This window comes from Peromyscus eremicus, chromosome 15, assembly GCF_949786415.1.
Source record: "Peromyscus eremicus chromosome 15, PerEre_H2_v1, whole genome shotgun sequence".
In the NCBI taxonomy this organism is placed as follows: domain Eukaryota; kingdom Metazoa; phylum Chordata; class Mammalia; order Rodentia; family Cricetidae; genus Peromyscus; species Peromyscus eremicus.
In genome coordinates this window covers 4,265,392-4,336,110 of record NC_081431.1, presented here as the reverse complement: position 1 = coordinate 4,336,110, position 70,719 = coordinate 4,265,392, and the positions used below count along the sequence as shown (strand labels likewise).

Genomic DNA, 70,719 nt, shown 5'->3' with positions numbered 1-70,719 from the left:
TCTCAAAAAATCTCTCTCTCCCCCTCTCCCCTTCTCTCTCTCACACACACACACACAAATAAAAACAGAAGACCCAGTCTCAAATATACATGTATGTGAGTGCATGCTCACATACACAGACACACATCTGCACACACACCACACATGTACGTGTGCACATACACATGCATGCACATATGTATTACACACATACACATGCAACATGCATGCATGCATGCACAACACACGTGTTTGTGAGGGTCAGCATATTTAGACAACATGGGACTGATATAGATATCCAGAATAAATCATCTAAAACATAGCTGACACTGGACATATGGGGGGCTACGAGTCAGCACCAAATGACTGACACCAGTTGTCTGAGGACCCCAAAAGTAAACAGTGATGTAATCTGTAATATAACTACTTTTTGGCAAAATGCTACTTTTATGTGATTCTATACAAATATGGCTTTGAGGTCAGGAGCCTCTGCCTGAGGCGGCCTGCAGGGCTGTGTGCCTACCTCCACGGGGCCTGTGTGTATGTGTGCTTGTGCCTGCCTGGGTGGCCTGTATGTGCTGGCTTGCATCTGGGTCCCTGCCATCTGCTGTCTGTCTGATGGCCTCCCTGCTGGCAAATAAAGTATTTATCTTCGAAATCCGCTGTGGGATGTCTTTCTGTACGCTGTGAATATGTCTTATTACCATTGGTTAATAAAGAAGCTGCTTTGGCCTATAGCAAGGCAGGATATAGCCAGGCGGGAAATCCAAGCAGAGATATAGGGAGAAGAGGGCGGAGTCAAGGAGAAGCCAGCGAGTCGCCCAAGAAGCAAGATGTGAAGGTGCCGGTAAGCCACTGGCCATGTAAGATGTAAGAGCTATTAATGAGCCCGAGCCATAGACTAACCAGCTTGTAATTAATATAAAGCCTCAGTGATTATTTTATAAGCTGCCTCGGGATCAGGCAGGACAGAGAAAAGCGTCTGTCTACAGAAACCCCCTCAATCCCCAGCCTTCCCTGACCCTCCTCCTTCCAGGCATCAGAGCATGGACCTTACCAGTGCCTAGCACAGAGTTCACATGATATGCATTAGTCTTTCTAGAGAGCAGAGATCCTTGAATGTGAAATTTTGTTATTTGTCATTCATCTATCTATCTATCTATCTATCTATCTATCTATCATCTATCTATCCACACCACCCCCCCCCCCACACACACACGTAATCTTTTGCAGTGTTCAGGGCCCTAACGATATCAAGTATTCCACCGCTAGGTTACACTGATCTTTTTTGATAGGGGTGGACACATTACTCTTGCAATTGCTTTGAGCAAAATACCTGAGAGGAAAATTAAAAGGAAGAAAGATGTATTTGACTCGGTTTGAAAGGTTTGGTTCACGGTGGCTTGACCCAAGGCGCATAGGCAGGACTTCACAGCAGTGAGGGCTTAGGCAAAGAAAAGATCACACCGTGTGTGAAAAGTTCACACCGCTCATATGCTTCGAGGGAGCATTTCGATTCTTTAGCCCTAGTTGGTGATGCCACTTGGGGAAGCTTAGGAAGTATGACCTTGCTGTGGGAAGTGTGTCTCCGAAGGTGGGCTGTGACAGCTCAAAGCTGCCACCATCACCGCTCACTCTCTTCGGTTTGCAGTTTGAGATGGGAGCGCTCAGGCTGTGCTGCCACCACCTCTGCCTGGTGCTGCCCTGCCCTGCCCTGCCGTGACGGTACAGTAAGGACTCATCCCTGCCTGGTGCTGCCCTGCCTTGACGTGACAGTAGACTCTCATCCCTGCCTGGTGCTGTCCAGCCCTGCCGTGACGGTACAGTAAGGACTCATCCCTGCCTGGTGCTGCCCTGCCTTGCCGTGACAGTAGACTCTCATCCCTGCCTGGTGCTGCCCAGCCCTGCCGTGACGGTACAGTAAGGACTCATCCCTGCCTGGTGCTGCCCAGCCCTGCCGTGACAGTACAGACTCTCATCCCTCTGGAACCGTGAGCCCAAATAAGTTGCTTTGGTCATGGTGTTTTATCACACAATAGAAAAACAACTAGACATCCTGGAAGACAAGAAGCAAAGGAAAATGTTACCAGTAGGAGCCAGGGCGAGATACAGCCCTTAAGACAAACCCCGTCCCCCCAGTGACCTTCTTATTTCAGTAAGGCCCCACCTCCTACTCTATATCACCTCCAATAAAGTCCCTGTATATTGAACCCATCTGCGATGAATCCCTTATTAGCTCAGAGTCTTCATGATCTCTGAAAACTCACCACCGGTACCCAGTTGTGCTCTCCTGATCTCCTAGGCAATCCTCAATCTAGTCAAGCTGACAAAACTTCTGTGAAAGGCTGAAAGGGGGGTGTCTGGAGTGTCTCACGTGGGAGGGATGTGTGGCCAAAGACTGAAGGTGGCCACATGGGGCACAGACTCCTCCTGCTGAGTCTGGAGGACAGCGGTGGTGGCAAGATGGTTGCTCACCTGCTCGCTGCAAGCCAAGTAACTCTCCCAGAAGACTCGTGGTGCATCTGCAAAGACCTCAGGGCCCTGCCCAGGACGCCATTGCATTCTAAGAGAAACAACATGTCCTCTTGACCCTTCTGTGAACTTTTCTGCCAGTTGCAACCTCTGCTCTCAGTCCAGCTTTTCTTGTGAATCTTACCCGAGCACATCTGGATTTCCCAGCCACTGTTTTACATTCTGTTATCAGTTGCTTTTCTCATCACAACGGAATGCCTGGCCAGGGAGGCTCTTTCCTCCCCAGGTCAAGCTCGCTGGAAACGCTCCCTTAGACGCGGCCAGAGGGGAGGCTACTAGATTTCAAATCCAGCGACGCTGACAAAGGAGGTTAATCATAACACATTCTTTCCATTTTCCACTGGACTTTCTTTGTGTGTGACAACATCTCATATAGCTCAGGCTGGCTCCAAACTGGGGACCCTCCTGACACCAGCTACTTTCTTGTCTTAAAAAAAGAATTTTGCTGCATTGTGCATGTTGTATGAAACCTTTAGAGGTTTCTGGAATAGGCAGAGAGTAAATAAATAAATAAACTTGTCCTTCAAGTTCATGTTTACTTTTCTGGGTACTTTCAGAACCAAAAATATAAATATGTATGCTTTTTTACCCCCCAGAGGAAGCCCTGTCCTGCTTGTCTCTTTGTCCATCTTTCCCAAGCCTTGGCTCTGAGCTCTGTTTGTAAACCACTGTTCTGCTCCATGGAAACCATACTGCAATGCCTGATGTTGTTTAAATGCAAATTAAGGAAGTGAGATGGTTTTCTTGTGGCTTTTTGGATAGATAGCTTATTGTTGGCAGACATGAACTCCCCAGTTAGTCACTGATGGGACGGACAATAAACAAAACAAACTCCTGTTTACCCTGTGATGCAAGGTACTCACTTAAGAGTTTACATGACCAGGGCGGTGACACATGCCTTTAATCCCAGCACTTGGGAGACAGAGGCAGGCAGATCTCTGTGAGTTTGAGGCCAGCCTGGTCTATAAAGTGAGTTCCAGGACAGTCAGGACTACATAGAGAAACCCTGTCTTAAAAAAGAAACAAAGAATTTACATGACTTCAGCTGATAGTGGTGGAATGCAAACAGGGACCAGATAAAATGTGAGTCTTTCAGTATGAAATATATAAAGGAATTAAACTTAATGGTAGGGTTTTTGTTGTTGCTGTTGTTTGTTTTTTTGCCCAGGGTCTTGCTATTTTATTTTGGCTGATCTGGAACATCTGTGTAGACCAAGCTGGCCTCAAACTCACAGAGGTCCACCTGCCTCTGCCTAAGTGCCATGATTAGGCATATACCACTACACCCTGCCTAAAGGTAGTTTTAAAATTGGTTTTCAACCTCTCCCCACCAAGCTGTGAATTCCCCATTCTTCTTTCTCACCTCTCACCCTTTGTGTTTAATCCCCTCTCCTCAAATCCTGGCGGAGAATAGGGCTGAGGAGATGGCTCTGTTGGAAAGGTGCTTCCTGAGCAAGCAGGAACACTTGAGTTTGATCCCACAGAATACAGGCTTTAAAAAAAGGAAGAAAAAAAAAGCCAGATGTGCCATAAAGCTAGCACTCAGTAGACAGAGGCAGGATCCCTGGGCTTGCTGGCCTGCTAGTCTAGGAGAATAGCTGAGCTCAGAGTTCAGCGAGAGATTTTGTCTCAAAAGAATAATGACCATAAGGTAGCAAGTGGCTGAGGAAGACACCTTACATCCCCCTCTGGCCTCCATACACACATGCACACACTCAGGAACACAAACATGCACACAGATGATTACACATATACACAAAGGTAGGAAACAAAAGGCAAATTCTTGATTTCTTCTTATGCTCTGATGCAATAGTACTCTGGTCTTTCCATCTCTTTTCGGTAAAACCAGACTTTCTATTTCAAGAGAAAAACACTACAAGAAGAAATGAAGGCAGCCAAGAGTTCTCCCAAGACGCCCACGGACTCTTGCCAAACCTCATCTTGATGAGTTCACAGTAAATGAGTCAGAGTACTCACTGGCTTCAGTGCCCCTCTCCAGGTCCCTGGAGGGAAGCAGAAAGGCTAGATAGAGACCTGGAGATCAGTGGGCTCAGCCAGCGAGAGGCCAGGAGTCCTATGACCTCTCTGCCAGTCTCTGGGCTCAACTCCTTACTCATTTGACTATGAGTCCCCAGGGAGCAGAGACATCTAGGGACCTTTGTGAAAGGCAGACAGGAGGCAGGCTTCTCCAGACCCTGGTGGGTTACCCCTTGACTTCTGCCATTCATCCCAGCTGCTGGCAGGTAGGGTTCTAAGAAAGACACATGGGGGTGAGCCTGGCTCTCTGTGGACGCTTCCAGGAACTGAGCTTGTTTCCTGAAAGATGTCACACTCTGGAATGTTCCCAGTGACGGTCAGGGGAACTCTGGGATGACTCAAGTGAAGACCTGAACCAGTAAAGGATGAGCTATGGCCTGAGACCACACTCTCCCCCACTTTGTCAAAAGCACTGGCTTCAGTGAAGGCTTCAACCCCTCACCCTATCCCCAGCATTACTAGACAAACCAGAGGTACTTTCTACCCTAAGGTGGCCTCACACCTCCAACACTCATTTGCATATGTGGTTAGCTTTTTAAGAGAGTAGCTGCAGCACGGCCCTCTGACAGAGTCCAGTGGACAGATGGCAGCTTCCTTTAAAAACCGATCCTAGTTCAGTGGAAGTGGAGGTAGGTGGGTCCCAGAGCTAGCCGGCCAGCCAGTCAGCACAGACTACTGGGACCCAGTAAACCAGCTAGACCCTGTCTTAAAAAAAAAAAAAAAAAAATTTGGACGGTATCTGAGGGATAACAGCAGAGTTTGGTCTCTGGCCTCCACACACATCCACACCCCCACATGCATCTGCAGTCATGTAGCCCCCCCCCTCCACACACACACACATGCACACCCCCACATGCACACACACGTGCACACCTTCACACCCACACACCCACGTGCATCTGCACTCACATAACACCCACGAACACACATGTACAACCATACACACACATACACATCCCCACATGCACACCCACAATGCACACCCACACACCCACGTGCATCTGCGCTCACATAGCACACGCAGGCACCCCACCCCACCCCACCCCCGCCATACACACACACCAAACACACACAAGAGAAAAAGCAGAAGGCAAAAAAAAATCCTCAGAACATCCCAGATGCCGACAACTACATGTGGGCTTGTTTCCCTGTGGGACCCTGCACAGCAGCCGTGAGCGGTCCACACTACGGTAAGCTGGGCTCTACTCCGTGCCGGCTGCCTTTGCAGGGGCGCACTCTCTCTGGTGCTGAATAGAAACCGAATCCGATGCTTGTCTCCTCCCCGTTCAGTCCATGTCCTCCTCCCCCTCCACAGGGGCGCGAGAGGAACAAAATGTTGCAGCAGTTCAGAACTGCGGTCAGCCCGGAAGCAGGGCGAGCGGCACCAAGCGCTTGTGCTCACTGGTCTGTGCAAGATGAAAACAGAATTGCTGGAGAGGTTTGTGGGTAGCCACTCTGGCCCATCTAAGGACCAAGCGCCAGGAGGGGAAAGAAAGGACTTACAAGACAGCAGGCTCACAGCTTTAGTCCTATTTGCTTGCTTGTTTGGGGGTACAGGGGCGGGAACCCAGGGCTCCATGCATGCTCGGCAAGTGCACTAGGGCTAATCCTCAGCCTGCTGGTTACTAACATCCTATTTGAACGCGGACGGCTGAGTTTCCAATAGGAACGGTCCTTGTGGCAGAGTTTCTTCTTTCGTGGAGTTGTGCAACTCCACGCAGAGTTACGAGCGAACTCACACGCCGAGGCTGCGGCTGGGAAAGAGGAAGGAGGTCCAGCAGGGGCGCAGCCCACCAGGCGTCCGCGAGGCCTGCCGGAGCCATGGCTGGAGCTGCGGCTGAGGTCTGCGCCGGTCTGGGTCAAGGGAGGAGGTCGGCAGGGAATGGGACAGAGGCCTCCCACTGCTTGCCAAGCCTCTGCCCGGTCCACCTCAAGCTACCCGGGCCTCCAGGTCGGAGACTTGGGTCCGCGCAAGAGGCGTGGACTGCACCAGGGAGTCACTGGCCTCGCAGCGCCACCTGGTGGCCACCGGCGGGCACACTGGGCCCACCCAGGGGCGCAGAGGCTGTGTGGCTTGGGTGCTGGGCTCCAGCCCCAGGCTACGTGGCTTGTCTTTGAGAACTCTGCTCCCAACGCACAGGATAGAGCTGCTAGCCAGAACCCAGACCCGTCTGTGAGTCGCGGCCTCTGACCTGCCTAGGCCTCAGGGCGCTCATCCCTGAAGGGTGTTACTGTAAGGCCCTGTGGCAGGTTTACTGCAAAGCCCAGTCTAGAAAAAAAGGCCTCAGGTCTTAGGAATGCAACATCCTTGGTGATATCATCAGTCAGTAGTTACCTCGGGTCCAAGCTGCTGGAACTCGTGCTCCACGGGTGAGGGAGACCCTGAGGCCTTTGCAAAGAGGCCAAGATGCCTTCTCAGTTTCCACTTTAACAGCGAGACAGTGGCAGAGCTAGAGATTTTCCATGTCTAAAGAGCTGGCTGTTGCTGGGTGTTGTGTAATCTCAACACTCCAGAGGCTGAGGCAGGAGGATCCTACTGAGTTCCAAGCCTGTACAAGCTACATAGTTTTAAAAAAACACAAAACCAGGGTCTAGTGAAGCTGAGAACCCAGGTTCAATTCTCAGCATCCACATTGTGGCTCACAACCATCTGTAACTCTAGTCTCTGGGGATCTAACGCCTTCTTCTGGACTCTGCATGCACGTGTACACAGATACACATCCAGGCAAACACTCAGACACATTAAAAAAAATTTTAAAGAAATCTTTAAAAAACACAAAACCAAGTACAGCAGGAGGGAGGAGAGAGGACAAAGAGGCTGGCCTGGCGCACACCTTTAACCCCAGCACAGGGAGGCACAGACAGGTGGAGCTCTGTGAGTTCCAGATCAGTCTACACAGTGAGTTTCAGGCAAGCTGGAACTACATAGTGATCCCATCTCGATGGGGGAGGTAATGAAGGGGTAAATATCATCAAATTATATTACACACAGATGAAATCGTCAAAGAAGGATGGATTTCCAATTCAGATTTATTTTATTTTATGTGCACGAGTGTTCTGCCTACATAAATGTCTGTGTACCATGTGCACACCTGGTACCTGAGAAGGTCGGAAGGAGGCTTCAATCCCCTGAAACTGAAGTTATGGTGGTTGTAAGCCGCCATGTGGGTCCTGGGGATCAAACCTGGGTTTTCCACAAGAACAACGAGTGCTTTTAACCACTGAGCCATCTGTCCAGCCCCCAAATAAAATATTTAAAATGATAACAAAACAACAAAACCCATCCAAACAAAAGCTGGCTTTCACATCCATTGACCCAGGAGAAAGCCTGGTCCTCACAGTGACCCTTGCTGACCCTTTTCTGCCTACCCGTCAGTTCCCCATGTGGTAGGCACTGCAGCAGGGAGGGGTGAGGGCAGCAGGGAGGGGTGAGGGCAGCAGGGAGGGGTGAGGGCAGCAGGGAGAGGTTGCACAGACCCTGGACTTCCTTCCCAGGCCAGCCACTGACTTCTCCCCACCTTACACTTTCATCTGTAATTTGGGGACACTAATTCCCACCTCCTTAGGCCTTCGTGGAGTATGTGTGATTTCTTTCTCTCTGTTTTTGCTTTAACATATCTATAACACACATGTGCTCATCCATGCCGTATTGAACCAGAGGACAACTTGGAAGGGTCGGTCCCCTCCTTTCACCACACAAGTCCTGGGTGTCGAACGTACATCGTCTGGCTTGGTAGCAGGCACTTTTACCAGCCGGCCATCTCACCAGTTCAAGTTCATGAGATTTCTCAGGTGAATTCCTCAGCACAGAGGTTTGACTGTGTGTCGCTGATTAAATCCCTCCGGGCCCCTCCCTGACATCCTGAATCAGGATGTCTGTAATGGACCTGAGGTCTGCATGACTAATTTGCACCTCAGGAGATTAGGAGGCAGTCTGCTCAGGGATCAAACTTTGAAAAGAAATAACCAGCACATACTCCATCTTCAACCAGTGTTCATCGTCATTCCCCAGCATCAAGTACACATTAAAGGGCTAAGGAGGACAGAGTGGGCTGCTCACCCACTGCAGTCACGTGAAGGCCGCAGCTCAACAGAGGTCCACTGCCCGGCCTCTCTCCATCTTGCCCACATGCGACACTGAGCTGCCTTGACCGTGTGAGTCAATGCCAGAAACCGTCTTGTGATATGCACACAGATCCCTGGGCTTTCAGAGAGGTGAGTGGTTTACTCAGGGTACGTCTCAGTTGAAGTTATTTTGAAGCAGCATAGAAAGACAGAGTTATGGGGCTGTGGGAAGGAGTCGTCCCTGACCCCAGAGCCTGGCTGAAGCCTCTGGCTGGCTGAGAGACCAGAATGCAGGCATGATTAGCTTGAAGGTGGCCTCGGACACACAGATAATATCCTTTCATTGTAGATATTTTATGTTAGAATATCACTGAACCAGTCTTAAGGCCTGAATGCATATGAATGTAGGTAAGGCTTCATCTTTCTCCCATTTTTTAAAAAATAATTTACTTATTTGTATTTTATGTACATTGGTGTTTTGCCTGCATGTATGTCTGTGTGAGGGTGTTGGATCTCCTGCAACAGGAGTTATAGACAGTTGTGAGCTGCCATGTGGGTGCTGGGACTTGAACCCAGAACCTCTGGAAAAGCAGCCAGTGCTCTTAACCGCTGAGCCATCTCTCCAGCCCCAGACGTTTTCTTTGAGTCTCAGATGGATCATTGACTTTGTTTTCTGTCTGGCTTCCCTCTGATTTAGCCCTTAGTCTGCTGTAAACCTGTCTGGTGCCCTTAGGATCCACCCTGTGGTCTCCCTTAGGCTTTTTAGTAACCCTCTGTCAAGAACAGTTTCAAACCCCACCAGAAGGGTGTAGATGGCTATGGTGAAGACAGTCGGGACCCTTGAGCTGCCCACATTCACACCCTTGGTTGTGTCAGACCCTCTTCCCAGGCACCTTCTCGCGCTTAACTGTCCTGCTTGAAATCTGTTTTAAAATCTCTTTTAATACCAGCTGTGCTCCACACTGGCTGGTCCTGAAATTCTTCCCTGTGTCAAAACCAAGAATCCTGAGTTTCCCTTGTGTAACTGTAGGTGATGTGTGGTGTGCTAGGCTTTAGGAATCCCAGTCAGGAGTGAGGGGACTTGGAGCGGAGGGCTAAAGGCATGTGTCCCACTCCCACGCTACCCTGCCCTTGTATCCTCCCCTCCCTCCTTGTCCCTCCAGCCGCAGGGACAGGGAATGGTAACACTCTCCGTGAGCCTTTCAGTCTTCTACCTCCTCGGGTGGTGGGAGAGGCCGGCTGGGCCTGAGTAGCTCCTACAGGGGTATAGATGGAGTAGCAGGAGGAGGCGCCAGTCTGGGATATCAGAGGGGGCCAGTCAGAGTTCACCTGCAGAGGCAAGGTACCACACCCAGTTGGAGTCTCCTCTTATATCTGTGTGTGCACTGGAACGTGCCAGCACGCCATGGCCCCTGTGGAGGTCAGAGGACAGTACGTGGGAACTGGTTCTCTCCTTAGCCGTGTGATGTGGCACATGGGGATTGAACTCAGGTTGTCAGGCTTGGTGGCAAGTGCCTTTATTCTGAGCCATGTCACGGGTGCTGGGTTTATTTTTTGTTAGATGTGAAGAGTAGAGAAGTCCAGGGTCAGTCAGGGGTTGGTGGATACAGGTAAGGACGGGAAGATGACAAAGGCTTCTGGGGCTGTGTCCTTGGCTGGCTCTCTTCCTCTGCCCTCTGTACCCCCTTCCCACTCCACCCCTGTAGCCCCTTCCCACTCCACCCCTGTAGCCCCTTCCCACTCCACCCCTGTAGCCCCTTCCTGCTCCACCTCTGTAACCCCTTCCCGCTCCACCCCTGTAGCCCCTTCCCGCTCCACCCCTGTAGCCCCTTCCCACTCCACCTCTGTACCCCCTTCCCGCTCCACCCCTGTAGCCCCTTCCCACTCCACCTCTGTAGCACTTTCCTGCTTCACCCCTGTAACCCCTTCCCGCTCCACCTCTGTAACCCCTTCCCGCTCCACCCCTGTAGCCCCTTCCCGCTCCACCCCTGTAACCCCTTCCCACTCCACCTCTGTACCCCCTTCCCGCTCCACCCCTGTAGCCCCTTCCCACTCCACCTCTGTACCCCCTTCCCGCTCCACCCCTGTAGCCCCTTCCCACTCCACCTCTGTAGCCCTTTCCTGCTTCACCCCTGTAACCCCTTCCTGCTCCACCTCTGTAACCCCTTCCCGCTCCACCTCTGTAACCCCTTCCCGCTCCACCTCTGTGGCCCCTTCCCACTCCACCCCTGTAGCCCCTTCCCACTCCACCCCTGCAGCCTCTCACCGCTGCACCTCTGTAACCCCTTCCCACTCCACCCCTGTAGCCCCTTCCCGCTCCACCCCTGTAGCCCCTTCCCATTCCACCCCTGTAGCCCCTTCCTGCTCCACCCCTGTAGCCCCTTCCCACTCCACCCCTGTAGCCCCTTCCTGCTCCACCCCTGTAGCCCCTTCCCACTCCACCCCTGTAACCCCTTCCCGCTCCACCTCTATAACCCCTTCCCGCTCCACCTCTGTGGCCCTTCCCGCTCCACCTCTGTGGCCCTTCCCGCTCCACCTCTGGAGCTCTCCATGCCCCTCTTCTCACCAGATAACAACAGAAAACTTCTATGACCCAAACCTTTGTCTTCTACCAAGACCCTGCCATCCCATGTTATATCATATTTTTCTCTGATACAAGTCCCTCGATCTTCAGTCTCTCCACAGGGACCACCAGATTTGGCTTTTGGATCATGTGACTAGTTGTTGGCTACTACCAAAATAACCTACCTCTCACCTGGTGTTAGATCCTACACAGGACAGACCACGCCTGGTGCCCTCTTCCCAGCCCTGTCCCTCAGCCGGCTTCTCTTCCTGGAAGGGACTTAACTGTCCTCACAGCCCTCTGGCTCTCCAGTGCATGCTTAATCAGCAGGGTGGACTTATGAGAGAGAGAGAGAGAGAGAGAGAGAGAGAGAGAGAGAGAGAGAGAGAGAGAACACATGTCTCTTTCCACCAGTGACTTCTGATTCCTCTCAATTTTAGCCCTCTTGAAAGGATCACAAAAAAAAAAAGAAAAAACATTTTAAAAAGTATAAAGAGGGGCCACATGTGGTACATGAGCATTCAAAGCCATCCCCATCTACATAGAAATTCACTGCCAACTAGAGCTACATTGTCTCTTTCTTTTTTAAGTCTAAGGAGGCGGCTGAGCACTCAGAGTGCTTACCTAGCCTGCAGGAAGCCCTGGGTTTATGATTTACATGGGTAAAGTGATCGCAGTGGCTCATATCTGTAATCTCAGCACTTAGGAGGTGGAGGCAGAAGGATCAGAAGTTCAAGATTATTGCCGGGCTGGGAATGGAGCCAGGCGACAGAGCATGTGTGTCCAAGCACGTATACACGGTTAGAACACCAGCAGTGCTGACAGAAGGTCCTGGGGACACACCTTGCCTGTCTTCTGGTCTTGGTATCTCGGTCATCCCTGGCCACAGCCCTGGCCAAGCCTAAATGAAGCTTCTCTGCCCCATTTTGGCCTTTTGTCTTCAATGTGAGAGGCCAGGATCCAGGCTCTACCCACGGCTTCTCTTCTCTGCTGCCCCCACTATGAAGTGAGCCTGGTTGGGGAACGCTCAGGAGGCCCAGGGTCTCCCTTATTCTACATCTCCATCTGCTCCAGCCTTCAGGATCCCCCAGGACTCTTGCAGAACCTACAGGGTGGGTTAATTATTTGTGAAAACTCTGCAGTTTGGGGAATCACTTTATCAGGGAATTTTAGCTGCAAATGGCAAAATAGTGTAAAAGAGCAAGATTACAAGGGTGATTCGCACCTCGATGCAGGTCAGGGGGAGGGAGTCTGGAACGTGTGTGGTGTTCTGAGGACCCAGGCATGTCCACTGGTTTTCAGGACTTTCTTCAAAGCTGCACTGTTTTCCTTTTGGTAACAAGATGCCTGATGTGGCTCCAAGCTCCCCCTGAAGCAAGAAGAGGGCAGGGCACAGTCTGTGAAGAAAACCTTACCAGAAGCTTCCAGCAGTCTCCTCACCAATCTCTTTGGCCACAGCTAGGTCACAACACCAATCTTGGAACAATTATGAGACTGAGGGATGGGACTCACCAGTCAGTATGCACAGGGAAAATGTGTGAACAAGTGAAAAATTGGGGTTCTGTTAGCAAGAGAAGAAAAGGGAACTACTGGGAGGTGGGTCGCCAACAGTCCCAGTTGGCCACAGAGAATGCTTTCAGAACAAGAAAACCAGTACGTGTGGCGATCACCAGGGGCGGGTGTACTGAAAGGAAGGAACAGGGTGAGACTGGAGGAAATGGCAGGAGAGAGACAGGAAGTTCAATAAACACCTTGTAGCCAGGCTTAGCTTTCGCATCCGGAGGAATGCTTGTGCCTCTGGGCATTGCTCAGTACTTCCAGAATCGAAGTCTGGCACATGCATTCCTTGCCCTGACTAAGGCTCAGAGCTGGGTCAGAATGAAGCAGGACTTGGCCTTGTTAATCTGCAACGGGCCATCCACTAATGCCTCACATAATGGGAGATTCCCCTTCGACAGGAAGCAGTGGTCGGTTGCTGTAGACAGATAAGCCAAGCTGCTGGACTCCTCTGCAGGACCTGGAAAGCCTGTGTTGAGTCAGGACCTGCTGGTATGAGCCTGTCACCCCAGCTACCCAGAGGCTAAGGCAGGAGAATCCAAAAGTGTAACTCAGTGAAGCCATGTCTCAAAAGTAAAGGGCTGAGGCCACAGGTCCGTAGCTCGGTGCCTATCCAGCATTGGTAAAGTGTTGCATTCAATCCCCAGTACTGCCAACAATAAAAAAGGGGCCTGAGAAATGGCCCAGTGGGTCAAGGTGCTTATAATCCTGACGATCCATGTTTAGTCCCTGGGACCTACGTGGTGTGAGATGAGAAACAGCTCCTGAAGTGTCCTTTGACCTCCACATGCACCCCACCCCATCCAAATCTAATAAAATAATTAAAGAAAGAAAGAACAAATCTAATAAATTTTTTTTAGGGCTGGAGAGATGGCTCAGAGGTTAAGAGCACTGACTGCTCTTCCAGAGGATCAGTGTTCAATTCCCAGCACCCACATGACAGTTCACAGCTGTCTGTAACTCCAGTTCCAGGGGATCCGACAACCATGGCAAAACACCAATGCACATACAATAAAATGAAATAAAAATCTTTAAAAAAAATTTTTTTTTTTTTTCAAGACAGGGTTTCTCTGTGTAGCTTTGCGCCTTTCCTAGAACTCACTTGGTAGCCCAGGCTGGCCTCGAACTCACAGAGATCCTCCTGGCTCTGCCTCCCAAGTGCTGGGATTAAAGGCATGCGCCACCACCGCCCGGCCCAACCTTTTTTTTTTAAAGGAAAGAGCCTGTGGATTGAGTGGGCAGCATTGATGGGAGGCAGTCGTCGAATTTCTCTGTAACCACCGTGATTAATTACCGTGTGACAAAAGCAGAGGCTGAGACTCCGTGCTCCCTGTCGCTTTACCATGGCGTCTTGTGAGCATTACGGAGAACGTGGGCATGCGCGCATCTCATTTGCCACTGCGGTTTGCTGCCTACAGCTTCCAGAAAACCTGGGTATCGTTTAAAAACAAAAGTAAGTCAAATGAAAGGACATGGGCAGAAGCCTTGCCTGAGGAGGCTGTGCTGAGGTGAGAGGCTTCAAAACCTCACAGTGGTGGGTGTGGATCCTGGGAGGTGGACCTGAAGTCTGAGGAGGACTGAAGGAAACGTCTTCCGGTCTCGTCAAAGAGCACTTGGAGAACTGCTATTGCTCTCCTGGGTATGTGGGTGGCACTGCCGACAATGGACGTGCCCTCAAGGGAGCTTGGAAGAGCAAGGCGGACAGTTCTCAGTTGGCCTTTCCCCTCATGCCTTTGGGGAAGGCTGTCAGGACCTTTAACACCTGTGTATGGTGCTGGGGTGACCACAGACATGGGAGTTAAGGCAAAGGAGAATTGTCTTCTCGGCACCTGCTTGACAGCACCCACAGGGCAGGATTGGGATTTCAAGCCATAGCCTGGGCGCAGTGGTCCAGAACGATGCCGAGGAAGTGGATGGGCATCATGATTAATCTTGATGGCCAATTTGATTGGACGGAGACATCTAGATTAGTAAAGCACCCTTCCACATGTGTCTGTGACAGCATCTCCAGTGACCAGATCATAAGGATGGGGACTATGGGAAGGTGGTGAGCTATGGAAGGAAGTGCCCGGTTAGAGAAAATCGGTGGCGAAGCATCCCTGGGGAGTGTGCCTTGCCCTGGTTCTTCTGACACCACTGCTTTTGTGGCCTCTGTGAGGTGAGCACTCTGCTCTGTTATGCATGCTCCACTGTGATGGCTTGAGACCTGTGAAAGTGTGAGAAACCAAATCTCACCCTACGTAGTTGGTTATGGCATTGGAAGTTAGTCAGCGTGCCTATGGTACTCAGACATTGAGTGCGTCGATTCTGTGTTCATCATCACTGGGTGTGTCTTAGTCTCTCTTCCTATTGCTATGACAAAGAGAACTTAGGGGTTTATTCTGACTCACAGATCCAAGTTTCAGCCCATCCTGGTGGGGGAGTCACAGCAGGAGGAGCTTGAGGCAGCTGGCTGCATCTACAAGAGGAGCTTCAGCACCAGGCGTGATAGGTGCTGTGCCAGCTAAGACATCAGTGGCATCCCTCAGCCAACCCTGCACCACACAATACTGCCTTGCCTAGCAAGATGTGACTGACCCCTGATACTACAGTAGCAGGAAGGTTACAGAGGCATGTTGGGAGCACAGCTGTCCTTGTTACCCACGGCTCTCCTGAGGAACCAGGAATGTTAAGCACACAGGATTGTATTTTCAACGGAAAAGACACAAATTCTGTTCTTTCATCCAGAAAGCTGGGAGTTGAAGGTGATTAATAGCCTGGTGATCTGTAATATCTGTGGAGCCAGGCCATACCAAACTTCCACAACCAGGACTGGAGGTGGCTAGTATTCTAAATGACCCTTACATTATCTGTATAGCCAGGGGCTCCCCCAAACTCCCACAACCAAGACCAGAGAGACCTAAAAGCCCAAGTAACCTCTATGCTATCTGTATGGTCCCTGGAAGAAATGGCACGTACTTTGAGTTGAATTTTGATGTGATTATTTTGCCTCCTTGTGCAGTGAGGTTTATATTACACCAGGAAGTTTTCCCCAAACTATACTGTGTCTAAATATGCTGGCAATAAACTGCCCGGCACTAGATTCTGCAGACAGAAGTTTCTGTCCCAAGTAAACACACAGAGGCTTATATTAATTACAAACTATTCGGTCTATGTCTCAGGCTTCTAACTAGCTAGCTCTTACATCTTAAATTAACCCATTTCTATTCATCTATGTATCGCCACGTGTCTCATGGCTTTACCTGTGTTGCATTACATCTTGCTTCCTCAAGCGGCTCTCAGTGTTCCCCTGACTCTGCCTTCTTCTCCTGTCTCTCTGCTTGGATTCTCCCCACTTCTAAGCTGCCTCACCATAGACCAAAACAGATTCTTTATTAACCACTAGTTACATATATTCAGAGAATACAGAAAGACCATCCCACAGCACTTCCCCTTTTTTGTCTAATTAAAAAGAAATATTTTAACTTTAATATAGTAAAACAAAAACAGTTATTAAGAATTACAGTAACAATATCCAATCTATTTGCATCTGACAAAATTAGAGAAAATATTTAATTATCTATCTTGGTGAATATAAAGTTTTGTATCTAATTTACTATCTATTATAACTAAGGGAAACTATAATTATAACTATTTAGTCTTCAACTCCATCAAAGAGCCCAGAAGAGTGAAATGTTACCTAATGACAGGGATATCAGGCTGGATGCCTCATCTGGAATTCCAAAGAAGTAGGGTCTGGTGCCAGTGAAGGAATGGATGTGCTGACAAGGCCAGGGCAAGCAGGCAAAGAATGAACCCTTCCTTCTTCCATTCTCCTTACACAGGCTTGCAGCAGAAGGCCTGGTCCAGATTAAAGGCGTGCCTTCCAACTCAAGATCCAGATCAACGGCATGTTGTCTTCTTGCCTCAAGATCCTGATCCTAAGTGTGCCCTCCATTTCTGGATTATAGTTCATTCCAGATATAGTCAAGTTGACAACCAAGAACAGCCATCACAAGTGCTAAGAATAAGTTTTTGTTTAATGTTCAGCTCTTAAATGGGGCATCTGTATCAACCCTTTCCCCTAAGGCTGGGAGAACACGATGGAAGAGAGGTGGGAAGAATGTAAGAGCTGAGGAGGGGAGGAAATGATGTCTTCAGGACATGACACTGCACCAGGCCTTTTCTTTTGGGCCACCAACCAGTCCTAAATCATGACACAGAGACTTATTAGTTTTGAATGCTCAGCCTAGCTTAGGCACATTTCTGGTTAGCTCTTTTAACTTAAATTAAGCTGTTTATCTTTATCTACCTTTTTTTTTTTTTTTTCTTTTTTTTTTTGGTTTTTCGAGACAGGGTTTCTCTGTGTAGCTTTGCGCCTTTCCTGGAACTCACTTGGTAGCCCAGGCTGGCCTCGAACTCACAGAGATCCGCCTGGCTCTGCCTCCCGAGTGCTGGGATTAAAGGCGTGCGCCACCACCGCCCGGCCTTTATCTACCTTTTGTCTCGGGGCTTCTTACCTTTCTTACTTCTGTATCTTACTTTCACTGCTTCTCTCTGTCTGTCTGGCTTCTGGCCCCGGGTGACTCCCTTGTTCTCTCCTCCTCCTCCTCCTCCTCCTCCTCCTCCTCCTCCTCCTTCTCCTCTTTCTCTCATTCCTCTTTTCTCTCAAGCCTAGATAAGATATCTCCTCCTATTTATTCTCTGCCTGCCAGCCCTGCCTGTCCCTTCTCTGCTTAGCTATTGACCATTCAGCTCTTTATTAGACCAATCAGGTGCCTTAGGCAGGCAAGATGAAACAAATGCAACACATCCTTACATCATTAAACAAATGCAGCATAAACAAATGTAACACTTCTTTGCCCAGTTAAAATAATATTCCACAACATGACATGGCCATGGCACCCTCACAGCAGCTGTAGCTACCTGCACTTAATGGAGTCAACAAGATCTGTCAACATTGTAACAGGCAGCACTAATTGGACAACAAAAGGAAGGAGTGGATATAAAGGGGCAAAGCAGAGATGTTGGGCATCCCGGGAGGCAGTGAGGGGGGAGTTGCGTATGATCAGGATGTATTGTTTACATGTATGAACTTGTCAAAGAATACATTAAAGATACTCTACTGTTTAAAAAGGCCATAGGGCTGGGGAGATGGCTCAGCAGTTAAGAGGGATCATTCGTTGCTCTTCCAGAGGACCTGAATGTGGTTCCCAGCACCCATGTCAGGCAGCACACAACCACCGTAACTCCAGGTCTAGGGGATCTGTGCTGACTAATTTTTTGTTAGCTTGACTCCAGCTACAGTCATGTAGAAAAAAGGAACTATTTTGGCTAGCTTTTATGTCACCTTGATATAAGATAGAGTTATTTAGAAAGAGGGACTCTCAATTGAGAAAATTACTCCATAAGATTTGCCTATAGGCAAATCTGAAATGCATTTTCTTAATTAGTGATTGACATGGAAGGGGCTAGCCCATTGTGGATGGGGCCATCCCTAGTCTGGTGGTTTTGAAGTCTATAAGAAAGCAGGCTGAGCAAGCCAGTAAAGAGCACTTCTCATGACTTCTGCTTCAGTTTCTGCCTCCAGGTTCCTGCCCTGTTTGAGTTCCTGCCCTGACTTCCTTCAGTGCTGGACTAGCTATATTGGTGAGCTCTGGGTTTGATTGAGAGACCTTGCCTTATTGGATAAAGTAAAAAAAAAGCAATCAGTGATGATTCATGACATTAATCTTAGGCCTGCATATGTACTTGTACCCATACAAACATGCACCTGTACACATGCAGACATGCAACACACACACACACACACACACACACACACACACACACACACACTTTGAGACAGGTCATGTTATGTGGGCCTTGAACTCATTACCTCAGCCTGCCAAGTGTGACTGGAGATGATGTAGTGAGTTCCATATGCACACTGTCCCCTTTCCCAGGACAGGCACAGGACAGTGGTCAATGAAAAGCAAGTCCTTCTTTCTCTCCCCCCCCTCCTTTCTCTCTCACTCACTGTGCTGCCAGGCTGGCCTCAGTGTCCCTATAGTAGACTCCAGGTGTGCCTTTTTTATTTTTTTAATGAGGTTCCTTCATGTTTCACAGAGTCTCAGCATCTCAGAGCATCTCAGGGTAGCTGTGGACAACATGGTGGGCGGTCCCTCTCTGTTCTCTTCCCCTTCGTTTCCTCATCCTCTCCACTCCACTTTTCCTCTCTAAAGCATATCTTTGCTTGCACTTGGGGTGCGTGTTCAAACACATCAGCATGTGTGTGTGTGGTGGTGTGGGCTTTAAGATCCAAACCACAGCATGAGTTATTCCATACATCTCCATTTAGGGTGGAAAGGACAGGCTGTGGCTTCTGGAGTCATTTCATCATCTCTTGAAAGCTACTTTCTCTCTGCTTCAGGAAATGAGGTCCCTGACCCTTTCATAACTGAGTAGATCCACTCTGGAGCTATCCTCTAAGATCTTCCTTCTAGAAACATCCAGACCCCCTAGTCCCTCTGGCCTGGTTCTGGAACATTCTGATCATTTGACCAGCCACCAAAAGGATCCTACATATCTGTAGGAGATGTTAGGGAAGCAGAGTACCTGAATGTTGTCATGGGAAATAGGATCTCAATGAAAAGCTCCTGTTTCCACAGAGGCAGTAACTCTGTGGGGAGGGTGGTGGTGGTGGAGGTACTCTGCTATCTGGAGTGAATAGTTCTTGACAGGACTTGGAGTTGACTCATAATTCAGAGCTAAGAGAGAAAGCAGGAAGGGAGGCTTGGTGGCTTGGTACTTCTACTTCCTCTGCTGTTGAGTGGCTTGGAGCCCAACACGGAAACTACGCTCTGCACCTTCCTCCAATAACTTCCAGCCACACCCCTCACCCCTAGCTGAAAGCTACTCTATTTTTATATTTCTCTTGGGAAGTAGATTCCAAAATTTCCCTCAGTCTTCCTGGCAGAGGAGCCACTGATTTCCAGTAAATCCAGAGTCACATTGATTTGCATCCAGTTTGCATAAATTAGCATGCCCCCAGTTTCGGCCTCTGTGTCTAAGTAAGCCAGGGAATCAATGTAAATGGGCTCCAGCTTTTGTGGCTCGGAGAAGTGGCAGATAAAGGTGGCCATGGCCTTCACTTGCCAATGAGAGATTTCTTTATCAGTGGCCTACAGATCCTCTTCCTGGACCCACTGGGAAGGCAGCCAGGGAGGATCTTCCATTGTTTGGATCTGAAGCATCAATCCTGACATGCTGGAGCCTAGGAGGAGGATCAGAGTCACGTGATGAACTAGCTGTTGAATGTAGTGAGATAGGAGTTGGGGTGAATGGCGATCTTCAGATCTGAGTAGAGGATGGGAGAGAGCAAGGAAAGGGAAAAGAACTGGAATACAGTCTGTGCAAGAAAGGGAAAGCTGGGGTGGGGTGGAGGCCGATGTGGAAGGAGGGAGATAAGACAGCTCTCAGGGAGGGGAACGGAAGATGAGCAACACCGGAGACCTACAAAGGAATGAGTTGGGTACATAGAGGCAAGCTGTGGGCAAGCACTGCATGGCTGCTTGAGAATGAGGAGTTGACATTATTTAGGGAGTCCAAGATTAAAATGAGAGGGTCTGGTTTGCTGGTTTACCAACAGCCATTTCTGTTTGGCCGGAACCTCCAGATTGGCCCCACTCCTCTCTCTCCAAAACCTGCCCTCTCAGAAAAACTGACAAAAGTCCAGTTCTGCAGTGGCTCCTCTCCAGTGCCCTGAAGCTAGCTGCTCAAGACTGAGCGTACAGGTATTTAAGCCCCTCCTCTAGACCTGCGATGTGATTTCTCTCCTGCTCCCTTCCCCCACCTCATCTCTGGGAGCTGGAGGATTCATGGAGTGAATCCTGGTCTTTTACTTTTATTTCGGCTTGATCTGGCTTACTGCATCAATGGAGAAACCTAATATTGGGGTATGAATATCTTTCAATTCCTATTTTCTTTTGCTGAACAGGCATTAGATTGTTTTTGACCATTTGGCTTGGTTGTTGCTGGGGCCTAGACTCTGTCCTAGTAATGAACAAGGTGTCTTTCAAAGTGATACTCAGGAGGGTGGAAATGGTTCTTGCTAGAGTGCTTGCCTAGTATGCATAAAGCTCTGGGTTCAACTCACAGGACCTCCTAAAGTGGGGAGGTAGAGGCAGAAGGATCAGAAGTTCAAGGGTATTGTTGGACACAGAGCAAGTTCAAGGCCATGGTAGATTACATGTTGTGTGTTGTTGGTTGTTTTTGCTCTTTTGGGGAGCCTGCCACCCAGCTCCCAAATAAATCATACATGAAAGATTATTCTTAATTATAAATGCCTGGCCTTAGCTTGGCTTGTTTCTTGCTAGCTTTTCTTAACTTTAAATTATCCCATCTATCTTTTGCCTCTGGGCTTTTTCCTTTTCTTACTTTTGTATATCTTACTTCCACTCTTACCCTGTGACTGGCTGTGTGGCTCAGTGGCTTGCCCCTAGCATCCTCCTCTCCTAAAACTTTTGCTCTTCTCTCTTCCTCCCAGAGTTCTCCTTCTATTTATTCTCTCTGCCTGCCAGCCACACCTATCCTTTCTCCTGCCTTACTATTGGTGGTTCAGCTCTTTATTAGACCAATCAGGTATTTAAGACAGGCACAGTAACACAGCTTCACAGAGTTAAACAAATGTAATATAAGAGAATGTAACATCTTTACATCATTAAACAAATGTTCCACAGCATAAACAAATGTAACACAACAGTTGTGTAGCAGTTTTCTCCGAGGTTAAAACCTTCCATCTTGGAGAGAAACTTCTTAAGACACAGAATGTAAAGGAAAAGTAAGAAAGCAGGATATTTTAGTACAAGGTGAAATAACAGATTGTTCTAGGTGAGGGGAAACAAGTTTTCAACTGTCTGAGATAATGGGGGACAGTTCTCATTCAAGCCACACTTCACTTCCTGGTCTCCATATGCTCATGGCCACATCATAATACAAAATGCATTTAGTCCACCTCCAAAAATCCCCATAGTTGTGAACATTTTCAAGACCGTGTAAAAGTCCAAAGTCTCTTTTGAGAGTCAATGCAATCTCTAATTGTGACCCCCTCCTTCCAAAATCAAAAAACAAATTACATACTTCCAACATACAGTGGGGCAGAATATACACTGACATTCCAAAGGGAGGAACTGGGGGATAATGAGGAAACACTGGATCAAAGCTGAAACCCAGTGAGGAAAATACCAAATCCCTTAGCTCCACGTCCATGTCAGAGTTTAGCTGGCTCTGCCATCCCGGTACTGCACTGCTGCCTATGATCTATCTCTCTCTCTCTCTCTCTCTCTCTCTCTCTCTCTCTCTCTCTCCCTCTCTCTCCTTTTGTGCAGCTCTTCTAGGCAGATTTCTCATGACTCTGGGATCCCCAACATCTTGAGGTCTCCAATACAATCTAACATGCACCAACACCATTTCATTCATGCAAAGGCTTCTCGGGGCCTCCTGCCCTCTTGGGGCCTCATACAGAGACGTCCCCGCCACATTTGCTGGCCTCGGTGGCTCTCTGAAACCACAGTCCATGACCCTCTCAACTCTTGTGTTTTTGTGCCTCCAAAGTCAGTACCAAGTGAAGAGCATTGACTCTGGTACCAACTTCTGTGTTAGTTGTCTTTCTGTCGCCGGGAGAAAGCAGCGTGGCTAATAGTGAGCTTTGTGTTCACTGGAACTGTAAGCCAAAGCAGACTACAAAAGTCAGATTTGCTCATGCTTTTTTTTTTTTTTTTTTCATCACAGCAACAGAAAAGTAATGAATACACCAGTTAACCAACGGCTGCTGCCCGTCTGTGCAGCTTACTCCTGTCTGACTGTTTAGTTCTGAGTTGCAGAGCGGCATCCAGGGAGGTGAGAAAAATGCTGAGAAGTTTCTTAGCAGGTCCTTCTCCACTACTTAACTTCTCAGACATCCACCCAGTGCTCTAGCCCTGTGTCCATCACACCCTGGCTCTTTCCCTTAAGATGCAACTGCTTGAGCTGGGTGTGGTGGCCTGCACCTTTAACCCAGATTCCACAGGCACTGGCAAGTGGCTCTCCGTGAGTTCCAGGACTGCCAGGTCTACATAACAACACTCATCTCAGAAGTAAGCAAGTAGCCAGATGTGGCGGCACACTCCTTTAGTCCCAACACTTGGGAGGCAGAGCCAGGTGGATCTGAGTTCAAGTCCAGCCTAGTCTACAGAGCAAGTTCCAGGATAGCCTGGGCTACACAGAGAAACCCTGTCTAAAAAGATCCAGCTGCTGAATCCTCTGAGACATCAGGTGACCCAGCTTGGGATTCCCATTGAAGTCTCTAGCTGCCTCCTGTTTCAAAGTGTTATCACATGCCAGGCTGTGGTGGTGCACGCCTTTAATCCCAGCGCTCAGGAGGCAGAGCCTGGCAGATCTCTGTGAGTTCGAGGCCAACCTGGTCTACAGAATGAGATCCAGGACAGGCACAAAACTACACCGAGAAACCCTGTCTCGAAAAACCAAAAAAAGAAAAAAAGAAAAAAGAAAAGAAAAAGAAAGAAAAAGAAAAAAACAAAGTGTTATCACAGGAAACGGGACTTTATCCTGGCAGGTGCTGTCTCGGGCCCAACCGTACAATCAGGCCTTGTCAACTACATCGTCCTAGATTTACCCTCGACCAGACTTCGTCAACCAAGTGCAGCATCCCGAGATACCTGAAGGTTCCAAGACTGTTTTATGGGCTGTTGTTGATGTAAAAGCTCTAAGTCCTTGGAGCGAGGTAGCTGAACCAGGTGTTTGAACTGTTCCTCGCTTGCTCCACACACAATCCTCCACTGTCTCTGGAGCCTGGGGCTGGGACAGGTTCCAAGAATCTAAGGATCCTATCGTGGTGAGGTAGCGGATGAAAAGCGGAAGCCAGTGGCTTTGGTTCCAGGCAGTCAAGGTGGAAAGGAAGTTGTGGACTTCCTTGGAGATCCACTATCACTGTGCTTTTCTGTGCTTGCCAGAACTCCAGTGCTGACTAAAGAAGGGCCTCGGGAAAGCCCCTCTGTACAGCTTCCACCTGTGGGAAGCACATCTGGGCTTAGTCAAGACCCTCCCAGGACCCATGCACTGTGGTCTTGGCATCCTATTAATCTCTCAACTTCCTAAGAACCAAAGTTTGAAGATATGGAAGGGGGTGGATGGAGATGGGGTGGGGGGAGAGTGGAGAGGCAGGGAGAAAAGTAAGAAAAATAAAAGGATGAATGAGTAAAAGGGAGAGGAAGTTCAAGAAGACCCTTATCATTACCTCAGGGTCGATCAGGTTCATCCAGGCCAGAGTTACCGCGTCAGCGAGAGGATTGGTACCCGGAATGAAGCAAATGGTATTTTCCGGAGTGGCAATCATATAACCATCCAGGGTGCTCTCTCTTCCCGTCTGACCTGTCCATTTCTCTACAAAGAGGAGCAGAGTCCATCTCTCCCCGCAAGTCAGAGTGCCGGTCACACCTGTGGAGAAGCCAGGTCTCCATGTGGGGGTTTCACGTACTTATGAACAGCACAGCCAATAAAATGTAGTGGGCACTGTTCCAGGTGACTGAGCTGGGCCAGTGTTGGGAACTCCTTCTGAGGAGATGTGCACAGACATTGACTCACTCCAGATAGGGCACTGACAACAGACCAAAGAAATTAGTTCACCCAAGCCCAGCTTAGTGAACAAGTGACTTACAGGTAAACCAACAGCCCCGAGGATGTGTCACAGCGGCTGGAGCTCCCTGCCCGCATAACCTGCAGGCAGCTGGTGTGGTCTGAGAGTCTCCACTTCCCAACTCTTGTTCCTGCATCGATAACCCTGGCTAGGGCCTTATGGACAGTGAGATTCTTCAGGTACTCGAGAGGTTTACTTCCAGAGCCTATGAGTTTTATTTACTTCCTGAGATTTTTCTTCCTTCCTTCCTTCCTTCCTTCCTTCCTTCCTTCCTTCCTTCCTTCCTTCCTTTCTCCCTCCCTCCCTCCCTCCCTCCCTTCCTTCCTTCCTTCCTTCCTCTCTCCCTTCCTTCCTTCCTTCCTTCTTTCCTTCCTTCCTTCCTCCCTCCCTCCCTCCCTCCCTCCCTTCCTTCCTTCCTTCCTTCCTTCCTTCCTTCCTTCCTCTCTCCCTTCCTTCCTCTCTTCTTTCTTTCCTTTTCCCAGCACATGTGGAGGTCAGAGGGATAGCCTATGAAAGTCAGTTCTCTCCTTCCACCACGTGGGTTCCGAGGATTAAACTCAGGTCCTCAGGCTTGGCAGAAAGTGAGGCCAACTTCCTCTACTGAGCCATCTCACTGGCCCAACTTCCTAAGCCTCAATGAGCCTTTCTCCAGGACAGAGTGTTTCAGAAGAAATAGTCACACACAAAAACAGCTTCTCAGTGGTCTTGAAACATGTTCTCAAGGAAGCCAAATTAACCATTAGAGACCAACTTGTCAGGAGAGGCCACACACAAGCCTTCCTGTTAATAATCAATCCTAGCCGAGTCCCCTTCTAGCTATTCCCCTCAGGGCCCTGGATGTGAGCAAGGCTATCCTGAACTCTTCAGATACAGTATTTCTTGCCTGTTGACTGTAGGCAAGCATTGTGGTGGTGTCGGATCTCTGGAGAGGAAGTCTCTCCACATACTCAGCTCACAGTGGGAGCCTGAGTGTGGGCTCCTGTGACATTTAATCTTGGCTCCATCACAGGTGTCTCTGGGTAAGCTCTAACTTTGCAGAACCTCCATCTCCTCATCTGTAAAATGGGAATGCTACTGCCTACTTGACAGGGCTGTGGAGTAGGACATAAACAGTGTTCTCTACAGAGTCCTTAGAGCAGGAGGAGGCAGAGGGAGGCTGCCTTTAGTAGCTGTTACTCCTGCTGCTTGCCTGAAGGTGCGGTTGTGCCCCGCCCCAATTCCTGATGTAGAAGAAACCAGCACACACAGGTAATAATTGTTGTTTTAAGTCACAAAATTTGGGAGTAGGTTTTTTGTTTGTTCAAATTTTTGTTTCATAAAACGAAAGATACTGGATGTGTGATAGGGGAAGTTTTATTCTTTTTAAAAGCCCCCTTGTCTCAATTAGTAACAAAAGCAATCTTAAGCTGTACGTGACATTGCTACACATGTCAGTGCATGTCTTTAATCACAGCAGCTCAAGGGTAGTCTGGTCTACAGAGCAAGTTCCAGGTCAGCCAAGGCTACATGGAGAAACCCTGCCTCAAAAACAGATTAATGTGGAAGTCATCTTTTTTCTGTTAATTTTTAAGTCAGGGTTTCATGTAATCCTGGCAGATTTGGAACTTACTTTACACCCAGTGTTCTGGTGGAAGTCCCATCCATCTCTCTCCCCAGACCCTGCCCCATTCCAGAAAGCTCGCCATCAGCGCACCCCTCATGCCTGGGGCCACTCCTACCAGCTATTTAAGACTCGCCCATAGATCTGCCATGTGTGCCCTTGTGTCCTGTCTCCTGCCTTCCTGAGAGCCACCCGGAAGTGCTCTGCTCTGCATCGCCCTGTTTATTAAATCTGGGTCTATTAATTCGGTTTGATGTGGCTTATTGCATCAGTGGTGGAGGAACCCAGGACCTGGGGATTCAAAACTTGTCACCCAGCTGACCCCGAACTTGCAGCGATCCATCTGCTTCAGTAAACATAAGCCGTTACATCCAGATGGAAGCCAACTCTTCTAAAAGAAAATTGTTTTATTTTTATTTTATTTTTTGTGTATGGGTGTTTGCCTGAATGTGCATACATTTCCTACAGAGGGCATTGGATCCTCTGGAACTGGGATTACAGATGGTTATGAGCTGCCATGTGGGCGCAGGGAATCAAAGCTAGGTCCTCTGGAAGAACAGCAAGTGCTCTTAAGCCCTGAGCCACCTCTTCATCCCTGAAAGCCAACTTTTAATTTTGCCCACTGAGGAATTACAACAAAACTACCCTCTTCTGTAGGTCATGGTATTGTGTATGTAAGTTATGCCAGGTGTGACCCCAGTTCAGATCTCAGGACCCATGTTGGGCAGCTCACAACCACTTCCAACTCTAGTTCCAGGGCATCTGATGTGCTGTGACTTGCACAGTCACCTGCATGCATGTGGTGCACATAAACTCAGACAGGCGCGCGCGCACACACACACACACACACACACACACACACACACATTTAGTTTCATGAGCCTGAGTATATGGCTCAGTTGACTATCATGCACAAAGCCCTGGGTTTGACCCAACACAGCACAAACTCACCAAGGTGGCACACGCCTGTGACCCCAGTGCTCATGAGTTGTTTCCTCGGATTTTTCCTGAACCATTGTTAATCCCAGGTTCTGGGACTGTGGTGTCAGTAGGAGAAAGAATGGGGTGACGTGGTCAGCATCATACATCTGTATGTCTGCATGTCCACAGAGGTGGTTCTGTAGAGCATGCTGCAGCCCTGAAATGGTACACCAGGCACAGACTCGTGCAGCCGTCACTGACAGACCTTGCCCTTTAGGTTCCCTCAAGATGAAGAGCACCATCACCTTGGTGTGCCAGTGGAGAAGCATGTGTGGGAGACATGTACCTCCACAGTACATAGCAAACTCTCTAAATTGGCAGAGGAAAGAGCCTGGGCTTCCTGTGCCCTTCTGATCCTGGAGAATCCAGCTGTGCACACCCCTCACTCCTGGGTCACAGGTCATATTTGTGGTCGTGAAGATACGGGGTTCCAGGTGTGTGTATTCTGGGCTCTCTCCTAGGGGGTAGCCTTACCTTGCTTCCAGTGAATCTCATCTCCCCGCACGGCTCACACCGAGCACATTATACCCTGTGCCCTGAAATGCAACTACTGCTGTCATCTACTGGAGTCTCTCAAGTCCTTCTATTTGTCACACCTCGGCCTCTGCAGAGAATGCTCCTCCTTCTCTCCTAGCCTTCCCCTTCACACCAAAGCTTCCGTCTAACCTGCACTGACAGCCACCAATATGCTTTGGATGGCCTCGCACATGCCCGACAAGTGCCCTACAGTGAGCCATACCCTCATCCCACCTTGGTTTGTACTGGTGTGTGTATTTGTGTGTCTGTGTGTGTGTATCTGTGTATCTGTATGTCTATGTGTGTATTTGTGTGTGTGTGTGTGTGTGTGTATCTGCGTGTCTGTATATGTATATCTGTGTATCTGTATGTCTATGTGTGTATTTGTGTGTGTGTGTATCTGCGTGTCTGTATATGTATATCTGTGTGTGTATCTGTGTGTCTGTGTGTGTATCTGTGTGTCTGTGTGTGTATCTGTGTCTGTGTATGTATCTGTGTCTGTGTGTGTATCTGTGTGTCTGTGTATGTATCTGTATGTCTCTGTGTGTGTGTGCATGTGTGTTTATCTGTATGTTTGTGTGTATGTGTATCTGTGTGTGTGTGTGTGTGTGTGTGTGTGTGTGTTTGGCCATCTTCATGGTTCCCATCTTGCTTGTAACTGGTGTTCATAACCAGTTCTTGTGGGCAGAATTCCCACCGAGCTACACCTGCTTTGGCTCCAGAGACTTAGCATCTAGCCTTAACCCACATTTGTTCCTCCGTTACTTTTTGTTTTTCCTGTTGCCCTCTATGAGAATCTTGCCTGAGAGTTTCCCAAGGGTACAAAGCCTATGCAAAACTTGGTTGGGAAAAATCCAGCACACTGTGATACTCCTTAATGGAGAATTTGCATTTGGCATTGCCTCTTTGGAGGCCTAGTTAGGATGTTTTGGGGATATGGAAATCAACTTGCTAAAAGTGTAAATTGGAGAACAATAAAAATGCCCTTGGCTAATGGAAGGTGTCTCAGTCCGCCTGCAGCCGGAAAGGCTAAAATCCTCCGTGTGTCTTCTTCCCACGGACCCCGTGAACCCACACCCGTTCAACAACAGCTTCTCCAATGACTTCCAGGCTGCAGAGGGAACATGACCCTCACCCCACACCACCTAGTCTCTGTCCATCTCTTCAGGGAAATGGCTGTGCTCCAGCTACTCCCGTCACGGACAAGACACCCTCTTCCCCGGCTTCCCCGCTGTCACTTCTGGGGCGACCTGCTGCAGAGGTGGTGTCCTGATGGACAGGCTGATCATCAGGGGATCAGCATTAGGCAAACTGTGGAGGGACGAAGGGAAAGGACTGAGACTCAGAAGCAACCACCCTGGCTCCCTAGGAGAAGCCCCAAGGGGCAGTAACAGCATAAGGCCACAAGGGGCTCCATTGAGCAGCTTCACATCCTTGGTGGCTGATGGAGCTTCTCACCAGCTCCTATTCCTTCACTGGTCTCTCAGGAATGTAGATTCCAAAGCCCAGCCCCTCCCTCCACACTCCTTTTAACGTCCTGCATGGGTTTTTGTTTTTGTTTTTGACCTCTAAGCTGTTTTATACACTAACACTCTTTCCTTCTTGCAGCCCTTTCCACAGACCAACAGGCCCCTAAGGGAGGAAAAAAACTCATTTTTCATTCTGCTGACCTTAGGCAATTGGAGTGCAGTTCCAAACCATGACCTCCTGACTGAGACAGGCAGACAATTGTCCTTTTTCACCTCTTCTATGTCTCCTGACTCTGCCCCTCTCTTTCCATAGCTGCCTAGGTCGAGGGCTCTGCATCTCTAGCCAGACTTCCTAAAGGATCCTGGGCCTCCAGATAGCCGCTGCTTGCTGTGGGATGGTCTGTGTGTCAAGTGTGTTGCTGATTGGTCGATAAATAAATCACTGATTGGCCAGTGTCCAGGCAGGAAGTATAGGCGGGACAAGGAGGAGAATAAAGCTGGGAAGTGGAAGGCTGAGAGAGAGACACTGCCAGCCACCACGATGACAAGCAACATGTGGTAAGCCACAAGCCATGTATAGATTTATAGAAATGGATTAGTTTAAGATATAAGAACAGAGCTGGGCGGTGGTGGCGCACGCCTTTAATCCCAGCACTCGGGAGGCAGAGCCAGGCGGATCTCTGTGAGTTCGAGGCCAGCCTGGACTACCAAGTGAGTTCCAGGAAAGGCGCAAAGCTACACAGAGAAACCCTGTCTCGAAAAACCAAAAAAAAAAAAAGATATAAGAACAGTTAGCAAGAAGCCTGCCACGGCCATACAGTTTGTAAACAATATAAGTCTCTGTGTTTACTTGGTCGGGTCTGAGCGGCTGTGGGACTGGCAGGTGAGAGAGATTTGTCCTGACCGTGGGCCAGGCAGGAAAACTCTAGCTACATCTGCTCCTCAACTCTCTACCCTGGAGCCACAGGGATCCTACTTGGGTCAGGCACTGCCCTTCAAATGATTCCCAAAGGCCTGCACGTTCACACAGCTCCCCAGGTCACTGATGCCTAGCTCTCCCCTGGCCCTCCAACCTCAGCTTATACAATTCTTTCCACAGCACCTTGAGGTTTCAGGCCTGCCTTACTACAGAGGCCTTCCTGCTTCCTTTCCTTCCCTGTGAGTCCCAGATCCACACCAGCTTCAGGAACCCTCCTACAAACGGATGCTTCCAGGGTTTGAAGGGCATCACTCTGCAATGCCCCTCGGCACCTAGAATGAGTCCTCTAAAACGATGTTCTTCACGCCATTTGTGGGGTAGAGGACTGTGAGGATGGAAGAGAGGATGAATGGTTGAATGCTAGGGAGCATTTTAGCTGAGTGCTATGTGAATGTTGGTAGTGAGGGTTTGTTTTATTTATTTATTTTTTTCTGACAGACTCAAACTCACCTGGGTAGAAATCCTCAAATTAAAGAGATGTGGTATGATCTTTGTAAATTCCACACCCTTCTGTCGAAGGACAAGCTGGCTAGGAGTAAACCATTAATTTGGCTCCAGCAGGAGGGGAAGCCCTCCTTGGAACTCTGGGTTAATGATTCTGAGGTTGTTTTCCTCACAGCCATGGTCCTATCTAATCTGCATGCTCCCTCCTTTCGTAAGAATAACTTGACTCACTCCAGTGGTCCCTCTCACTGGGGTCAAGAGCCTTGTTTGGCGGCAGGAAATGGTTGGTGTGGGCAGGTCTTAAGCCAGCTTCCTTTCTCAGCAGCAAGCCCTCAACCCCCTTGCCCGGCCACTCTCTTTCCACTCAAAGTCAGCTTTGAGGATTTGACCCTGGAGGCCCACAGCCTTCCCGACATGAGCTTTGAGAATTTGTTTTTTCTCATCTTGTTTTTGAACTATCCTATAAATGCAATGATACCCTATTCTCTGATTTGCTCCTTTTCAACATTATGAGTAAAATTTACCTATGTTGTATTACTTGAATATCCCACCTAATACATCGTATAAATTCTCACTTTGTTATTTGGTCTGTTTCCAGTGTTTGGACATTAGACCATTTTGCTAGGAATATTCTCATAGCTATCTCTTGAAACACCTGACAGAAATACCTGAGTGTAAATGTGCGTTACTCTCAGGTAGACAGATAAGTGCAGAATTGCTAAGTCCAGACAGTCTTAATAACCAGTGCTGATGCTCTCTCCCATCCCTGACTAGATCCGGGACCCTTATCATTAGACAAGGAGAACACAGTCATGGCTGTGGGGCACCCACTTCAAGGAGAGGGAATCCTCATCCAGGTGCAGCCAGGAGTCTATGATGACGTCACAGAATTCACTGTGAGGTCACTCCTGAACTTCCGGTATGGAAATGCAGAGAGCCCTTCTCAGGCAGGATGGTTCTTTATTTCAACTGCGGTGAGAACGCTGGATGGATTCTAGGGACTCACCCTGGGCCCTGGGCCCTTTGCAGTTTGGGGCTCTCAGTTGTACTTTAAGAAGCCTCGAAGGTCACTGTCTCCATGACCTCGGATGTCACAGAACCAATGATGTCCAGGCCCCGGCCACTCTCAGTCTCTATGATGGCCTCCACGTTGGTTGTCTCCATCTTGGACACGATGTCCACTTCTTGGCCACGCTGTGACGCCAGGCCTTTGGCAGCCAGGTTGGCTCTGATGTTCTTCAGAAACAAGCCAATTCTGCCAGGCCTCTTACTCGTAGTGGCCGAGCTGGTGGAGGAGAGGGTCCTGCCTGATTTGTGGGAGCTCCGGGACTCCTTCATGATGGGGATATGGCTGACCCCCTTGTGTGACCTGTTGCGCTTGCTTCCCCTGGGGTTCCCTTTCTCCTTCTTCTCATCCAGAGTCGATCTGTGGCTGGATGTTTTCCGAACCGCCTTGTCCCCAGCGGTCTTGTGGCGACCTTCTCCTGTCCTGGAGTGATGGGAACTCCTGCTGCCAGCCCTGTCCTTTGCTCTCCGCTCCCTCCTTTCGCTCCTTTCCTTACTGACGTCGGTGTTGGCCTCAGGGGCTTTCTGCTGTCTAGTCTGTCCAGTTGTGCGTCTTTCACTCGGCAACATCAAGGCAAGAGTTACTGGATCAGTGGCTGTTTCTCTATCAGACTTGCTAGTAGGTTCTATTCTTGCAATTGCCATAGTCAAGCTTTCTTTTCGGGAGAGGCTGGGGGATGTACTGGAAATATACTCCAGGGACTTGCTGGTCGCCCCTGCCAAGGCAACCTTCATGCCTTTCGGTGACATCTTGCCAGCACTTGCAATGGACAAACGGCTTTTGCTTCCTCTTGTACCCATGGACCCGCCCCCTGCTATGGCTGCATTGATCTGTCCAGAGCCTACAGGCCTGGTTGCTGCCAAGCTCAAAGCACCCGCTAGGTCACCCACTGCGACTGCTGTTATCCCTGTCGATGACTCTTTGGCAAGGTCTTTTGATTTTGTTTTGGATGTGGATACACCGGGAACGGCGGTGGGTTTTGGAGAGTCATGATAGGTTCCCTCACCACCGGCAAAAGCATCTGAGCTGATCCCAGTAATGTCTGTGACCATAGGGAGGCTTCTGATGCTGACCTGGTCTGGTTCTCCTTTTCCTTGGGGATCTGCCACTGTCGGATTCGACTTGTCTTCCTCATCCAACAGAGGCATGCACACTATGTCCTCTGCTGGGATGGCGTAGGTGCTGCTGTTGCTGTCCACAGGTGGTCTCAGGAGGTAGATCAATTTTTCCCAGTAGGTGAAGAGGTCGTCCCGGCCCTCAAGAGGAGGACACAGCTGCAGGTAGCAAGAACGGCCAGTAGCGAACTTGAGGCGCAGCTGTTGTTTCTCGTGGTTGTGAACAGAGATCCTTACGAACTTCAAAGGAAGGAGCCTAGTGAGCTCCAAGGTCTTTGCAGACTTGCGGTTTTTGCTCTTGGTGGTCTGGCTGCGTCCAGGAAAGTCTTCATAGCCCGGGGCTGGTCGGGCCAGTAACATGACATCAGGGAGCGGGAGGATGGGGCTGGTGCACGCGATGCCTACGGTCACCATTCGGACACGGTTGTGCACGTCAATCACTTCTCCCCGTTTGGTGATCTGGATGAAGTCACTCTCGAATATTGGTGCGTACTTGAAAATATCATACTCTCCTTTGTATAGTTGCCGTTGTAGTTTCCCCATGGTGGTGTTGAACATGCCGACGCCAGAGCCGCTCTGGGCTGTGTAATATGGTAACAGAGACTCAGTGTTCGAGGTCATTTTGTGTCGAGAAAGGTGCGCCGGCAAGGTGGGTTCCTGCGTCTTCCTTGGTCTCCGCAGATGAGGAAGCAGCAGAGCTCCTGGGTCACTGAGGTGGCACTTACAGCAGGTCTCTCAGCCCCACCCCACAGGCCCCCAGTTTGCCTCAGAGCCTCCCAGAGGCCTGGGCTGGGGGTGGGAGCACAGATGACTGACAGGGGTGCTGTTGGGTGCCTGGACCCCAAGCCCAATCTCTCCAAAGGTGTGGAGATGCAGGGTAGACTCCAGGGAGGTTTTCTTCTGGGTCTAAAAACCCGCCAACCTCCACCGGTGATTTTTTTTGAAAGCCCCCTGAATGTCTACAAACTGCAGCCCTAGTGGGAGAAGTGACCACTAGGGCCTGAAGCCCTACACAACCATATTTATCCCCTCTCCCTTTGTGACCTGTCACTGTCACATCCCCCTTTGTCCCATCCTCCGGCTGCCCTCAAGAGGACAGGCCTCCAAGTGGATGCCTAAATGAAGAGGTTTCACATGGAAAAATTGTATCTGGTTCTTCTTTCTTCAGCCCACCTGGAAAGATTCAAAGTCTTTGGGAATTCAAGGGACAGGTAGACTTGAAAGAGCTGCGCTTATGGTGTCATTTTATTGGATAACCTGGATTCTGGTCTTGATCCTTCTGTGGTACCTCATTAAATGTGGATGGTGGTAATCTTTCATGGAGGCTCTGGCCTTTACTAAGATAAAATTAATGCTTACTCACACTGACGTGCACTATTGTTACTATTCTCATTTCATAGGGTAAAGAAACTGAATGAATCACTGACACCCACAAACTACACTCTTTGAATCCAGGTCTCACTACATCTAAGACCTTTGTTTTAAACTGCTCTAGGACTTCGCCTCTCAAGGGAACTTGGGCCATTCAAATATCTTCAAACTGATTCTGATTTGTTTTTACTACATCATGGGAAGGTGTGTGTGTGTGTGTGTGTGTGTGTGTGTGTGTGTGTGTGTGTGATGGAGAACCACTTTAGACAATGGGTGGGCTGAGGTGGGGAGCTAAAATTACCCAGTGGTTTTTCCCTTTGGTTTTGTTTTGGTGGGGGACCATTTACTCTCTTAAGGACCCCAGACTTTTCTTCCTGCTTTTCTACATTGTGCTCAGGGGTGGGGGTAGAAAAGAGAACTCCTTAAATTCCAGGAGCCCATCCAGCACCCCTCCTCCCCCAACAGCCCTGCTGTTGGGGAGAGCTTTGGAAATCTGTTTACATCTGTCGTCATGACTCTGTCTATGGCCACACCCACATAGCCACATAGTTAGCCAGACTCGGGATTTCCAAACTGTTGTCACGTGGATCCCTACTCCAGACTCTCCCAGTTGGTTTGATGAACTCTTATTCCAGGCATTCATCCCCTTAAGGACAAAGGCTGTCTATCACTCTGTGAAAGCACACACACCTGTTTATTAACTGATGGATGGATGAGCAAAATATAGATCCTCCGGCCAGTACACTATAACTCAGCCGTGAACAGGAAGGGAATGTTGATTCGCACTTCAACACAGCTGGATTTGGACACTTTACTAAGTGAAGAAGCCAGATGCAAAAGGCCAGGACAGGCAAGCCTGAAGAAATGAACAGTTGAGTAGTATGCCAAGCGCTGAGGTGGGACCTGGGGAGTGACTACCCTATGGTTGCCAGTCAGTGGTGGCTACACAGCACCATGCATGTGCTCAAAGCATTTGAATGTTAAATATTATGCTTTATGTTTTTCCAGTCATGCACATAACACATACACTCTTAGAACTCTTGTTCGAAACCTTTTGGTTTTAAAAAGCATAGCTGTCAATCTTGGATCAATTGAGGGACTTTGAGCAAGCTTTGGAGTCCCTACTTTCTCACCTGTGGAATGGAGCAATGCTTTTGAGGATTGGATGGAATGTCCCCCAAGCCCCTGTGCTAATGGCACCAGGAGTCCCTGAGCCGTGGGGAGGTAGGGCCCTATGGGAGGTCCTGTGTCACCGAGGATGTGACTTAAGGGAGATCTTGGGACCCTACTCTCACCTCTTAAGCTCTGTGCTTCCTGGTCTGAAGTGATTTTGGTCCACCACACACTCCCTCTCAGGATTTTCCTGCATCCACACAGGCCAGAGGAACAAGACGAACCCATCATGGGCTGACACTTCTAAACTGTGAACCGAAACAGACTTTTTTCTCTTTTTCAGTTTTTCGTGCATGTGTGAGTGGTGTTTACACATGCACAGGTGGAGGCCAAGGTTGGTTTTCTCAGGCACACCCAGATGTGACACATGGCTGGCTGCTCTGGCTAGCCTACTTGTTCTGAGCATGCCCCTGTCTCTGTCCTTTAAATCTAGAATTACAGGCAGGCCACCATGTCCACCTGGCTTCTGAACTCGGGTCCTTACACTCGTGTGGCAAGACGTTGAACCACTGAGCCGGGAAAAGGGTTTGCCTCCAAGCTTGGTGACCTGAGCTGATCTCCAGGTCCCACATGCTGGAAGAACTGACTCAGATATTGTCTCCAGACCTCCACTCCCGCTGTGGCTCGCCCCACCCCACAAACCAGTTAATACACTTTTCTTAAGGACTGCGTTCAGATGCCTGGAGAACAGTTCAGGAATGGTAGCAGAGAGGCCAGTTATTTCCAGCTTGTTTTGCACGTGGCCACTGAAGGTAAACCTGTGTCTATTGAGACTTAGACTCCCCTGCTGGCTTGCAGGCTGGGAGGGCTTGGTGCGGGGCTCTTGATTACCAAGTGCAAGGCCTAGGTTCAATCCCCATACTGCAAATGGAAGGAGTGAGGAAGAGAGACAGGGAGGAAGACGGGAGAGAGGGAGGGAGAAATCACTGGGTCAGGAAATTCCAGAAAATTAGGATTATCTTTCTTAGAACAACTTTATCCATCGTGTCCAAAACTGTCCCACTCCCGCAACCCCGTTCCCGTTCTTTCCTGCTATTTGAAATGCACAGGTGTGCTGTGAGGCGCTCATCTGGATGTTAACAGGTCTAGGACACTTGTGTTTGAGGAGCACTGTGGCAGAGGCAAGCTCAAGAGCCTCAAGCTGAGCCAGGGAGATGGTTCAGCAAGTGAGTTCAGTTCTCAGGACCCACAAGGTGGGAGGAGAAATCCGACTCCTCTCACAAGTTGTCCTCTCACCTCCAAACGCATGCTCCGGTGCACACATGTGCTGTCCCCTTTGAAACTGCATGTAATTTGTAAAAGGCTCAAGCTGAAAACGTGTGTTTTAGGCATATTTATATATTCAGAGAAACTGATGACTGAAATATTTAGCTATTTGAATTTTCCATAAAAAAAAATCTATCCTAAGCTAGGCATGATGGAGCAGGCCTTTACACCCAGCATTCTGGAGGCAGAGGCAACACTCTGGGGGTTCCAGGCCACCTAGGGCTACCTAGGAGACTCTCTCCAAAACAAAGAAACTATCTCAGTGCCAAACAGTGGTGTGAAGGACACATGTGGTGGTGTTTCAGGGTTTATTGACGAGAAGCTGAGCATCAAGCAACAGACTGAGACTCAGGGTTAGAAGTCTGGGCCAGGTCTCTATGGGCAACTGCACTCATGGGCACACCCCCCTACACAAACATACATGCACACACATACTTAAAAGTAAGTTGAACTGGAGAGATGGATCGGCAGTCAGCAGCAGTCAGTGCTCTTGGAAAGGATCTGGGTTCCACTCCCAGCACCCACATGGTGGCTCAGGAGCCTCTGCAACTCCAGTTCCAGGGGAATCCAACGCCCTCTTCCGGCCTCCTCAGGCACTGTATGCATGTGGTACACAGACACACGTGCAGGCAAAACACCCATACATATTAAAAAAAAAAAAAACAAAAAACCAACTGCCCCTACCTAGTGTTCTCCCCATGAACAAAGGAAGCCGTCCCCAAATACTCAATGCTAATCACCCCATAACAGAGAGGCAGAGTCACTATTTTCAAAAGACTTAGTAGAAACCGGCACAACACTTAGGTGTACCATGTCTTATTCTGATATTTATTATGTTGACAGGCTAGGAATACTGGGATAAATAATACTTTCTCTCACAGAAAATTGTAATGATACAATTGAGTAAGATTAAATACTCTGAGGATTTCACAGAAACGTCAGAATTTTAACAGTAGCCAGAGTTCTGGTAGCCAGAGGGAGGGGCCTCCCAGCTGAAATGCTCTGGGCCGTATCTCAAAAACAAAAACAATGCCATTATCCTCCTACAATGCAGAAAGAAGCCTGGTCCTGCACTTGGCTTCAAACACGCTTCTCCACGGGCTGTGGTTTCTGGCCATGAGGAAAGGAAATGGAGTATCTCTGGCTCGTCTAGTCTAGAACTCACTCCTGCCCCGTCACGTCACTGAGTGGGAAGGAAGAGTCCTACCCTTTGGAGGTTGGACTTTCTTTGTGCCTTCTTTCTGTGACATTGTAACAGTTTGCAGCCAAGGACCTGCTGTGTGCCCAGGTTCTTCCTCAGCAGTGGGTACAGGGAGAGGAGGCGTCCTCTGTCAACACAAAATGGCACAGCTGGCCAACAGGCCACTTTCACTCCTCTGGGCCAGGGAAGCTTTTGTGGCCACCTGAATGCTTTTGAGGGATACTGTCCATGATGGCAGACTCCCAAACTCTCAGAAATCAGTTCTGATGAAACTCCCGGGAAAATCCTGACAGTGCTGTGCAAGCCAAACACCCAAACAGCACAATGCCTGGCCCTGAAGCGAGCGCACAGTCATTCTGGGGCGTAGCAGCGTATTTTCTAGAAGCACACCCTGGCCATTGGACAACCTCGATAATGAGCATTCCCGCTCCATATTCCCTAGGAAGGATGGTGTCAGCTGCAGTGGGGGTCGTGGTCCCACCCCACCTACTGAGGCAGACACTTCTGCATGAATCCCATTAGTGGGCATCCTGCTTTGCATGGGACCCCGGCCAGGGGCCAGCTAGATCATCTGAGAATGGCCAGGATGGTAAGGCCTAAATCCTGGAGTTAGTGAGACAAGGGATGCTCTTGCTCTGTGCCGCAGTTCACTCCGGGGCAGAATGGGACAAGCAGTAGGCACCACTGACCCTCCTGCCCCCACGGCTCTGGGCTGCTCAGATTCTCGAAGTGCACAGGAAGCCAGTGTTCCAATGGCTTCAGGGTTTAGGGTGGAAAAGGAGGATTCAATAAGGACTCCCCAGTTGCCCCTGCCACCGCTGCTTAGCTCTGCAATGTTCCTTCTTTTATCTGCTGGATAAAGAGATTCCTCTCATCTTCCGGAGTCCGCCCATTCTGAGCCCGGACGATACACGTGGGCCGGTGCAGGTTGAGCATGTATATTAAGTGCTGTTTCTCATTTTTCAACTCCTCAATTTGGGCCTTCAGCTCGGCATTCACACTTTCCAGCTTCTCTGACTCCTGAGGGACAATGGACAGAGGCATTATGGAGGGAGCCAAAGATCGGGGAGGTAGGAGGAACCACCTGGAAACCATGGATGGGACTCATCAAGCTGGAGAGGCCTGCTGGGGGAACCATTCTACCCCAAAGATGGGAGGTCAGAACTAGGTGAGGGGTGGTATCGGCCCTGGAGAGGCCTCTGAAATTGGGGGTCATGCGAGCGGAGGCTTGGAGATACCGCCGAGCCAGCCTGCCATGCTCACTGAAGCTGCCTTAGTATTGAGGGCTGAGAGAGGGTTGCTCCAGTCGGCTGTCCAGGGCATTTGGTCCCCACAGGGTCTGCGGAGCTGGGGAGAAATCCACACTGGTGGTGGTGTGTTTCCTCTGAATTTCTGATCCCACCAAGACTCTCATATCCACAGAGGTGTACTCAGAAACACAAAGCTTCCCAGGCTTTCACTGACCCTAAAGCAACAAGCAGAGATCCTGGGACCAGAGGCTAGCTCGAGTCCCTGCCAGAAGCTGGCCTGTACACACTCAGGGGAGCAGAGATCCCGGGACCAGAGGCTAGCTCGAGTCCCTGCCAGAAGCTGGCCTGCACACACCCGGGGGAGCAGACATGGGCCCTGCGGAGACTTCCAGGCTCTGGGACCTGCCTTGCCTGTGAACCCATGCTGTGGACCCCTCGTGTTCCTTGTGGGGTGACAGCCTGCCAGGGGACTCAAAGGGCTGGGTAAGCAGGGAGAAGGGAAGCAAGACAGAGACCCAGGCAGGAACACAGTCTAAGTACTGCTTCCAGGTTACCAGAGCAAGCTGGAGAGTAAGAAGAGCTTTGCTTGAGAGTCAGTGGCTGTCACAGGGTCTCATTGTTTTGTTCTATTTGGTGAAACTGGTGAACAAAGCCTCGTGAACCTGAAAGTCTGGACACTGCTGGGGGTATATGGAGCAGTGTGTGCCACAGCATGCATGTGGAGGTCGTCAGTCCTCTCCTTCCACAGTGGCTCCTGGGTATCGAACCCAGGTTGCTGGGCTTGCATGGCAAGCTCCTTGGAGCCAGCTTGCTAGCCCTGGATGCTGAAGTTTTTCAACCCACAAATCTTCACTCTGTATATCCAGAGTCCCCTCATCATGCTAACAGCATTGCTCCTTCCTCTGCCCACAGCTGGCATTTCTGCACCACCCACAACCCCCTCTGCCAACGGCACAAGGCTGATGAGGGCAGGTTTAGGCACCGTGCAGGGGGACGCTTGGCCAATACTCACTTTCTGCAGACACTCGGTCTTCTCTTTTTTCTTGTTTCGACACTTGGCGGCTGCAATCTTATTTCTTTCCCGCCGCCTCCTTTTCCTCTCATCTTCTTCAGGGGCCGTCTATAAATAAAACCCCACAGGCACACAGTAAGCCACCAGGAACCCAAAATATCAAGGCTGTGGGTATTTTGGTTTGGGGATCTTGTTTGTTTTTAATCACATATGCGTATGTTTGTAAATCTATGTTTGTCTGTGTGTATATCTACCACATGCATTCATGGTGCCTTCAGAGGCCAGAAGAGAGCGTTGGATCCCCCGGATCTAGGAATGGGGTGCTGGGAACTCCAGTCCTCCGGAAGAGCAGCAAGTGCTCTTAACCACTGATCCATTTCTCCAGCCTCATGGTCTAGATTTTTGTGTGAACTCCCTACATACACGTGCGTGCACACACACTTGACAATAAATAATAAAATCTAAAATCAAAATTCTATTCATTAATAGAATTACATTTGAAATTAGTAAATTAAAGTCTAATCTACTTTAAAAATGCATTTGGACTTTGAAAGAAATTCAATTTTAAATTGGTAACTATTGATACTAATTATAAGTGTGTCCTCTCCTCTGAGGCCAGAGAAATTGCCTCCAGATCACTCCCTGGCCACGCTCTCCTGTTAGTAGTGCTGACTTGAGAAGTTACGAAACTTTTGGGGTGGGAGACATGGCCGGCGGAGGGGAGGGTTGTAGTATTAATCCACTTCTATATGAGCTTTGCTTCTTGAACCACAAAGACGTGCACAAGCTCTCACCACTGTGCACAAGTGCTCACCACTGTGCACAAGCGCTCACCACTGTGCACAAGCTCTCACCACTGTGCACAAGCTCTCACCACTGTGCACAAGCTCTCACCACTGTGCACAAGCGCTCACCACTGTGCACAAGCTCTCACCACTGTGCACAAAGCTCTCACCACTCTGCACAAGCTCTCACCACTGTGCACAAGCTCTCACCACTGTGCACAAGCTCTCACCACTGTGCATAAGCTCTCCACTGTGCCCGGAACTTCCCCAGCCGCCATGTCTTCCCCGTGTGATGGACTGTATCTGTCCCCTGAACTGTGAGCCCAAACACACTTCCCCAGATGTCACCATTCAGTCACAGACAGGAAAATAACTAACGTCTCTGTCTTTACCAGGAGCACAAGGGCACACCCTTCTCATGAAGTCTGTGAGCTCCTGGAGAAGAGGGACTTGAGACCATTAACGGCACTAAAACGGTATTAGCCCACAGCTGGATGCTACTGGGGGGTAGTGCACTGAACCACCTGTCGATTCAGCCAACAAATCACACCGATGTCCTGGGCCTCATTCTGAGTCAATACTGTGGCTTTCAGAGAATAGAGCCCTGTCCAGCTTTGGGGAGTACGGTCCTCCGTGGATGTCCACCCTTTGGCTTAAGGCCAAAGTCCATGGTGGGCTGGCCGATGTCAGACCCTGTCAGCTTTAGGGGACCATGGCTGACCCACTCCTGACCTTTTCCTATCCTTTTGGACCAGAAGACACTGACTGTGGAATGAGATGGAGGCCTCGCAATCTAGAGAAGCAAAGCTCAAGAGAATAATGGAAGAGGAGTTTCTGTCTTTCATGTCTCAGGGCCACAGACCCAGTAAATATAAAAACCACACACACACACACACACACACACACACACGCACGCACGCACGCACGCACGCACGCACGCACGCGCACACACACACGGTGGGTGCACAGAGAGAAGGCTCAGTGGTTAAGAGCACTTGCTGCTCTTGTGGGGAATTTGGGTTTGGTTCCCAGCACCCACATGGTGGCTCACAACTGTTAACTCTGGTTCCAGGGGACCCAAAACCCTCTTCTGGCCTCCGCGGGCACCAGGCATGCACACAGTGCACACACATTCATTATTCTTCTCCAGAGACTCTCCAACTGTTCTGCCCTGTCCTTCCACATGTCTATCTAGCCTCCCTTCCCTTTTCCTACTACTGTATCTTGTTATTTCAAACTATATCATTACGGAAAAAAAATCTCCCAAAATGTCCCAGGCACTCTCCAGTACTGGACTTGATACCTGCAACTGTTTTGTGGTACTCTCTCTGACCTCCTCCAAGTTAGCTGGGAGCACAGCTAATACCCCCAACATCATCCATGGCAACAGCATCATAAATAATGCCTGTTCCCATTCATTGGATGCTGTGAGCCAGGTTCCCCTCAGACTTTCCACAAATGTCAAAAAGTCATGAAGACTATCACCCAGTCTCGTTTTACCCCGGGTGCTAGGGATCAAACCCCAAACCTTACACTCACTGCTGAGCTGTGACTCCAGCCTCCTTGTAAAGGCACAGCTTTTGCACCAGCTTCACCCCGTGCCCCAGGGCTGCAGTCACACACCTTAAGTAAGCCTGAACCATTCCTAACCGAGAAAGGCTAACAGAGGTGCAAGAGTTCATCTCTGACGCTCTTGAAGCAGCAAAGTCACCAGCAGCCACGGCTCAGTAACCAAGTCTACTATTCCAGGTGTCTTATGGGAAGGTTGCTCAACACAGAACAGTGCATGTGCAGGAGTGGGTGTGAACCCAGAGCAAACACACGGTATCCCAATCTGTGAGCATTGCTGCCAGCGAGAGGAGGGCTAACCTCCTGGTCCTTGGTCCTGATGGAGATTTTCATCACCCTCACACCCCACTTCTTCAGAGACTCCACACTAAACCCACATCTTCAGCCCACCACCCGTACTTTGATGACCCCCAGCTCACACTTGCATTCCCTGATTGACACCTTCCGAGGACACAATTTCTGCCCTTGCCCCACCTGGCCTCCTACAGTCCCAAGCCCTGAAGCAAATGGACACTCCCGCTCTCTTCCACACGCCATCCACACCCACAGCAGCTCTACCCTCACGTTAGATCCAGAAGTCAACCACATCTCAGCACTGGCCTAGCCCAGACCTTCGTCTTTGTACATGGCGGGTCCCTTGGGGAGTACCCTTCCCACACGACACCTCTCAAGTCCTAGCTCCAAGGCCATGACTAGTGACATTTTCCCTGCCCTCCTAATTTAAAATGACAGCCTCACCTCTACCTAGTCTCTGAACATCTTTTCTTTTTTTTTTTTTTTTTGGTTTTTCGAGACAGGGTTTCTCTGTGGAGCTTTGCGCCTTTCCTGGGACTCACTTGGTAGTCCAGGATGGCCTCGAACTCACAGAGATCCGCCTGGCTCTGCCTCCCGAGTGCTGGGATTAAAGGCGTGCGCCACCACCGCCCGGCCTGAACATCTTTTCTTAAAAAAGAAAAAAAAAAAGATGTAGTTTTATTGTATGTGCACGTGTTTTCATTCATACATGCATGCTTCTCTGTGCCTCCTTTTGTTGTTCTTAAAAAGAGATTTATTTTGTATTTTGCATGCATGAGTGTTTACTTGCATTTATGCATGTGAGCCACACTTGTGCAGTTGCCTGCAGAGAGACCAGAAGAGGATGTTGGAGTCACAGACAACTGTGAGCCACCAGGTGGGTCCTGGGATTTGAACCTGTGTCCTCTGCAGGAGCAGCAAGTGCTCTGAACTGCCGAGTCATCCCTTTGTACGGGCCTCCCCAGCTGTTTATTTACCATCTCTCTCTCTCTCTCTCTCTCTCTCTCTCTCTCTCTCTCTCTCTCTCTCTCTCTCCCCGCTCTCTCGACCTTCCTGCTCCTCTTGATCACACACACAGGTACACTGTATCTGCTTATTCACAGGTACACACTCTGCCTGCTCATTCATGTGTTCTAGGCTCTGTCCCACTATCCTTACACAACAGAATTGAAGCTCCCCAAGGGCAGTGCTTTTGCTGACTCTTATCCCCAGCTCTAGCCTCCTGCGTGCGCTGGCACATGGAGTGTGTGTGATAAATGCGTGCTGAGAGAAGGGGTGTGTGTTGGCGGAACCCACCTCCGACTTCGTGACTGACATCTCCAGGGGTCTGTTGTTGATGGTAACCGACTCCAGCGCAGAGGACATTCGGTGGCACAGGTGCTTATTCTGGATGGCGAACCTCAGCTCTTCCTTGACAAAGGGTGTCAGGTTAGCAAAATCCTCAAATACCAGGGATCCAGGAGGTGAGAGGCAGGGGACGATGGCAGACGCACTGACTTCTGAGGCAGAGACCTGGCCTGGATGTTGAAGCATCATTTTGCTGAAAGAAAAAATTAAGCCCAAACTGCTTCAGGGGTCCTGGGGCATGGGATCCAACAGGGCCAAAGTATAGCCCACCCCAAAGTCCCATCAGCCCCCGGGCTTCTGGTTTGTTTCATTTCATGCCCGTCTCTTGCCCATGGCTGGAGAAATTATAGGGAATAAGTGAGAACATATTACTGTTGTTTGGCTAAGTGGACATGTTGTCAAACCGTCTCCTAAGTATTTATGTGCATCCCCTGACCAGTGCCGTCCTCAACCCTGGCCAGCTTCTTCCTGCAGCACTTAACGCAGGCTGGGCAAAGTACTGAGAAGAGGTGATTGTCAAGCGATCTGTTCTAAACAGGTGCGCGCTCTCTCTCTCTCTCTCTCTCTCACACACACACACACACACACACACACACACACACACACACACGTTCATGGCTCAGGGAACAACATGGGGTTAAAAGGATGTAAGAGCAGGAAGATGGGGAGCGTTGTGAACTGCTGCTTTCTGGACCTGACATGGCTGTTCCGCTCAGGAATCCTGGAACCCTCGGCAGCTGTGGTTACCTGCAGAGGACCCTGTAAGACTGAGCCTATCAACGTTCCAGCATGGGTTAGGTCCCAGCTAGAGGTCCCAACCCTAACCTAGGAGCTGTTAGCAGTGAACCCCTGCTGGTGAAAGGGGTCACTTAAATTCAGTCCTGTAGCCACAGGTTAAGTTACCCATGTTCTCAGACACATGCTCAGGAAAGCAACGCTAATTAGCGTCAACAGACCACCAAAAAGTTGTTTGTTTGTTTTACCATGCCATCCTCATTGTGAGTAAAACAAATTCTTAAAACACACAGCTCAAAGATGACTAAAAGTTTGGGAGGGCTGACTTTCCAAGCTTCTATTAGTTTGCCTGGAATACAGAGTATACAAATGTGGCCTCAGTCCCCCAAGAGAAAACAAAAAACAACAACAACATTAAAAACCAAACACCAGCACCTTTTGGAATCCTGTTTTTAGTCTCTTTTTAAAAAAGAAACTGGAAAGACACCTGAAATCAAGACAAATCTGCCAGTGAGTGGAAGTAGAAGCAGGAAGTTGGGGCCTTGAATTCCGCGACTCTGTGGCGGAAGTTTCTCCCGCAGGAAGCTGGGCCTGGGAGTGGGAATGAGGAAGCTGGGTGTGTTTCTTCACCCCAGTCCTTGGCAGAGGGTGGTAATGGTGGGAACTCAGGTCCTTTGGGAACAAGGAGCCCCTTCTTAACGAGAAGACGGCAAAGCAAAGGATTTCAGGGCAAGGGAAAGGGAGAAGATCTGGATTTATGGGGGTGTTGTTTACTCTGAGGTACAAGGAGAGAGGCTTGGAATAGGGGCGGAGGGGACCTGGGATGGGCCTGGTCACAAAGGAGCAGGTCATTCAGCTCTGTAGAACTCAGTCTTCATCTGGAAACTGGCTCAGAACTCCCCAAGCCAGCAAACCACTGCCAAAACTCTGTCCCAGAGCCAGGCTCAGCACTGGCCCATGATGCCTGCTGACCAGTTGGACAACTGAATAAACAAAGAGGGGATGAAGTAGCCGTTCCAAACAGCCTCATCGTTCTATAGGCCTGCAAATCCGCAGGGTCACCAAAGGGAAATCAAGGGCAGAAGCAGTCTGGAAAAACACCCTGAAGTCGTCTGCTTTCCCAGCTGGGACACCCACCCTTCCCGAAGCAGGAGCAGTGAGTGAGCAGGATTGTATTTGCCTACAGTGGTCAGTCAAGTCCCAGAGGACAGGAAGTCTTTCGGCAAACCTCTCACATTAAAGGAAAACCTATCTACCTCCTTTGAGCCTTGTGAGAGCCCAATGCTGTAAAACCTGGTCCCATGTTATACATGAGTTAACTGAGATTATGTTAACATGGGATAGTACCTGGCATGGGGAATCGTTTTGCTTGGCTTTTCAGAACTCATGGTCTTAATTTATACGCTGCATACCCGAATATTTTACTTCACTCAACAACAACAAACAAACAAACAAAATCCCAGAGCAAAAGTTTGGAGGGTGAGTGGAAGCAGACAGGAAGTCCAGAAAGAAACCATGACGGGGTACTAAGCAACAGTTCCCAGGGAACCCCTGAACTCTGTTCAAAGAATTGCTAGTCTTTTTATATCGGGTACACACTCAGCTACTGCCTGCATCCAGGTGTAAGTTTAAATGGGCTGTTTTATCCATAAAATTCCCAAACCAGGACTAGAAGAAAAAAAAAAAAATCAAGATTTGGAGACCACTTAGTATGTGTTGTGACTATCCCCCAGTGGCTTCTTTTTCCTCCCCAAAGGTAGGCTGTTAACAAGTACCTCATTTCCCCAAGAGTGGTGTGAGGGACTAAGAAAATCATTTAAGATGGGGCTGGAAAACATCTGTGCCACCAGGAGCTACGCCAGTCCTCCCAGGATCTCCTGCAGAGGGCTGGCTGCTCTCCCGTGGAGACTCAGTAGGGTCTGTCGGGTCACCTTTTCCGATGTTAAACGCTCCTCCAAAGGGTCCCTGTCGGTGGAGATCTAAGGCCCACAGGTGGAGGCAGAAATTCCAGGCCAGCAAATGCTGCCCTCCACTAGTCAGAAGAACTCAAGAAATGCATACAATTCTCTCCCAAACAGCAGGCGCCAAGAACTGAAGGTCCCTTCACTGACCCCTGTCATCTTGTGGCTGGGGGCTGTTCCTCTGGCTTCTGAAGCCAGAGGCTCAACATCCTCCCAATCACCTTCGCTTCCCCCTGCTTTCCAGTTTTACTCAAAACAAAACAAAACAACCAGCTAAGGGATGCAATTCGGAGCTGCCACTGGCCTGGCCTTCGTTTGCAGGACTGGATGGCTCATCTGCACTTATAGTTTGAGCCACAGAAGTGGAGTTTGTCCCTTTAGACACCCAGCTAAGTTTCCTAATGAGCCCCTGGGGCTGAGAGTCTGCTGTCTGGGACTTTCCCCCACCCTCCTTAGAGTAAAGACAGGAAGAAACAGGAATGTCAGTGGTATGGAATGCTTTTGTGAAAAGCTGGGGGGTGGGGCTTACTTGGGGACACAGCGTGTAGTAAAGTTGTTAAGAAAGCCTTTCTAATAATCAGGTGGCTCCATCTGTAAAGATTCGGGCTCCTGTTCTTTCTGGTTGTCTTGGATAGTCAGCTCCCGAGAGTCAGGCTGTGTCCTCCAGGGAAACAAACTCTAAGACTTGGGCTTATTTTCAGGGGCCCTCTTCCACACCCAGCACAGCAAGGAGGAGAGCTGAGTGAACTCTCTACACTGATCATAAAACTGTCTTCTGGATTTACTTCAGGACTGGCGTTCTGTTCCTGCTTCATGACTTGCAGTCAGAAACTGTGTCACATCATTGGCCACATCATTTTCAAGAAAGTGAAACTTCACTCATTTATTTAACTAGAAATTCAGCTCCTCGATTTTTATTTCCGAGTAGTTACGATGGCTTTGAAATTTCACTTTTGATTTCCACTTCCTTCCACTGAGCCATCTGCAAACCAACCTGTTAGTAGTCTAGTCAGGAACGGGTAGCCGCCTTTCCCTGGCTCTCCACACCCTGTCTGTCTCCTGCTCGCAGGCTGGGGGTGCAAGACTGAGCGTGCAAGGCTGAGCTTCAGGGTCAGCGACTTATCTCCAGGTCTCTGACTGCCACTCACTAGCTGACCACCCACTTGGGGGGGCGGAGGCTCTCTAACCTTCAGTTCCTATCTGAAAACTGTGAATGAGGTTGCCAATTCCCTCCCCGGGCTGTGAAGAAAAACACATCACACACACACATACTTGAAAACATAAGAGATTGACACCCACACACACATTCGGACTCCACCTTTCCCTTCAGGGAAGCTGATTTGGTTGCCAATTCAGTGTAGTTCTATTCGTGGGGAACTAACTGGAACCCTCAAGAATTTCAGGTCAGTCTGTCACAACTGTATATGGTCCTGAGTTCCCGAGACACCAGGTAATTTCCACTCCACTATTGCTGACATCAGCACTTCTCCATTGCTGTTGTGTTCTTCAGAGATTGCGAGTTTTCACAAGAAATCATTTCTCTCTTGAAGTTTCTGTGGTGTCCTGGCCATGTCCCTCCTCCCCTGGCTGGATTACCCTGGAGCCAGTTCCTTAAGGAGTCAATCACACAGGCTCTGGTTAACGGTGCCTGTCAGAGGGACCCAGCCTTAGGATTGTCTGGATCAGATCCTCATTTCGTCATTTAGTAAACTGAGGTCCAGGAAGGGAAGCAATTTGCCTAAACTCACAGAGCTGGAGGGTGGTCCAGTCCAGCCAAGCTGCTGAAACCACGTTCTGCGACCCATCAGTTCAAGACAGCAACCATAGGCAGAGCTGTCAGCCAGGTAGCAGCAGCAGGTCAAGAGTCCCATACCTGGAACCTTCACAGAGGAGGCTTAGACAGACAGGAAGGGGTCACATAAGAAACAGGTGTGCAGAGAAGGCATTTAGATGGCCACAGACGCTGGGCGCTCTGTCTCCACCTGGTCAGCAACCTCTGAAACCTCAGAAACCGCAACCTCCGCCCCCAGGCAAGAGCCTGTCTGTGGTAACACTATCCCACAACAAATGCTACATGCAAAACATGTGCTCTCTTGATGACACATGCCTGTAATCCCAGCACTTAGGAACTGAGGCTGGAGGATTGCTATGAGTTTGAAGCGAGCCTGGGTTACATAGGGAGACCCTGTCTCAAAAAAGCCAAACAAGGAAGAGGGAGAATAAAAATTTTAAATAATTGAGCTTGGCAACTCCTTTAATTTATAAGAAAGCCTGCGATCTACATAATTAGGGAAAATAAAATGGCTAGGAGGAAAATTTAAAAGTGGGAGTTGAAAATGAGAGTGGGGTCGGAGCAGAGAACCGACCAAGGGAAGAAAGATAGGAGGCAGGGATGGCGAGGGAAGCCCCTTCCCTTCCTGCCTCAGAGAATGGTTAGTAACACCGGGTGGGAAGCTACTCTCTCACTCAAGATCCCTTCCCGGCTCCTTGTATTTCCGTTATTTCACTCTAAAAACTGAAAATCTTCGGTCAAAACCTGGCCATATGAACCACACAGCACTAGCTCCAGCACAAGCAGAGAGGTGCTGGGAGTGCTGGCCTGTAATCTCAGCACTTGGGAGGCTGAGGCAGGGGCATCACCAGGAGTTTAAGGGCAGTCTGGATTACAGAGTGAGACAACTCCCAACACAACACACATATACAACAAACAACCCCAAACACACACACACACACACACACACACACACACACACACACACACACACGCTTGTGCAAGTGGTTCCACACCCCGGTCCCTCCACCCGTTCGATCCAGTCCCCGAGGTTCTCTTCGACTACAAAGAAGTCCAATGACCGGTTAAAAGAAAGCCAGAGCCACAGCAACAGCGAGAGAGGCTGGAGCTGACGTCCCAAGCCCAGCCGCCGGACTTCAGCGGGTGCCGAGACCTCTCCGCACTCCGCCCCGGGGCAGCGCGATACCAGCGCTCGCCGCCTCCAAACTAATCCCAACTCACTTTCGCTCGCAGCTCTCTACCCGGTCCTGCCGCCTAGAGCTCCGCTCCCGGGAGCGCAAGGCGACCTCCAGCGGCTGTGCCGGGACCTCGGACCGAGCGTTCCTTCCCCATTCATTTCGCTCGGTCCTGGGAGCAGCGCTTCCACCAGCCGCGGCCACCGTGCCTCTCTGCGGAGTCAGGAGGGACCAGCTCTGGCTCCGGCGTCCGGACAGCAGGTGAGGGACGGAGGGGACCGCGATCCCGAGCGTGTGGGTCACCCCCGCGCACCAGCACCCACCACCAACCCAGACGACCTCTCCTAGCTACAGGCTGAGAGCGCGCGATCTCCTCCGTCCCTGGGCATCTTTCACGCCTCAAAAGAGAAAGTTCGTTCTTTCACTTTCCTAGAAACTTTATCTCAACTCGGAGCGGCAGCGCCAAGGAGCCGTTCAGCTGAGCGACTGTAGCGCGGGAGACTAGAGCTCCAGTCCCCGGTGGCTCAGGGGTCCCGGGACTGGTCACTAGAGGGGAGATGAGAAGGGAAGGGCGCCTCTCCACCGCGTAGCTCTAATGCTCACCTCCAGTCTCCGCTCGGGGCGGCCAGGGTCCAGAGAGCGGCCAGAGGCGGGCGGTGTGTCCCGCCGGCGGGCGAGCACCAAGGATTCAGTGGGAGCGCGGACTGGCCGGTAGGCTCCGCCGGGGAAGCACGGTGCCCAGCGCGCCTCGCAGAGTGAGACTGTGGCTGAGAGCGCGTTGCATCACCCCTTTTATAGCCCTCGAGCTGGCAAGGCGCTCGCTTAACTCCAGGTTACCAATCCCAGGCTGACGTAATGCTATTAATAGCTTCCAGGGAAAACTGGCCAGAGGAGGGCCGAGGGCGGGGCTAAGGGTGGGTGGAGACCGCGGAGTTGGTGATGCAAGTGCGAGAAGGGGCGGTCACCGAGCGTCCTGCGCGCCTCGCACGCCCGGGACACACACACACGCCCGCCCTCTCTCTCCATATCAGGCCCGGAGTCGCCCGGGCGCACCGCCAGTTGTGCGTATTCGCCGCTGCGTGTTCCAGGCATGAGCCAATGGTGCCCAAGCCAGCCGCATGACTCCACCGCCCTGGCATCTCTCCCTCCGCTAGGTTGGGGAAGGGGGAGGGGTGCTCGGGAGGCGGGTCCTGGCGGTGGCCCAGACTAGGTGAAGCTGGGAAGCGGGCACGACCTTTCTCAAAAATGCGTGGTCATTTTTCTAAAACTTCAGGAAAAAAGCGCCTTCTCTGGCCAGCGGCTTTGCTCAAGGAGGGGGCAGGGACGGGGGAGAGGTGACAATCTCCCGCGTGAAGTAGGTGCCCAAAGTTACCCTCCGGTGAATCCACACCGTTACCCGCCTGTGTGACCTCCGCCGCCGAGGGCCCCGCTAGCAGCCGTGGGTTAACCCAGACGTTGGGCCGGCCTCGTGCTCCCACGCCCACGACCCCCGCACACGCAGGGGCCTCCAGACTCGCTAGGAACCGAAGCTGCTAGTGATAGGACGCTGTCAGTTTGGTTTGGGGTTTTTAATAACAACCACAAAACATTTTAAATGAACAGGGAATTCTCAGCGAAAACAAGAGGAAAGATCTGGGGCGATCAGAGGCCACCCAGCGCAGGGCTAAGGAGGGTTGGTGAAAGACGGCTGGGGAGCCCGGGCAAGAGGACGCTTTGATCTCCACGCGCCCGGCCTTGGCGGAGGTGGGGGGCAGGGGGTCCGTCTGGATGTCAGGAAATATTCAGACAAAAACCACCTCCAGGTTTCTAGTTTCTGTCTGCAGGGACAGAGAGCTGTGCTGGGACCCTGCCGCCCGGTCTGAGCACGTACCGCTTAAAGTCGGAACGTAGGGCCCTCTGTCCTCAAATCTGGTGGCGGGAAAAATGGGACGTAGAGTTTCAAGCCGAGACCTCGGCAGAACTGGGTCTGAACCTTGAAAACAGGTTCCTGGTTCTGGAGCCAGTAATTCCGAAGGTCTCGGCTGAGCGCAATACCCCGGGTGGGTCTCTCTAGCTCACTAAGGGCTAGAAGAGCGCACGAATGCGGCCCAGGACTCGCACACCTGCCTGGGAAGCCTTCGGGCGCACACATGGGGCAGGACGCGGAGATGCAAAGACAGAGGCACCTGCTAACACCTGCCTTTGAGGGGAAGGCGATCAGAAGGTCACAGAGTGGTAGTTTAGGGTAAGTAGCGGAACTGTCCGGGTGCCGCTGCCCCCATAGCACCTGCCACCTGGATTGTTACAGTCGTAAGGGAAAGTCTCAGTCTCTCTTACACACACACACACACACACACACACACCGGCGTTACACCCTAAGGAACTGATGTCCCTTGAGACAGACACTTTGGGCAGAATCAAGTTCTCTGCACCCGGGTTCCTCCAGTCCAAGCCAGAGCCTCGCCCTTCACAGGCCCCTGCCCTGCCCTCCAGCGAGGCCCCCCGAACTCTCTCCGCCCCCGCCAGCCGGGGAAGCCTGAGGTGGTTCCATCCCGGGGATCCTCGGAGATCCTGCCAGGATCTGACGCGATTGCAGTAGTGTCGCGCGGGAAGCGCTGGGCGGGTGTTTTGCTTTGGTTTTTGCCTTGGTAACGGCTCTCGGGGCCACACCCTCTGTCTCCCACGCCCACACCCTGCTCCACATCTCCACGGCCCGCCCTTCAGCCGACCTGCAGGCAGGTAAACCCCGGGCGTGTCGGCACAACCCCGAAGAATGCTAGGTGCCTAGAAATGAAAGTCACTTGGGATCTCCACTTACCCGTCCCATCTCTGTACAGGCTGCCCTCGAATAAACAGCACCACTGTACCGTGAGACAAGGAGATGGGGGGGGGGGACACACACGAAGCACCGCCCCCCCAGCTGATATGAACCCCTACAGAAATCCTTAACTGTTCTACGGATTAAACTGCGGTTCCATTAATACCCGAGCCAGACTGTGGAGGTCGGCCCTGTCCTCAAGGGGAAGACCAGCGCCCTCGGAACAGTGGAAGGGTATCGTGGACGGACAAAGTCCGCAGAACGCGGAGGACACCTTGTGGTGCCCCCACCCCTCCCCAGTCTTTCTGCTGTTCTAATCATTAGCTTTCAATCTCCAAGTCGCACCTGGATGGAAACGCTCTCAATTGTTTACAGAGCTCTGAGTCTACCATCCTCCGCCTCCCTCTCCTACTGAAACCCTAAAAGCGATAAGACTCTCCAGGGAGAAGTCCGCCACCCCCACTTCCCCAACTTGAATGAAACTCCTATCCCAGGCAAACAAAAGCCACTTTCTGCCTGCCTCGGTCCCCTGGGCTCCCAGGAGAATCGTAAGCGGCTGAGAAAAACGGAAAGGAAGAGCTCCCCTCCCCCCCCCAAGATCTGGGCCAAAGGAACTCGTCAACGTCTGAGTCCCCTCGCTCCTCAGTTTACCCTGACTTGATGTCACTAGTGTATAGCGCGCGCACTCTCCCCCACAAGCACGGTAGCGCCAAGCAGAGGGGCAAGACAAGCTCCGGCACCCAAATCGCTTCCAGACACAAAGGCAAAGGAATGCCCCTCCAGCCAGAGCAGTAAGCCCTGGCTAGCGTGATTTCAGGGGTTAATCCTCAGTCAAAGAGGGTTATGCGGAAACTTGGATGTTGTGGAAGTTTTTGCCAGAGAACCGCCGGGGGAGCCCGTATGCAGATCCGCTCCGGTCTGTTTTGCTGAGTGAGATAAGAATTGGAGATTTCATGCTGGGGCATGTACCAAAGGAAGAGGGAAAATTAAAAGGGGAGGGGAAGGAGCCAGGCAGCTAAAAACAGTCCCCTCGTGGCAACCAAAACTAAACACAAAAACATTGCAAGGAGCCAAAAGCAAAAAAGGAAAAGTTCAGAGATATTTAAAGGTTTTTGCACTTCAGTGGGCGATCCCTTTCCACATTCCTCCTTAACTATGTTCTTCAGACTCCGAGGCTGTATTTGCTCAGAGAACTCTAGAAACGAGTTACCATATCCAGGGCAGCTTGAGTTGACCGCCTGGCCTGTCCGTGCGTGGATCTCGACCTCACTTCTTCACTCGGAAAGGGAGAGGGGTGGGTTTTTTCCCCAGCCCGTGCTCTTGGCCAAGTTGAATGTGGGAACTACTAATTTAAATCTCTTAAAGTACATCCTCAGGAAAAGAGGCCGCACACAGTGGGCGCTGAAGTGTGGGAGGCCCTGATGGAGTGTGGATGCTGCACTTAGCTGCACGTCCCCTCGGTAGTCCCCCTCACTGAAAAAAAAAAAAGACCCACTGAGAATGAGGCGCACAGAGTCTTTAATTGTGGATTTCTTTCTGGGGTACCCTCTGTCCCCTTCATTAGTGAGAAGCTGAGGAAGGTATCTGATAACACGTCATGACAATCATGAGGGGGGCTGGGATGAGATCCCCTTCCCCCCAGGAAGCAGCAGGAGTTGTATGTAAGGAGTAGTAAAACTCGTCAGACACTGGAGGATGGTGGCAAAGCACCCTGGGCTGGCTGGGCATTCCAACGCCCTTCTGGTTCTGCCTTTTTTAACTTGAGGAAGGTAGGTCCTCTTTCAAGGTTTCCACTTCTTTGTTATGGAGGCCCCTGGACTGGACTAGGAGGGTCCTGAACGGAGCCTCTCCTCCCCAAAGCCACCCAACTGCCTTGCAGACTTCTGGGGCGGAAGAGCTGGCTCTGGAAAAACTGTTGCATGGGACAGTGACTAACCCATTTTGCAGTCACATTTCTCTAGAAACTACGAGTGCTGTCAGATCTGGTTCTCAGACACAGCCTGTCCTCTCTTTCCCACGTCACTGCCAACGTTTCTAAAATCTTAACTCATGTGGGTACCCAGCCAGAGGGGAGCTCACCATAGCGCCGAGGCAGGGATTGCATCTTTTGAGGACATCTTGTATATAGACGTGAACTTTGGAGCACAGGGCCAAATCTAGGTAGCAGCTATTCCCTCTTATGAGAGCAGATCCTAGGGCCCTAGAAACCTGAGATGAGGTTATAGACGCTCCAGTGTTAGCAGGACGTAGCAGGTCTGAGAAATGTCCACAGGTGGACCTCCAGCAACTGGGTGAGTTTGCAGGTCATAAACATACTATCTCAGCTTGCCAATCCACAAATGATTATTTAACATTAATGCCCCTTAAAGCATTGGTATAAAAATCAGGTGACATAATAGATGTGAAAGTGAGTTAAAAACAGTTTTAAAAACTATACTGACAGGCTTATAGCTGGACATGGTAGTGCATGCTTGTCATCGGAACACATGTGGGACTGAGAGAGAGAAGGCAGAAAGTTTGAGGCCACCTTGTGACGCACAGCCCTTGGACATCAGCCCGGGCTCGACAGCAAGATTCTGTCCCTAAAAACAAAAGCAAGCTTCTCTTACAGTAATATTTTCGCCATTATGAGAATTAGGGGGAAAGACAAGAAAAAAAAAAAACATACCTATAATCTCAGACTATCAGTATTGTGACGTATCTTTCTGGCTTTTCCCCTCATACGTATGGTTTTAAAACATACTTGTGGTTTTATATTTGCAACTTCAGACCTGTTCTTTTGCTTATCACTGGATAGTGCATGGTGTTTATTGCCATCATTTTTTTCTGCTTAAAAATATGTCCATTTTACTGTAAAACAGAGCACACATACTGATGTTTCATAGAACAAATAAATGTAGATTTAAATACTAAAATATACTGAAGATTGCCATCCTGTCTAAGAAGTAGACTGCCACCTCCAGTGTTTAGAAGCCTACATATGGCCCTACTGACATCATCTGCCCCTGCCTCCCAGTGGGACCCTCCCAAAGGGAACCATTGCCCTGGTTCATTCCTGTAGTCTGTAGGAGCTCATGGGTGTTGTATAACTTACTCAGTTGTTACCCTACGTTTAGTATCTAGGGTGCTACCACCATTTTACTAACACGCTAGACAAACTTTAGTCTTTTTTATGGGAAAAAAAAAAAACCAACTGCCGCTTCACTCGGGTTGCTTAAATGGAGTTAGGAAAGGGCCTTGGTTCTATCTTCAAGTGCTACATAGGCTGGAAGAGAGAAGGACCCCAGGAGCCCGAGACAACCTTCCTCTTTTGGTAACATCCAGAGAGAAAAACCTGCAGGCGCTTTTTCCATGGAGCATGGCCTTTAACCCTTCCTTGCTCTACTATCAAGATTCCCTTGATACTCAGTCTGCGAGCTATGGAAAAGGAAATCCAGTCTGTAGCCCGTCAGGATGATGACGGGCTTCTAGAACCGCCTGGCACTGTCTCTGCCTGTGCCTTCTTGCAGAATTCTCGATGTGGTGCAAGGGGCACTGTAGCATGGGCACATCTATGCTGGCATCGTGGCATGGATGGCTGCCAGGCTAGCTACCCCTGCTTCTGCTCTGTACCTGGAGCCAGAGCTAGAGTCCGGTGGTACTGCTTTCCAGAACTACACCATACTGGATCTGAAAGGACCCAGGAAGTCATCTACTTCCGTCTTTCCCAAACATGGGCACAGGATGCTGCACCAGAGCCTCAGAGCAAAGGGGGCATCTTGTTGGAGTGTCTGCTGTATACAGCAGGTGCTTAAAGTACTGTTCTATCTTATCCAAGTATGGATGTGTTGAACTCGAATGTAAATCATATGAGGATGTTTAAGGACAAAGAGAAGATATCAAGTACATTCTGGGCTTGGGCTAGATCATTGAAAGTCAGATGCTAGGACCCTGAGGGGATTCGTTCTTTTTTGTTTGGTTGTTTGTTTTTTTAAAATTCTTTTTAGATAATATTAGCATGCTACTCTGGTGAATAATAATAGCTGTAATCCTGTCACTCAGAAGGCTGAGGCATGAGGACCACTGTAAGCTCAGGGGCAGCCTGAGTTACATGGTGAATCGCAGCTCAGTGCCAACCCCTATTTCAAAGAAAACCAAGCAAACAGAAAAATCAGCAACTGCTATTACCGAGAGCCTACTGTGACCCAGGCTACACGTAAGCTCCCACACACCTGCATGCAGTGGGATGCTCTGAGACAGTTTGGTGCCTTCACCTGATGCATGAGCAGGACAGCTCAGCAGGAAAAGGTAGCTCTCCATGGTCTCAGAACTAAAGAATCTTCAGCCTTCTGGACTATTGAACCTCTTTTTGCCCTTTGCCTGGGGTGAGGCTTGATTTGCCAAGATTGGAGCTAAGGTGACAGAAAGCTGACTGTAATCCAAGAAACTTGGCTGGGCCTATAATTCCAGTACCTGAGAGGCTGAGGCAGGAGCATCACTGTGAATTTGAGGCCAGCTCGAACAACATATTAAATTTTAAGCCAGTGGACTACAGAGTGAGAACCTGTCTCACAAAACAAAATAAGGAGGAGGTCTGACAACATTTCCAGGGCATCTGGCTAGCAAGACATGCATGGGGTTGGCAGAGGCGTGTGCCTGGGCTGGCAGAGAGTGTCTGCACTCAGTAGATGGATTAACAGAGAAACTCACAATTACAGTGTAGAGGGTAAGTAATGTAGTGCTCAGCCATAAATGGGACATCTTATCACACACACACACACACACACACACACACACACACACACACGCCAAGGCTCAGGGACTGTTGTGGAAGAGGGACTGGAAAATATTTAAGAGCCATAGGACTGGGGTGAAACTGTCTTCTAAACCTGACAGGACAGCTGCTCGAATGAACCCACAGTGCTATGGTTGCCTGCACAAGATCTGTACAAGATCAAGCCAGTCAGCACTCCGGCATGGAGGCAGGGGAGGGCTTACCAGCCCTCATCCCTAACTGAGGAGCTATTGATGGTTGACATCTGCTGCAGGAGAGACAACCAGTTTTCTTTAGGGGTGTGGCCCCTTGTAGGTCAACCATGATCCAGCGGATGGCCCCTACTCATGTCTATGGACTTAATGGGATATAGATGAAGTTGGGGGGATATGGAGAGTGGATCTGGGAGGAGGTAGGGAGAACAGTGGGGATGAGTATGTTAAAAATATATTATATGCAAATATAAAATTATCAAAGATAATTATCAAATTATCAAATGGTAGTGGCACATGCCTTTAATCCCAGCACTTCAGAGGCAGAGGCAGGTAGATCTCTGGGAATTCGAGGCTAGCCTGGTCTACAGCGCTAGTTCCAGGACTGCCAGGGCTACACAAAGAAATTCTGTCTGGAAAAGCTCGCCTCAAAAGAGAGAGAGAGAGAGAAATCAAAGAATTAATAAAAATATTATATTAAAAGAAGAAAGTCCCTAAAGTCAGAACTGAGTTCAGACCCACATTGGCTCTGAGTGGGTCCTGAGTCCTTAGTTTCCCTTGTAAAGTGAGGATAGTATTTATCTTATATGGTGATTATGAGAATTAGAGAGTAATGCAGCTGATCTTGGCGTACACACACGGCTGAGGCAGGAAGATCACCCAGAGTTTGAGGCCAGCCTGGTCTCCATAGCAAATTCCAAGGCAGCTCAGGCTACACAGGGAGGCCCTGAAATAAGAACAAACCAAAGCAAAGAGCAATGCACCCTCTAGACGCCTATGCAGGAGAGAGTCAACGGGCACTGTTCTCCCCTCTCTCTCTGTCTCTCTATCTTTCTGTCTCTGTCTCTCTCTCCCCTGCTCCAGACTCTCACTATGTAGCTCTGGCTATCCTGGAGCTCACTGTGTAGACCCAGCTGGCCTTGAACTCAGAGTTCCACCTGCCTCTGCCTCTAGAGTGGTGGAATTTAAAGGCATGAGCCACCACTGCCAGTTTGTTTTCCCTTTTGTGCTTTAGAGTCACATGGACCCCAGAGTTATCAGAAATGTCTGCAGACCCCAGTGGAAAGTTTCATCTCAAGATAACTTACTGATTTGAAAAGAAATATATATATAGTCATTATGTATCCAGGTGATAATTACTCTTTACTGAGAACATATTACATGCCAGGCACATGGTAATGACTCTTAAAAACGCCAATGTCTTATTTCATCTTCATAATAGTCCTGCCTGGCTGATTACTATTTTCTCAGTTTTATAGATGAGGAAAGGAAGCTCAGAAAGCTGCTTGAATCTAACACAGCTCTGACCAACTTTACTGAGCAGCACTGTCCTCCGGATCCTAGAGAGCTTTGCCTGGGTTTATTTGCTTGAATTGTGTGGCCTGTGCTAAGAAACAGGACCTTCTCATACAGCATCCTTGAATGCTAGATGTTTCTGGATTTGACCTTACCCAGAAACACTTGCTCCTGAAATTCCAGAAGATTCACACTTGAAAAATGCCAGCCTTCCGTGATACTGTCTTCTCTGCCAAATTGGCCATTATTCCCTAATTTGCTTTAACCACAAACATAAGCCCTGCTATTGACTAAGTAAGCCGAGCAGGGCTTTTTAGACTTTTATTCTGTTTCCCAAAATATGACGAACTGAAGTCATCAGATGATGAACTCGTACTTGAAACTGAGAGCAGAGTGAGTCACTCCCGTGAGTTTAGACCTATCAGTCAATTCATCAAATCATGCCCCACTGCCAGACACTGTTCTCAGCAGTGTGCTCAGACACTCTGTGCTCTCAGGGGCAGGCTAGGAACACTCCTTGACCTTGAGGAGATTGAAATCTTCAGGTGGCAAATTAACATATAAAACAGCATCCGGCAATAAATATTTTAACAAGCACCTACTATGTTCTGGCACTGTGCCAGGAGCTCAATGTCACAGTGGAGTAAACCATTTCTCCAGTACTCATAGCTCATGGGAAGACAGATGGTGACAACCCCATGTAATATGGCCTGACACAGGGCAGAGAGGCTGTGGCCAGGGGAGCTGGCAAGCACTGATGAATGAGTGGCTTATGAGCATCTTCTAGTCCAAGGAGGACAGGGGCATCCCAGACAGAGGTGTACGAGGAGCTGTGGGTATCTAGCTTGTCGCTGCCCAGTCCCAGCTCCTTGTCCAGTTCCACACTACACATCTGCATGGTCAATGAAGGCAAACAGGGACTTTGCGAAGGCGTGGGGCAAGCATGGAGGGCAGGAGCCGGGGGCTGAGCTGGTGACAGGCTGTTAAAGAACAATAGCACTTCTGCTAATTAGTCTGAACTGTGTCCCCAGGGACACAGGTGATGCTGGGAGGCAGGGGACATCATAGGGTCTCTCAGTAGCAAATATGCACAAACAGGAAGCATGCCAGCCCAGGGTGGAGGTGCACTGGTCAGCTGCTGCACGTCAGGCAGGTGAAGATGAAGGGCAGGAAGAAGGGGTCACTTCAGTGCATGTTTCTTGTGAAATAAAAATTACCCACAAAGCAATGCTCTGGTATGTCCTGAAATTTAAAGTGGATTTTTTTTTCTTTAGATCTTGTCATTGCATACACAATTGAGGATTCCTTCATGAAAGCTGAACTTTGGGGGAGGGTTCACTTTACCAGTGCTTGGTGGTATGAACAGAAAGGGATTCAGGTGTGGGCATCAGCTGGCTGTGAGATCAGTTGCCCCATCTCAGGTAATAGAAGGTAGGCGAAGAAAGCTGAATGGAGATTGTGCAGGCTAGGGGTGAAGACTCCAGTCACTTGGGAACAGATGAAGGGCGTGGCAGGTGGACCTCACAAAAGGACAGCCAGCATGTTGAGAACAAAAAGAAGGGGTTGCCAGGGAGAGCGGGTCGCCAGAATAGGGTTTTTGGAAATTTAACTACCAAGCACCGAGTAAGTCTGCTCTACAGTTCACAGCTGATGCAGTGTTTCCACTGAGGCTTGGCGCATGTCTGTGGCAGATGAAAAATGGAACAGCCACCACGGAACCAGCGGAAGCCAACAGAACTCAGCCTGGCATAATTGAGAACTTGAAAAGGTGGAAATTTCTTTAAGTAACAGTCTACAAGGCCCGTTGTTATGTATAATTGATATGTGCTAAAAAATATTATAAGACCGTATTTCGAGCAGAGCATGGTGGTGCACACCTGTAATCCCAGCACTTGGGAAGCAGAGGTAGGTGGGCCAGCCTGGTCTACAAAGTGAGTTCCAGGATAGCCAGGGCTACACAGAGAAACCCTGTGTCAAAAAACCCAAACAAACAAACAAACAAAAAAGACTATTTGTTTGCTGGGTGTGGTTGTGCAGCACTCGGGGGAGGCTGAGGCAGGAGGATGAGGAGTTCATTGCCAGTGGCTACAAAAGGAGTTTAAAGCCAGTCTGGGCTACATGAGACCCTATTTTGGGGGAAAAAATGAATCAAAAGTCTATTCTTTGAATGCTCTGCCACTATTTAAAAAAATGTTTACTGCTAGACACAGTGGCACATGCCTATAATCTCAGCACTCAGGAGGCTAAGGCAGGAGGATTGCTAAGAGTTTGAGGCCAACATGGGCTATATAATGAAAAATCCTGCCTCAAACCAGACCCCACCCCCCAAAAAAAAGCAAAAACAAACAAACAAAAAGGTCCAAACCAAAACAAACCACCAGACACAAACCCTTTTACATTTCAGCACTTGGAAAGCCCCAGCAGGAGGTGGTTAATTTGAGAGCAGCCTGAGCCACAGAGCAAGTCCCAGGTCAGTACTCAAAACAGCGAAAAGAAAGATAAGTAGTTGTTTGTAAAGGAAATGTAACTTAGAGAATGCTGTAGGAATCGAGTAAGGTTTAAAAGTCAAGACAGAACAGTTGGGACTCAGTAAAAGTATTGGAGAATAATACAAAACAAGATAAAAAAGATACTCTACTTACTACAAGACTCTAATTCCAGTTGGTGGAACTGCAGAGGGGTGATTTTTTTTCCTCCTCTACTTACAGATTTCTGAATAGACCCATGTTCTACAGCAGGGACAAGTACTTGTGAGTAGATGATGATGGGACTTTATGGTAGGATGAATGTAAAAGCAAATGAAACCTGTGCCTCTCAAAGAACACCATTGCAGATTGCCCAGCCCGTCACTGAAGGATCAGGATTCCATCCAGATGGAATCTTAGCTCAATGAATGCACGAGCATTTATGGGAGGCCTGCTGGGTCTTGGGGATGAGAAGGGACATAGGGAGGAATAACCATCTCTAAGGTAGGATGTGGGACGGCAAGTCCTCTGTGAACTCATTTGCTAACCCCGGCCCAGAGGGAAATCCTCAGTGACCTTATGCACACTGATACCAGCAAAGGCTCAGGTCCTATTTCTATGCAGACACAACAGTCTTGGGAATCTCTCCAAGGCTCAGCTTCCCGGTGTTAACTAGAGTACAACCCCCAAAGGCAACAGGATCCCAGTTCAACCTTTCATTGACCTGGAACATGGAAATGGAACCAGAAATGCCTGCCTTTACAGGGCTGACTCGGGAAAGACATATTGAGATACACACACAGAAAAAGTGAAAACACTAGGGATAATATGAGTTTAGTAAGCAAGGTAAAGCCAGTCTCCCGACCCCCATTCCCCCAGCTACTCATCCTCCTTTTAACCCGCTGTTCTCTACTATTCCCAAACTTCTCTCATTCTCTCTCTCTCTCTCTCTCTCTCTCTCTCTCTCTCTCTCTCTCTCTCTCTCTCTCTCTCTCACACACACACACACACACACACACATACACACACACACTGTGTTCTAGTCTCTGTCTCTTGCTAGCTTGCTTCTCCACTATTCTGTCCTGTTATCCTGCTTCCCTAGGCCTGGCCATGTCCAGTCTCCTTTTTTCTCTTTCTGCTCTGGACTTGTCGCGTACCGACGTACATTTTCTCTCTCTTATGCACAATAAAAACTTTCCCTAACCACGGAGCCGTTGGGTCAGCAGTTTCTTTTCTGTGCCCTCCTGTATGCAGTGTCATCAGCAAGTCCCAGGCCAACCAGGGCTACGTCGGGAGAACACAAGAGCTAAATCAGGCATGGTGGCACATGTTTGCAATCTTGACACTTAAGAGTGCTGAGGCAGGAGGGTTACTGTGAATTCAAGGCCAGCCTGAGCTGTATAATGAGTTCCAGGCCTGTTTGGTCTATACTGTGAGAGGAGAAGAAGAGGCAGAGGAGGAGGAAGCAATATATATATATATATATTAAACTCAATAATTAGACAACAAAAAGTCAATACAGCTACAAAACAGTAAGCTACATAAAGAAGAAATACTTAGAAGCTGGGCGGTGGTGGTGCATGCTTTTGTCCCAGCATTTGGAAGGCAGAGGCAGGTGGATCTCTGTTGAGTTCAAAGCCAGCCTTGGCTACAGAGTGAGTTCCAGGACAGGCTCCAAAGCTACACAGAGAAAACCTGTCTCGAAAAACCAGAAGAAGAAGAAGAAGAAGAAGAAGGAGAAGGAGAAGGAGAAAGAGAAGAAGAAATACTTAGAACATAGAAAATTACCAGAAAGCAGAGCATCTATGATTATAAATTTAAAAATTTCCTACTATGTGGTTTGTTTAAGAAGCCCTCTTCTCTTGTCATTACCTGTTGAAGGGTACCACAGAAGAGACACATGGGTAGTAATGTTAAAGTCACGCAGGAGGCTTGTGTTGTCTCTGTCTCCAGTGGACCTGTGCGGCTGGAGGTGGCATCTCATCCCCTATTCCCTAACACCAGGCTCTGTAGAGTTGCTGTGAGGAATGACCACATCTACTTAGCTCTCTGGGGCCGACTACATGCTGGGCATGTGAGGGTGGGGGGGCCACAGCAGGAGCAACTCTGAAATGAGACTACGTGGAAATCCAGAGACAAACCCAATATCATCGCATCAGCATTTTAAAAAGGGAAACAGGATCAAAATGTTGAGTGTTACAAGCTCAGGCCATCGTGTTAGAACAAAGTTGCCCCGCTTTGCCAGGGTGGAGCGTGCACTCTCTCCCCGACATTACAGAACCGTAGCTGTAATTTCCACGCTCCCTACAGTGCACTTCTGCCTTGGCTCCTTACATGCCCTGACATGCAGAGCCCAAGGAAACACAAACTGAAAACGAAACCAATGTTCCACCTGAGTCACGGTCTGTTTCTCTTTTATCACCAAAGCGATGAACTCCCACACAATTGAGGCGTGCTCTATTTAGGTCTTAGAAACGTCATCCCAGCAATTAAAGCAGGCTATTATTGTACAGTAAACAATCAGAAAACATGTTCTTAGAAACATCTCTCTGATTCACGAATGTTTGTGTGGTGATGTAAGGGAGGTGGAACACTTTGTTACCAGGGGGCGATAAGGATCAGGGGACCCTTAGAGCACACAGGGTTAAGCCAGCGTCCTCAAAGCGGAAAAACGATGGGACACGGGACATTTAGTTTGTAATGGTTGTTTGGAATAATCTAGTTTAAAATATATTCTCTTCCTAACATTGTAATCCGCTTGACATTTATTTATTCATTCTTTCAAGAGGTGTTTATTGACTGTACTCTGTCCTTCCTGCTGGGTGGGGACCACACTCCGCTGCGCTTTAAAGCTCCAGCCGCTAGGGGCGTCTGTGTTTCTACGATCCTCTTCCCTTTGCCGGGAACTTCCTCCTCGCAGCCACTGCAACTTCTCCAGCAGGAAAACTACGGTTTTTTTTTTTTTTTATTGTTCAGTCTTCCAGTTCCAGGCTGGTGGTGGTGGGGAACACCTGTAATCCCAGCACTTGAAAGACAGAGGCAGGATACTCAGGAGTTAAGGATCATCCTTGTCTACATAGTGAATGAAGCAGAGGCCAGCCTGTCTCAAAAAAAAAAAAAAAAAAAAAAATCAAAGCTACTTCCTCGTGAACATGGTGGAAGTCACATTCAGGAGTAGCTATGCCATTTCAGGGACCCACGAAAAAACGTAAATGTGGCGTTCCCTTTTCAGAGCGGTAACAGCAGGGTGTTAAGACAATTGTGTTTTTTTTTTTTTTTTTTTTAAAGTAGGTGTAATGTTTCTTGGCTATTCAGCATCTATTCACTCCACCAGAGCCAGTGCTTCCCATTTGGCCTCTGGGAAAGCAGCACACCTCACATTTTTGGTTCATGAGTAGTGGGTGACCAGTCCAAGCAAATTATTCCAGGATCAAGTGTCTTTGGATCCAGTCAGAGCTGACAAGCTGCTGGGAACACAGGGCTAGGGCTGGGCCCAGCTTTCCTGCTGGACTTGAATGCAAGGACCTAAGAGCCTGGGACTGCAGAGGCAGCTTATGTAGCTGGAGAAAAAGCACCATCAGGTTACCATCAGGCTGGTCTGGCCACCATACCTACCATGGTGGTCTCAGTGGTAAGGTCTGATAAGTCTGCTCTCTTTAGTCCTTGTTTAAGTCATTTGAACTGACATTTTCCCATACTTGCCTGTCATAGTCAGAGGGAAGGACATTAAACATCGTATATATACGGCTTGTGTTTTGTTGTTTCTGCAGATTTAGAGTCTGGCCTCATGGCTCCTGCTCTGCTTCTGTCTGTAGCCTCCTCTTGCTCCTGCTACGCTCATCTGTGGTTTTTCTGTCATGTTCTCTCTTGCTGATCTCTCTCTCCTACACCTATACCCTTCTTCTTGGAAAAAGATAAAATGTGAGAAGCCAGGCATGGTGGCTTGTGTTTGTAATCCCAGTGCCAGGAAGACAGTGACAAGAGGCGCTATAGAGCTTGTTGGCCAACTGGTCTACCTACTCTTAGAGCCCCAGGTCTCACTGAGAAACTCTGTATTTAAAGGCAAGGAGGAGAGATCTGGATGACACTCAGGTTTGTCCCCTGGACTCTACATGTACACACACACACACACACACACACACACACACACACACACACCCTCCCCAATATTTAATCTTTGTTTTTGAGACAGTCTCATGAAGGCCAGGATGGCGTTAAACATGCTGTGTAGTGGAACTTGGCTCTCTACTTTTAATACTTGTGCCTCTATCTCCCAAGGATTATAAGCAATTTTTACACCTTCCTGTGTTTCAAATTTCTTTTAAATTTACTTTTGATTATATATATTTGTCTGTGTGTGGTCATGTGTGTATAAGTTCAGGTGTTCCTGGAGGCCAGGGGGTTCAGATGCCCCTGGTGCTGGTAGTGTGAGCTGTCCAGCGTGGGTGCTGGGAACTGACACTTGTCCCCTGCCAGAGCGGTGCACGCTGTAACTACTGAGCCATCTCTCTAGCTCCTGTGTTTGACATTCCTTATAACAAAAACATTTTAGAATAACTATAAAGTGTTCTACTACCCAAGATAAACGAATGTGTTGAAGCCCTGCCAGGAAACTGAAGCCCATGACTGGAACAGAAGAACTGAGACAGATCCACAGGCCCTGGCTGGCTCTCACTTCTCCAAACCCCACCCTCATCTCTGTGTCAGCTGGGGCTCTCCATGCTCTTCTCCCAGTGTGATGGGCTCTGGATTGCGTGTCTGACAGGCAGGAGCCAAGGCTCCCTGTAGATTATAAGTCATGATAGGGTCTTAGTAGCAGTGTTGTCAAGGGACCTGTTTTAAGGATTCTCTCTGCCTAAGGAGTCTGGGGTGACTGCAGGGCAGAATACTTCCTTAAAGATGGGTCTTGAAGGGTTGGGTGCTCTGTGGGTGTGGCTCAGTTCATAGAGAGCTTTCATGGTGTGAATAAAGCCCCATGTTTGATACCCAGCACCACATAAACCAAGTGAGGTGATGCACACCTGTTACCCCAGCACTTGGAAGGTAGAGAAAGGATGATACGAAGTTCAAGTTTAGATGTTCAAGGCCATCCTTAGCTACATAGTGAGTCTGTAACCAGCCTGAGATACATGAGAACTGTGTGAAAAAAAAAAATAAATAAAAGATGGCTGAGAATGAGGTAGGGAGCATTCCAGGCACAGGAAATAGACTCTACAAAGGTGTGGAACATGAAGGAAGATGGCTCTCTTCAGAAAGGGAGAGGAGACCTATGTCCCTGGGTAACGACACATAAGCAAGATGAACCTGGGAAAGTCACTTGAGGTCAGATTATAAATGGTCTTGAATGTCTTGCTATGAACTTAAATCTTTTGACAAGCTGGTAGTCTACCAAAGGTCATATTCTTTGTAAAGAAGGATACTTGGATTGTGAGTGCAATCTGCCTTTGACTTCTGTCACCCTGTTAACTGCCAGAGTTTATTCTGCTGATCTGGCTGGCCAACCAGATGTGTCTCAGCCAGACGTGGCTTTCTTCCTTACTACCGCATGTATGTCCATCCTGGAGCTGTGTGCCTCCAGCTATGAGAATGACCTTCCCCAACAGAGGAGGCCCTTCTGGGTCAAGTCTATAGAAGTAGCTTCGATCCCCTGCCAGAAATTCCAAACAAGCTCTCAGGATGGACACTGCCCTTTCCTCTTATTTTAAGTTTGACCGAGAGTCGGGACAATAGAGGGAAATGTATGACTCTCTGGACAACCTGGGGCACCTGGCTATAGAGTTCAAAACTACATGTTACACCCCAAATTTGAATCCACATTTAAACACAATTGTTCAGCCATGGATAAGAGTAAGGAGATTAAGAGGTATCTACTCAGGTAATACAAGATCTCAGGATCTGCAACCAGATCCATCACAAAGAGGGCCCTTGATTCTCTGCAGTCTTCTCTTCACTGCCTAAGTGGCTGGCACGCTTGCCTTAAAGCCAACAGTAAGAGCAGTGGAGATACATCATCCCACCCCTCTAACATTGCCCTTATCCACTGCTAACTCCGTAAGTCTTTCACCGAGAGGCCGGTTAAGCTTATGTAGTCGCTCAAAGGAGTGCCTTGGAAATGCACCGTTTCTGAAGGAACAGCACAGATTGCCATTACGAAGCAAACGTGAGCAACTGTGGCTCCCGAATTTAAACTGAACTCAAATTTTAAACTGATTTTGTAAGTTGGGTATGGTGGACTAGGCCTGCAATCCCAAAACTTGGGAGATAGAGACAGGAGAATCAGAAATGTAAGGCCACCCTGGTTACATAAGGCCCTGCCCCTCCAAACATTTTTTTTCTTAAATCCATGAAGAGAAATGGAAGTTCTGCCATTTGCAGGAAATGGAAATAATGGAGAGAAAGGTTAGGCAAATTAATCTCAGAAAGACAAACGATGCATGTTTTCTCTCGTTTGTGGTTTCTAGATTTTGTATAAGTTACATAAAATCATACATGTGTACAGGATAGGAAAGCGGAAGTGAGACTGTCCAGGGGGAGAAAGGGGACTGGTGGAGAGGACAGGAGAGAAAAGGGAGGGGCACAGAGTGGGGGATGTGCTCAGCTACAACACATACACGGATGAAAAATTGTAAAGTATATACTTGGAAAAATGCAAATAAAAGAAGCCTCCCTGGTCTTCCTGCTCCTCCGTGTGGCTCCCCTGCTGCCATGACCACAGGAAGGTCATGTGACTGTGCCGTGGAAACACGTGATCCAGGAGAAGCACAAAGTGTGGAAAGGAAGCTCTCTTCATTAGTGGTTTGGTGACAGCCCGTGTCCAGAAGTGGCCCATCTTAAGTGTACAGTGGTTTCCATTTGTAGCCTGGCACGAAGGGAAAGATGTCGCCATTCACTGACTTGTCCTGGACACACACGTAGGATGAACAGAACCAGCTTGTGACAGCGCATGTCCTATGCCGGAATGATGATGCTCATTTGATGCATCACACTATGGCAGTAAGAAAGAAGGGTTTGGGGGGTCTGGGCTCTGTCAGTGAGAAATGGACTAGAAACAAGGTCAACCATGAAGGAGAAATGAACAGGGCCAGTCTTGCGCTTTCAAGTCCTTGTGCCCCTGCAGACTCTGCCAGTGAGGTTCTTGTTTTGGACCACAGGAAACAGGATTTTTGTCATTTTTTTTTCCTTTTGGGGGGTTCTGCATACCATGGTGTGTGTGTGTGTGTGTGTGTGTGTGTGTGTGTGTGTGTGTGTGTGTGTAGGTCAGAGAACAACCCGAGGAAGTTGGTTCTCTTTTACTGTGTGGGTCCCTGGCATCTAACACAGAGTGTTAGGCTGGAGGAGAGGGGTACCTCTACCTGCTCAACCATCTGCCAACCTCTTCTTCAGGACTTTTCTGGTAACAACCCTGGGCTAAAGTAGCTGCAGAAAGGGACATATTGTGTCTAATTGCTTTTCTTCTTAAGGTTTATCTCAGTCTTTCCGATGGTAGATAAAAGCTGGAATAAATGAGGAATAAGTGAGGTCTGAACTGTGAAGTATAAATTCTGCAAGACGTCATTATGTTTAGGAGCCAGGGAAGTTTCAAATCATAGAGATTCCTACTCTGCTGTTTTCAGCCAGGCTTTCCAAGGATGCGTCCTTCCTTCCTTCCTTCCTTCCTTCCTTCCTTCCTTCCTTCCTTCCTTCTTTCCTTTCTTTCTCTCTTATTTTTTTTTAAGAGAGGGTCTCATGTAGTTCAGGATAGTCTTGAACTTGCTAAATGTCTGAAGTTGACCTTGAACTCCTGATTTTTTTTCCTGCCTCCACCATGCCTGTTTGTAGGTGGTTGTAGAGATGGAAGGTAAGGTTTTGTCGTGCTAGGCAAACACTCAACCAGCTGAGCTACATGTCCAGTCCTAGAGGGCAGGTTTTCCGGTTCAGACTGCTCTCCTCTGGTTTTGCCTGTTGTCAAGACTACATGTCCTTTGTTCCTCCTTCCGAGGACAACAAACAATGAGGAAGAAGCCAGCTTCTCCAGGTCACCCCTCCAGGGAGGGGGGGGGGGTCATGACTACAGCTGGCAGGAAGCCACGGAGGCAGGAACTGAATAGACTCCCTGGTCTCAGTACCCCTTACTCACCCCACATCTGAGCCTCACCAGGTCAGCAGAGGGACTGTGTTCCAGCAGGCACCTTGCTTGTAACACTGCTTTGCCAAAATAAAGCTTACTATTATTGTTGTTGCTGTTATTAAAATTATGTGTAGGCGTGTGTCTGTGTGTAGGTACATACATGTGAGTCCAGGTGTTCCCAGAGGCTATATCTGGTTGGTCACTGGAGCCGGAGTTACGGGTGGTTGGGAAGATCAGCAAGTGTTCTTAACTGCTGAGTCTTCTCTCTAGCCCCACGAATAACCTGCCCACTTTGCTAAATTAATAATCCGGCTTTCAGCCCACAGCTTCCACTTTCTCCAGTTCTGTTGAAACGTCTTGTCTGCTGTCACGCCCTTCTGTCCTTTCTGTTTTCATGAGTTATTTTCTGTTTGTTTTGAGATGGAGTCTCATTCTGCCGTCTCTATGTAGCTGAGGATAGCCCAGCATCCACTGCATCCTCTTTCTTCAGCCTCCTTGGTACTGTAACTACAAACGAGAGCCACCATACCCAGCTCAGGCTATAACTTAAAACTTTTTAATATAAAATACCTGTTTAGTGTTACTTTTGTTGTTATTTTTGAGACAGGGTCTCACTGTCTGGCTAGTTTTGAACCGGTGACAACTCTTGTCACAGCTTCCTCAGGTCTGGGATTACACGTGTGCATTGCCAACCTGGTGTGAGGTTAGTCTTGATTGTCCACTTGACTGGAATCAGGATCACTATCCTGGCAAACCTTCCGGAGCATTTGTGAGGGAGTTTCAAGTTGGGGTGACTGAAGAGGGAAGACCCACCTTAAACGTGGGTGGCATCCTCCCATATGCTGGGGTCCTAGACTAAATAAGAACGCAAACTGAGCACCAGCATCTGTCCCTCCGCTTCCTGACTGAGCGCGCACTGTGACCGGCCGTCTTGTGCTCCAGCTGCCTGCCTCCCTTCCGCAAGGGACTAGATCCTGCAAACTGTGTGCCCAAATGAGCCCTTCCTTCCCGAGCTGCCTTTGTGGGGTTATCTTGTCACAGCAGTGGAAAAGTAACTAATACGCTGATTTTAATGCCTCATTTTAACTGAAGGTGCACGGGACTTTACGAGAGAAAGCTAGATTTTATTTGCCATTGCCTGTCTCCTGGTGTTGTAGTCTACTTGTATGACAGCCATGGGTCTGAACCTCATCTGTGAGCTTCTGTGCATGTGTTTGGTCACAAGAGAGCCTGCGGATTGCATCATGGAAGCAACCTCAACTTCTGCAAAAGTGCGCTTACAACTCAGTTGTTTGGAGAGCAAAACACTCGAATATTGGAGTTCATTAGAACAGCTGTTCAAAGCCGGCTTCCTCAGGTAAAGTTTATGGATACAAATATTCCCTATTTGTTTTTGTGTCCATCCACAAACATTATTGAACACCAATTACGTGTGCTTTGACTTACATTACTACCATAAGGCCCTACCAAATACGACTTTGTAAATACATCACTTTTCTCAGTTTTTTACTTTCAAAATCTCAGTTCTTTTTGTATTTTTATTACTTTCCTGCAGAGACAGATGTCATATAGCCTGGGACAAAGTCCCTGTGCAGCGGAGGG

General features: G+C 49.2%; 2 protein-coding genes and 1 long non-coding RNA gene across 5 annotated transcripts; all 3 read right to left on the bottom strand.

Moving 5' to 3' along the window:
* Nucleotides 1-12,315: 12,315 nt before the first annotated feature.
* LOC131925558 (uncharacterized) lies at nucleotides 12,316-31,246 on the bottom strand. 3 transcript variants are annotated; one of them, XR_009383285.1, is made up of 3 exons: nucleotides 30,382-31,246; nucleotides 14,028-14,163; nucleotides 12,316-12,545 (listed from the first exon to the last, which is right to left on the bottom strand). It is a non-coding gene; the product is annotated as an uncharacterized LOC131925558 (long non-coding RNA). The 3 variants fall into 3 exon arrangements; XR_009383286.1 differs by lacking the exon at nucleotides 30,382-31,246 and adding an exon at nucleotides 23,988-24,177; XR_009383284.1 differs by lacking the exon at nucleotides 30,382-31,246 and having other exon boundaries at nucleotides 14,028-15,075.
* A 147-nt stretch (nucleotides 31,247-31,393) lies between these two features.
* On the bottom strand, nucleotides 31,394-33,564 carry Garin4 (golgi associated RAB2 interactor family member 4). Its single transcript, XM_059280159.1, has one exon. The coding sequence runs from the start codon at nucleotides 33,175-33,177 to the stop codon at nucleotides 31,426-31,428; it is 1,752 nt and encodes a 583-aa protein (XP_059136142.1). The 5' UTR covers nucleotides 33,178-33,564; the 3' UTR covers nucleotides 31,394-31,425.
* Nucleotides 33,565-37,661: 4,097 nt separating this feature from the next.
* Atf3 (activating transcription factor 3) lies at nucleotides 37,662-50,250 on the bottom strand. The gene is made up of 4 exons (XM_059280714.1): nucleotides 50,091-50,250; nucleotides 43,774-44,017; nucleotides 39,830-39,937; nucleotides 37,662-38,587 (listed from the first exon to the last, which is right to left on the bottom strand). Exons 2-4 carry the CDS (start codon nucleotides 44,011-44,013, stop codon nucleotides 38,390-38,392), a joined length of 546 nt encoding a protein of 181 aa, XP_059136697.1. The 5' UTR covers nucleotides 44,014-44,017; nucleotides 50,091-50,250; the 3' UTR covers nucleotides 37,662-38,389.
* Between the last annotated feature and the right edge of the window lie 20,469 nt (nucleotides 50,251-70,719).

Coding starts and splice junctions, on each gene's coding strand:
- Garin4 (XM_059280159.1), bottom strand. CDS start 33,177: ATGACCTCGAACACTGAGTCTCTGTTACCATATTACACAGCCCAGAGC.
- Atf3 (XM_059280714.1), bottom strand. CDS start 44,013: ATGATGCTTCAACATCCAGGCCAGGTCTCTGCCTCAGAAGTCAGTGCG. Junction 39,938..43,773: donor TGTCAGTCACGAAGTCGGAG/GTGGGTTCCGCC, acceptor TTTTATTTATAG/ACGGCCCCTGAAGAAGATGA. Junction 38,588..39,829: donor AGACCGAGTGTCTGCAGAAA/GTGAGTATTGGC, acceptor ATTGTCCCTCAG/GAGTCAGAGAAGCTGGAAAG.